Source organism: Ascaphus truei, chromosome 20 (genome assembly GCF_040206685.1).
Source record: "Ascaphus truei isolate aAscTru1 chromosome 20, aAscTru1.hap1, whole genome shotgun sequence".
NCBI classification, from domain to species: domain Eukaryota; kingdom Metazoa; phylum Chordata; class Amphibia; order Anura; family Ascaphidae; genus Ascaphus; species Ascaphus truei.
The window spans coordinates 7,251,671-7,323,759 of record NC_134502.1 but is presented as its reverse complement, the minus strand read 5'-3'; the positions used below and the strand labels follow the sequence as shown (position 1 = coordinate 7,323,759).

The following is a 72,089-nucleotide window of genomic DNA, read 5'->3' as shown; positions in this document are numbered from 1 at the left end:
TAGCAGGTGTCTCCAGAGCAGAACCGCGTTCATTTCAGGCTTGGGTACCCCCTGCTTCCCGAGATACAGGCCCCGTTATGGGATGCCGGTATCTCCTATGCATGTACTGTAAATGTCCTGCATCACGTGACCAGGACATTTCAATGCATAGGAGATACCGGCACCCCTTAACGGGGCCTGAATCGTAGGAAGCAGAGGGACCTGAAATCAACGTGGTTCTGCTCCAGAGACCCCCTGCTCATCTACACTAGTAATAACATCACAATATATATATTTTTTTTTCGGCCAAGATTTGCACAGAGAGAGACGGCTCTCTCTCTTTGCAGCAGGATCAACTCACCGGGTGAGCCCTTTTCAGAGAGCAGATCATCTCGTCGCCGGCTACTTGCCAGTTGTTCAAATGTTGCAATCACTGGTATTCGGGCCTTTCTGCATACCATGATAGCAACGCCATCAAAAATAGTGATTTAAATTTGATGGCTTTTTTTTATGACTGCTTACAGCATAGGCCCCTATATCTCTATAGTCTCTCTATAATCTTTCTATTTCTATAATCTTTCTATCTCTGTCCCCTTTCTATCTTTCTATAATGTCTCTATCTCTCTATAATCTTTTTGTCTCTATAATCTTTCTATCTCTCTATAATCTTTTTGTCTCTCTATAATCTTTCTATCTCTATATAATCTCTCTATCATCCCTCCATCTCTCTCTAATCTTTCTATCTTTCTAACTCTCTATAATCTTTCTTTCTCTCTATACTGTAATATTTCTATCTCTCTATAATCTTTCTATCTCTCTATAATCTTTATATAGCTTTATATAGCTCTGTAATTTTTGTACAGTACATCTCTGTAATCTTTTTATCTCTCTGTAATCTCTCTATAATCTTTCTATCTCTCTATTATCTTTCTATATATATATATATATATATCTTTCTATCTATCGCTATCATCTCTATCTCCTTGATTGAATGACACAGGGTTAAGGAAGGATATTATATCTTTGTGGTTGAACATACACAGATTACTTCTGGAACAAGCGGGACACAAGATTACACACCTTTTATTTGGAGCGGGGGAATAACAGAGTTTTAGGATTACTAACACAACACAGAGTGGGAGCAACCACAAGAGAAAATAACAACACATAATGTCCCATTATGTGAGGTTACCATTAAAAATCCAACCACTGGTGGATAGAAGTCTCTCAATATCCATCTTCTTGGCAGGGTCAAAAGATTGAATTCTGTTTAGATCACATTGTCAGTCCATAGAGGGCAAATAAATGAGGGATGATCCTTTTCCCCCCCTGCAGCTGTTACACTACATCCAGAACGTACGTGTGAGGCTGAGCAATGGAAGAGAGGTCTTCTTCGATACGAATGGGGACCCACCTGCAGTGTACGATATTGTGAACTGGCAGCTGGGTGCAGATGGCATGATGAGGCATGTAACGGTGGGAAGCTATGATACCACGGCCTCAGACGGAAACACCTTTAATATCAATGAAAGTGCTCTGATGTGGGCATCAGGGAGAAGACAGGTATGCATTGTCTAGGTCATTAGTATGAGTTCTGCTTGTACAGAACATGGCAGTGCCAGTTTATGCCATATAATAGAGATGGCCATGTTATACATATCCAAAATCACAAGCAATTGAGTTTGCAAATCTTGTTTGAATCCCAGTGTTAGTTTTACTAGTGACCTTGGGTAAGTTACCTTATCTAACCATACACATATACAGTATTTGATTACATGTGACAACAACTCTTTATGCCTGTAGAATTGTGTGAATAACAGAATAGAGAATGATTTTCTAGATTTGTACCTGTCCTCTGGAGTGCCACTTTTTCCTCTTATGGGAGGACATCTGTTATTCACTGTCTACGCCCTCACAGGCAGTGGATACCCAAGGCGATCCTGTGGAGTTAGGGAGTGTAGAATTCTGTGCACAGTGCTCCATACATTGGCAGTATTATAGAAGAAAAATAACATTATTGGGAAGTATTAAAAGTTTAAATTTACATACAGTATATACTTTTTCTGTTGGACTTATTGGTCCATGGAGTCTCTCTGGGGATTTTAGTGAACAGAGTGCAGTTACTTATGCAACATTGAGTCTTTCTTTCTAATCATATGGGATTCCAGTAGAACACAGAGAAGGAACTATGCATATGTCCATCTCCATGCAGGGTGAAACAGTGACACAGAGATGTATAAATCTGTCTCTCCAATTGTATACCATGTCGTAACATGTTTAACATTCATTGTCCACTAGATTCCTCGGTCAATTTGCAGTCAGAGCTGCGTCTCTGGTTTCAGAAGGGTTTTGAGAAGAGGGGAGCCTGTCTGCTGCTTCCAATGTGTCCCCTGTCCTCTCGGAGAGATATCCAATCAGACAGGTGAGCAGATCACAGAAACACCATCGACAAACCAAAAGACGTTGGGTGGTGGTACAGGAGTTTTCTCCTTTATCTTTCAGACTCAGTTGACTGCTCGAAGTGTCCTTGGGATAAGTGGCCCAGTCTCCAGAAAAACAGATGCCTCCCAAAGACCCTTGAGTTCCTCTCATATGAAGAGCCCTTGGGTGCCACTTTAGCTGCTACCAGTATTTTTTCCTCCATGATCCCAGTTTTCATATTCAGACTTTTCATCCGTTATAAGAACACTCCCATTGTCAGAGCAAACAACTACACCCTCAGTTGTCTTCTCCTGTGGTCCCTGTCACTCTGCTTCCTCTGCACTTTGGCTTTCATTGGTTTCCCCCATCCTGAGAAGTGTCTTCTGCGCCAGGCTGCTTTTGGCATGGTCTTTGCCCTTTGTGTCTCATGTATCTTGGCCAAAACAATTATGGTGGTATTTGCCTTCATGGCAACCAAACCGGGGAGCAGGCTGAGGAAATGGTCCAGTCCTCAGGTGTCCTACATTATAATCATCTTCTGCTCCCTTATTCAACTCCTCTTATGTATCTCTTGGCTTAGACTCTCCCCTCCCTTTCCAGAAAACAACATCCAAACAAAACCTGGAATCATCATTATAGAGTGTAACGAGGGCACCCCAACTGCCTTCTGGGGCATGCTGGGATATCTCGGTCTCCTGGCCACTATCAGCTTCATTGTTGCCTTCCTGGCCAGACAGCTCCCTGGCAGTTTCAACGAGGCCAAGTTCATCACCTTCAGCATGCTGGCCTTCCTCAATGTCTGGGTGTCCTATATCCCGGCCTCCCTTAGTGCACACGGCAAGTACACCGTGGCCATGGAGGTCTTCGCCATCCTGTCTTCCAGCTGGGCCCTGATGGTTTGCATGTTTGTGCCAAAATGTTTCATCATATTGTTCCGACCTGACATGAATTCGAAAGGACATCTCATGGGGAAAGCTAAAAGTTAAAATTAAGAGAAAATAAATATCTAAGTTGTTTAATGCTCAGAAGTTGAAAAATATTATACTTTAAGTATAATTGTTTGTCAGTTCTCATATTATATTTGGAATGTGGCAGAATGTGAATGAGAAGAGGGTGGTCCACAGTACCAAATGCTGCAGAGAGGTCTAGTAATATGAGCAGAGTATAATGACCTCTGTCTTTGGCAGCATAGAGGTCATTAGTTATTTTAGTGAGGGCTGTTTCATTGGAGTGAGCAGTGCGGAAACCAGATTGTAGAGGGTCTGGGAAAGATTAGGTGTTGAGAAATTGGAGAAAGTGAGAGAATACAAGTCGCTCAAGGAGTTTAGAGGCAAAAGGCAGGAGGGAGACAGGCTGATAGTTAGAAAGACAGATAGGGTCAAGATAGCTGTTTTGAGTTATGGTTTGACTGTTGCATGTTTGAAGGAGGAGGGAAAGGTACCAGAGTAGAGGGATGAGGTAAAAATCTGTGTGAGTGTAGTAGAAGAAAGAGGTTTTAGGAGATGGGAGGGAATGGAGTTAAGAGGACAAGTGGTAGAGGGAGAAGAGGAGATCAGCAATGGCATATCCTCCTTTGTGACAGCGAAAAAAGAGTCAAGGAAGGTAGGAGGAGAGTTAGGAAGAGTTGTAGGATGGGAGGAGGAAACAGAGGGGATGTCATGACATATAACCTCTCTCTAAAACTCCTACTACTTTATCAGTTCATTTAAACAATCCCTATAACTCTTTGTTCTGACAAGAACATTACTTATTCAAGAGACTGATTTATTTATTTATTTATAAAATGTTTTACCAGGAAATAATACATTGAGAGTTGCCTCTCGTTTTCAAGTATGATTCAGGTTGCAAATTTTCAGCCATGAGTGCACACATGTATAATACCAACACCAGTTGTTATTACTAAATACAATTTATTGGTTACTTACTGTAGCTTCGAGTATAAATCAGCATTCTATGACAATCAGTCAGGATATCGCTCAATGTACCAGGGTACCCCGTACATCTCTTGATGGTGCCTGGTCAAGAGTTGTTATTCTGTGACCACGCTTGTAGTGACCACTCTTGTACTGCTGAAGAGCTGAGTACAACTCCAGCCTTAACCACAAATTAAGGTCTGGTACATTTTTGTGCTGGACAAACCCATCAGAGAACACATTCAGATCAGCAGCTCAAACTAGGGAATCAGTGGGGGGGGGGGGGGCATATAACCCTTCATTATTACTCCTCTTACTCCTATTACTAAAAATAAACTCTCCCTATAACTCCTCCTATTACCCCATACAACTGCTCCCTATAACTCCTCCTTTATTCAATATAACCATTCCCTATAACTTCTTCTATTGTCCGTACACAAACGCTCCCTTTAACTCCTCTTATTGCCCCATATAACCACTCCCTATATCTCCTCCTTTACCCATCGAACCCCTCCCTATAATGCCTCCTATTGCCCCATATAACCGCTCCCTATATCTCCTCCTATTACCCTCGGTATAACTCCTCCCATTGTTCTATTGATATTACCATCCTCTGTGCAACAGACAAACAAGTAAATGTTTGCAATGCCCGGGACATTGTCTCCTACGATATGCAGGAGTGTCCATGCTTTTTAGTGGGACCCGATCGCCCCCCCCCCCCCCCGCGCAATAATCCTCTGATTCCACGTAGACAGTTAGGCTTACTACATCTCTACTTTATGTGCCAATATATCTGTGCTATCAAATACAGAAATAGGGTACACAAGTGTTCCAATAGAAAATTCCCTCAACGTGTCTGAAGAATCAGATGATGCACCGGTAGAAAAATATTTCAGGGAAGCAAGGCTATAAAGTCTCCAGGTCATTGATGGGTTGACTGTCCCAAAGAGGCATCAGTGAAATGTCTTCTGCCCAAAGAGTGCCAGTGGGTGGATTAATTTCCTTGATACCTTTTCACCAAGAGTTATGAATATAATGAATGGCATTGCATTCTGCATTTGGTTGTCTGTATGACTGTGACGGTAGGGGGGTAACCAGGCTCTCAAATAAAGGCTAAGCCCATTTTGGTTACCAGTGATCCATGTATAAGGGTCCAAGAGAATTAGCTCTTTGGGCAAGAAAGAATGTACTGTTTCCATATACTGTCTGTAATAAAAGTATTGTTGGTGTTTTTCCCTCTCCGGGCATGCCAGCGTGCAGTTATTGCTCGGTGGGAATTTCAAGGGGGGGGGGGTTTGCGGAGGATATGTTAACAGAATGTGCCTAGGAGGTTGGGGTCCGGAGTTGTCGGTTCCCCCATAAATGTACCCAGGAATCATGCCTGTTTCTCACATACATATAGGCAAATTGCCCCCGCAATATCTCCCCTTGAAAACGAAAGCGCGACTCACCACTATGGTAACCTGCTTAAGCATAGCCCAGAAAGGATAATGAGGCACAGGACTAATAGTAATAATAATAATAATAATACCTGTAATGTAATGTAATGTTATTTTACATTCGGAACCGATTGTCACGGTAGACCAGATCTCATCAACACATTAATACCGGGATTCTGGATTGAGCAGTACAAGGAGGGTAAAATAAATTGTAATTTATTTCCTTTTAAGACAAACACACAAATCTTCACAATAACACTTAATAAACACTTACTGGGATGGGGAAACAAAATAAAATGTCCATGGAACGAATGACTTGCAAAATAAGTCTCTGGACACCCCTACACACATGCAAGTGGGTGCACGATTTGAGCCGTGCGACAATCCTTAGCTAGGGGAGCAACTTGCAACCCCTATATCTCCACCGAAAGGAATCCTTTTGTAAAATCTTTACAGGATTTGTTTGGGAATCCTTAGCTCAAACGAATTCTGGAAGAGGGGCACGATCCTTGATTACGATGTTGTTAACCCCGGAACCGCTGACACTGTAGCTTGGACGTTTCTTGGTGAATCTCAGATTAATCTCTCTGGGACTTGGCTGCAGGCATCTTTATAGGGTTATGGGTCCTATCTCTAACATACCTAGCCAATCTTCCCATGGGAACAACTTTTCCCACCTATCCCACACTTGCCAGGAGTTCATAGAACGGGCAGAAGTTGCTTCCCGGTCTGCTAAGAGCATGCGCTAACCTCACACCTGAGCTGCTTAGCATACTGGGCTGAACCTCTTACCTGGCGACAGCTCCGGACTTCTCTAGACACTGGGGCACCAATTTAGCAGGGTGCCCTTTGAACCACGGAGATGAAAAATCCCTCAGCTCATTCATCCATAACATATGGGCATGTTAATGGATTCATTGCCGGGCTGTTAGGAAAGGGTTCCTGCCTGTACATTTAAAACACCAGTGAAATACAGTTTATTTTTATATGTATGTTCTGTATATGCAACAATTATAAAAAATGTATGTATGTTCATGGTACTTTAATAACTAGCTGCACTCCAAAAATTAGAGTGCTAGCTCTTTCCTAGCGCGAGTTATCCACTTAATTGAAGAGGCTCTGTGATGTGGATTGCGGTTTGACCTATAATCGGTCTGGGTTACAAGCCGGCATACAATGTATCCGTGCTGGCTTTGATTGGTAACCGCAGATGCGCACCACCAATTCAGCTCAAGTGGATAACGAGATGGCTGGATACATTTGTAGCAAGAAGGTACTTCAGCTAAACCGCAGACCACTTATTCAATTGAGTTTGCGGTTTCAACGTCTGTGGTCTGAAAACTGATACCTATCTTTACTGTAGCTACTTATTCACAGGCACGCTTCTTCAATCAGCGCTTGGCACAGCGCTAGAAGCTCCCCCTTGTGTCGCAAATACAGTTAGCACATTTCTCATTAATTCATTTAACTGCAGCTAGCTTCTGAGCTGCAAAACAGGGACAATCAAGGTAGGGTAGGCGAAAACCTGATATTATGGTGTCAATACATTTTAATCCCTTCTGTCGCAACATGGTTTAGGGTTAATCAGCTGGGCATAATACCTTTATTATTGGCCTGGTTAACCCGTTCACCGCCACAAGTATGTGCCCATTATTAAACAGCTAGCAAAAATAAAATAAATAAAAACCGTTCTACTTACCCCTCCCAAAATGAAGGGCATCCTCCTCAGAATATTGCAGGCCCATGTCATCTGTTGCCAGAAAGCATACAGTACATAAAAAATACAATGTACAGTAATGTGTCCTAACCCCTTAATCAACTTAGTGGTTAATAACCACTATAGTAATTAAGGGGTTAACCCACCCTCCCCCACTACCCACTCATGAGGCCTAACCACCCACCCCGGGCCCAATATACCCACCCTGTGCCAATTGAGTGACATAGTAATACATCATACACATATAATATGGGCATGATAAGCTACTATAGCAGTCAATGGTCACCGAAATACAAAAGCATGAATGCCCAAAATACACAATAATAGAAAAGATAGAACAAACACCTAAACACCCAGAAACAGAAATTAAAAGCACTAGTCCACCAAAAAAAAAAAAATGTGTTTAAAAGCGCTAATGCTATTATATATTAATAAGTGTACCTAACACACTTGTGGTTAATAACCTAGTGACTTCTAAATAAAAGAAATGCTGCCAGGAATGACTGACTAATCAAATCAATAATAGACAAATACAAACAAATAATCCGGCGCCTAAATAAAATGCAGATAATGATCTGATCATACAACAGTCCAATCCTGTTAACCTGTAGTCCTTCAGACGTTTCTCGCAGGTGACATCACCATATATGAAAGAAAAAAAGACAACCAATCATAGCGTATACCAGATAGACTGTTGATGAGGACAAACACACATGAAACACATAAGACACACAATAACAACAGTTATAACAATTACACCTTATGAACTAGACATGACTAATTTAATTAGATAAAATAATAAGCATACACAATAAAATATAGCATATACAGGGAGTGTTGACTTGTAGACTCTGCTTCAGTGGGGGAAAAATTGAAAACTTTCTTACAACGGGCAGGTATACAGTATACCAGGCGTGGTATTAGATGTCTTTGTCTAGGCTGGTAGGCCGTAGGAACGGGCTGTGTACACCTCCTCCCCCGAATGAGACAGCTGTCGCAAGTCTCACTACCCGGGTGCCGCCTCCTTTGTACCGCTCCGATATTGGATACACACTGTCTCTGATACACACAAAGTCCCCAGTGCCGGCTACACGTGTATCGTGAGCTGCGCACGCAAACGCGAAAGTGTCTATTCCCTTAACGCTTGCTACCACAGTCCACAGCAGATTCGCTACACTCGTCACACTCCCAGGACCACCCCAAGGGTTATTTGTTTTTACTAGCCAATCAAGCAAATAACTAAATACAGTAAAACCACTAGACAATCAATTAAATAAATTACACCACTATCCCCAAATTAAATGTAATAGCTAAAAGCACTAACCAACACAACAATTAATTAATACAACCACTTGACAACACCAATTTAAACCATTAGCCAACAAAATACATCATTAAATAAAAACGCAAAACAATCGGAAAATAAAAAAAATTCAAGCCATCACAAATCAAAAGAATTTAATCTAAACAATACAAATAAACAGAAAATATAACAGTCAAAAGAATAAATGCATTTGGCCAAAAAATGCATTGACTATTACTGTATACATCTGTACCCTAAACAGGTACAGATTAATACATTAGCAGTCAGTGGGCAGTGAAATACATAAAAAAAGAAAAATCTAATGTAAAACCTCGTAAAAATAAAAGTACATACATTCAATACAAATACAAATGATACTATAAATAGCGCTAGACCAATAATACAGTGTAGTGCACAAATGTGACTATAAAGGTGACAAGAAATGTCACAAATGGGAAAGCTGCCCGGTTTTCTAATATGGGGACTATCTCAAATAATCACCAAAAACAATATAGAAATACAAAAATATAAATAAAACTTGGCGCATGTGTGAAGTGATTAATACAAAATGAATAAAATAAATTGAAATAAAGTTCACAAAGGATATACAATGGTGGTGGATGAAGTAAAATGTCCTTTCTTCTAAATGATGATAAAGCTGAAATGGACTCAGTCCTCAATGTATGGTGTAAGTTCCTCCTCACAGCAACTGCTATCCTATTCAATGAAACATAAATCAAGGATACAACATTGCGCAGTAACGTTTTAAGCAATGAAGCCCTCTTGTGTAGATGTCCCAAAAAAATGCCTACTTACTAGAAATAGGAAGACAGCGTGCGGTGGAGAGAAACTGTATGGTTTGCCTTCCGAATCCGATCGTTTTCCAGGGTAATATGAACCCCACGTGATGTCCCTGGTTCGATGGATATCAAAGAAAGGACCCTCTTTCACAGAGAAAATGTTTTCCGAATATGCTTCAATACTCCTCTACTTTGATCTCCATAGCATGGGATAAAAAGAGAAAGAGGATTGCGCAATACCGTTTACACTTTAATAACACATCCTCGTTTGAACAGAAACATACTCACAGTGTTTCTGTAAGTTAAAAGCATTTGTTAGAGGTGCCTAAACAGGCTAGAAACCAAAGCACAGTCTCAGACAGTCCCGATAACCCCGCGTGTGTCCCGTGTTGTTCCGGCGCACAGCGATGACGTCACTGACCCTGTGTCAAATGGATCACCAGTCCGGCACCTCCTTTGGCTCCTCCCTATGCGTTTCGTGATGGGGAAACATCACTTCCTCAGGGGATTGTGGAGCCTCAACAATCCCAATGTCTTTAAATAGCTCTGAGTTAACCCTTCAATTGCGGGATAACTTTAGGTGTAACCAAGGTGAATTAACTGATATCGCAATAAAACGATGCCAGTGGGGTTAAACATACACCTTGGATCTTGGAGGTGTGAATACATGGTAAAAATTGGAATCATAAAACACACTAAAATTGTTTAAATAGTAATAATAAATAAAAAATAAAATGGAAAATAAAATGGAAACATCAATTGACTCTGCAACAGAAATGCTGATTAAAGGAATTGCAATAACGTGGCCATGGAACAGGGGGTCTCAAAGAAAAGATGCCAAATCAAAGTCAATGTTCAATCATTTGGGGGAGAGGGTTTTTAAGGTGTAGATCCAGAAGGTCTCTTGTTGAGAGACCATCTGTAATCTATCTCCCTCTCTAACATTGACTTTGGGGCAATCAATACCGATACAAATAAGCCCATCAGGTATCATATTGTGATGTACCTTGAAATGGTTTGATACACTATGTGTTTCTAAGCCCTTTCTTATGTTGTATACATGTTCAGCAAATTTTCTATTTAGAGGCCTCCCTGTTCTACCCGCGTACTGCAATCCACATGGACATTCTAACAGATAGACACAGAAACTTGATTTACAATTGATGAATGTTTTGATGTCAAATGTCTTGCCTGTGACATTTGATTTAAATTCTTTGCATTTTCGCCCAAAATTGCAACCGATGCATTTTCTACAAGTGTAGTATCCCTTGGGCAAAAATGCAAAGAATTAAAATCATATGTCACAGGCAAGACATATGAAATCAAAACATTCATCAATTGTAAATCAAGTTTCTGTGTCTATCTTTTAGAATGTCCATGTGGATTGCAGTACGCGGGTAGAACAAGGAGGCCTCTTAAAAGAAGATTTGCTGAACATGTATACAACATCAGAAAGGGTTTAGAAACACATAGGGGGCTATGCACTAAGCTCAATGGCTTTGCGTTCTGATTTTCCAAAAAAGCAGGTTCGTGACTGGGACATTTAAATTCTACAGGGGATACCGGCACCCCATAAAGGGGCCTGTATCTCCTGAAGTAAGGGGTCCTCGGACCTGAAACCAATGCGGTTCAGCTCAGGAGACCCCTTGCACATCTACACTAATATTAAAACACATAACAATAAATAATAATACATTTCCGTAGCAGCTATTCGCTATGGTAATGAATCTGCATTAATGTAAATTTTAATAATAGTGTGCGGAAGCAGGGGGTCCCCTGAGCTGAACCGCATTGATTTCTGCCTCAGAGACCCCCTGCTTCCCGAGTTACAGGCCCCGGTATGGGGCATCGGGTGCCAGTGTTGCCGCCATCTTTATAACGTCCAAGACGTGACGTGGATTCTATAAAGATGGCGGCGACACTGGCACCGATGCCCCAAACCGGGGCCTATAACTCGGAAAGCAGGGGGTCCCTGAGGCAGAAATCAATGCGATTCAGCTCAGGGGACCCCCTGCTCCCGCACACTATTAATAAAAATAAATTAAAGCAGCTTCATTACCATAGAGGCTATCCGCTAAGGCAATGAAGGGGTTAAGGCACAATAGCATGTTTATTGGGGACAATTGCCCCCAATAAACAACACACATCCCCCCCGCCCCTTAACACATACAGTACAGTAATGTGCAAAATTACTATTATCCAGATATGGATAATAATGCATTTGCCCATTTTAAATACATATAAATTACAATATATACAGTAAAAACATATTACACTTACCTTTTACAGGCACCCACGATGAAGGCCGTCTTCATCCTCATCTTCATACTGCCCATGCCCCCTCCGATGCTGCAAAACATACTGTACACAAGAATAAAAACAGCTAATGTAATGTCCCCTAACCCCTTAATCACCATAGTGGTTATTAACCGCCACAGTCATTAAGGGGTTAACCCACCATCACCCACCACTCGGGAGGCCTACATACCCTCCCCCACTAACCCCCCACCCCATGAGGCCTAACCACCTTCACCCACTACCCAGCCGGGAGGCCTACCCACATACACTATGCAAAATATATGTAACAATAAAATACACTATGAACAATGTCCCCTAACCACCAATGCCATCATGAAAATCAAATAGAAACTAAGCAACATCAATACAATTACCATCAATCAATTAATCCATTTACTAAACCAATTACAATACAATACAAATCAATTATACAATTCCATATTCAATGCCTAAAGCCAAACCATTGCCAAAATAATTCTAATTGAAAGTAACCACAGTCATTCTAATCTAACTACCAGAAATAAGCCATTACAAATCCTGCCCATGCCCCTCCGATGCTGCAAAACATACTGTACACAAGAATAAAAACAGCTAATGTAATGTCCCCTAACCCCTTAATCACCATAGCGGTTATTAACCGCCACAGTCATTAAGGAGTTAACCCACCGTCACCCACCACTCGGGAGGCCTACATACCCTCCCCCACTACCCCCCCACCCCATGAAGCCTAACCACCCTCACCAACTACCCAGCCGGGAGGCCTACCCACATACACTATGCAAAATATATGTAACAATAAAATACACTATGAACAATGTCCCCTAACCACCAATGCCATCATGAAAATCAAATAGAAACTAAGCAACATCAATACAATTACCATCAATCAATTAATACATTTACTAAACCAATTACAATACAATACAAATCAATTATACAATTCCATATTCAATGCCTAAAGCCAAACCATTGCCAAAAGAATTCTAATTGAAAGTAACCACAATCATTCTAATCTAACTACCAGAAATAAGCCATTACAAATAACCTGTAACTAAATACAAATTACATTATTCACACCAATCAGAGCGTGGGAACTCCATCCCAACTCTGATTGGCTCAAGTAGACCATGTGACAGAGGCTTTGCTTCAGTCAATCAGAGTTGGGATGGAGTTCCCACGCTCTGATTGGCTACCGTACCATTTGTCGCCGACCATCTTTGATGTGATGATGTCATCTTAAAGGCAATTCAAACTCAGCCATTCTGATTGGCTGGCGTCATTGCCTTTAAATGACGTCATCATTTTTTTCCCCCCGGCCAAATCACATGTTTTTCATGGCCCAATCAGGACTGTGGGAAACATTTGACCAAAATGTGACGTCATAGGCCTATTAAAGCCTATGTCGCCTCATTTTGAAGCCAGTCGCTGAGGAGGGAACACCTTCCCTCCTAAGAAGAAAAGAAGGGCATGGCGTAAGAAGACGGAAGAAGACGGAGTAGACCCCAAAGAAGAAAAGAAGACCCCAAGACAGAAGGGAAGGATTACAAATAGAAGAAAGAAGACACCGTTATGGATTGTAAGGGTTTATTTTTTTATGGTTACCTGTGGATTGGTTCCTGTGCTTCCGGGCCGCCTGGATTTCGGTGAGTGGGCATCTAATGGTGAGTAAACAAAAGAAAAGTGTATTATTTATACTTTTACAGGTTTTTTTTATTTTTGATGCATGTCTTTTATTTTTTCAATCCCATGTAATGCCCGTGAATGTATCTATGTACCTTTGTATATACATACATTCACGGACACTGAATGGGTGTATTCTATGTGATTTTTGTATGTAAATGCATTGTTTTTTTATGCTCTATTATTTCCCCTGTATGTTCTGTATATCTATCTATATGTCACGCTGCGCTCACCACAAACAGGACTGAAGACCGCGGGGCTGAGGTGGGGATGGAAAGACACCGACCCACAACCACGCAGTCCTGTCCGGAATGCATAGTCCAAGTCGTTCAGCGTCATAGGGTTGGAGAGGTCAGGGTAGTCAGAGTACTTGCCGTAATTCAGGGTTGGAGAGTGGAGGATGGTAGATTTCCGTAGCCAAGGTCCAGGGTAATAGAAGGTAGAATGGTCATGGGACGAAGCCGGGGTCAAAGCGCAGGAGAGTGTAGGAATCCAAAGAACAGCCAGGATCAGGACAGGAGAGAACAGACAGGTAAGGCCAAGCAGGGATCAAGACACAACTAAACAGCAGCGGTGAGCACAATGCATAAACAGGAGTTTATGCTCAGCAAGGAATGACAGACAGGAGCAGGTATATAAGTCGGAAGGATCCAATTACCTTGCAGGGGTGTGATCATGTCCTCCAATGGTGTCAGGAAGGTACTAATCTGAAACAGCCTGCAGGTCAGGCTTCCCAGGTGATTACTTTTGTTGCCAGGCAACCCGTGCGTGCGCAATGCACGTCGCGGAGCGAGGACGTCACGCAGACGTGCGGTTGAGTTTCCTCCCTGTGGGAGGCGCCAACGGCTCCCTTCAGAGCGTGCGCGTGCCGGCTTGGCAGTGGCGGGCACGTGGGTCTGCCGTGTGATGCGTCAGCCGGGCGGTTTCTGGCAGGAGTTGCGGCGGATGTTACAGTATCCCCCCCTTGAGGGGAGACCTCCGGGTGAACAATGGATGGTTTATCAGGGTGCCTATGGTGGAAGGCATGAATGAGACGGTTAGCATGTACCTGACGATGAGGAATCCACTCTCTCTCCTCCGGGCCATAGACCTTCCAGTGTACGAGATATTGTAATCCTCCTCTGGACATTCTGGAGTTGAGGATGGTCTGTACCTCATATTCTTGTTGACCCTCTACCAGTATGGTTTGTGGAGGTTTAGGTTGTGCTTTGGAGGATGAGTCTTGTAGACAGGGTTTTAGAAGGGAGGAGTGAAAGACGGAGGGAATCCTCATATTCTTAGGCAGTTCTAGCCGGTAGGCTACTGGGTTGATCCTTTTAGTGATGCGGAAAGGTCCGATAAAGCGCGGTGCCAGTTTGGGTGAGGTTACCTTTAAATGTATGTTTTTAGTGGATAACCAGACCCTTTGTCCTACAGAGTACCCTGGGACCTCTCTACGGTGACGGTCCGCTTGTCTCTTCTGTAGTTTACCAGCGTGCTGTAGGTTAAGATGGATCTTCTGCCATAAGTCTTGTAAGTGGAGGATCCTGTCCTCTGCGGCCGGGACTCCAGACTTCGAGATAAGAGAAGGGAGTGCAGAAGGGTGGAAGCCATAGTTGACCATGAACGGTGACTGTTGGGACGATTCATTCTGAAGATTGTTATGGGAGAATTCTGCCCACGGGAGAAGTTCCACCCAGTCGTCTTGAGTATCGGCAACAAAACACCTTAAAAATTGTTCAATAGACTGATTGGTGCGTTCCGTTTGGGAGATGAATCGGGATCCTCTGTCAGATACTATGACCTGGGGGGGTCCCATAACCTGAAGATCTCCCTGATGAAAACGTCGGACAACATAGGTACAGTGGGTAGACCCTTCATCGGGATGAAGTGTGCCTGTTTTGAAAACCTGTCCACCACTACAAGTATGGTATCCATGCCTCTAAATTTAGGCAACTCAACGATAAAGTCCATAGATATGTGTGTCCATGGACGTTCTGGGGTGGGTAATGGTTGAAGGAGACCCGCAGGTCTGTTGCGTGGAGTTTTGTTCCGTGCACAAGTAGAGCATGTAGCTAAAAAAGCTTGTATGTCCCTCCGCTTGTTGGGCCACCAGAACGTGCGTTCAATGAACTCGGTAGTTCTCTTGGTGCCAGAATGACCAGCTGTCTTGGACGAATGCCCCCACTCCATGACTCTCCTCTGGTAAAGAAGGGGGTGAACAAACGTTCCTCAGGAACCTTGAGTCCTGCTGGGATGTTGTTCTGAGCCTTGGTAATATCAATGCACTGAAAGTATTTGCTGCCACAATGCAAGTGGATGGGAGAATGGTCTCCTGCTGTTCCACCTTGTTATCCTCTACCAGGAATTATCGAGACAAGGCATCGGCTTTTAGGTTCTTAGATCCTGGGATATAGGAGATAAGGAAGTTGAAGCGTGTAAAGAATAAGGACCATCTTGCCTGGCGAGACCCGAGTCGCCGTGCTCCCTCAATGTATAGTAGGTTTTTATCGTTTGTTAATATCGTGACTGGATTTCCGTGCCCTCCAGTAAGTGTCTCCACTCCTCTAAGGCCAATTTGATCACGAGGAGCTCACGGTTACCCACTTCATAATTCCTTTGGGCAGAGGAATTTTTTTTTTAGAAAAATACGCACAGGGGTGAAGTGGAGCTTGAGGATTCTTTCTCTGGGAGAGTATAGCACCTGCTCCTACATCGGAGGCATCAACCTCTAAAGAAAAAGGTAATGAAGGGTCTGGATGTATCAAGATGGGTGCTGAGGCGAATGCCATCTTTATCCTCTCGAAGGCCTGGGGGGCTTCGTTAGACCAATTCGTAGGGTCAGCTCCCTTCTGGGTGAGCGCCGTGATGGGTGCTACTACCGATGAGAATCCTTGAATGAACCTCCGGTAGTAGTTGGCGAAGCCGAGGAACCTTTGGATAGCCTTGAGGGAGAGAGGACAGGGCCGTTCGAGTACAGCTTTGACCTTGGTAGGGTCCATAGCGAGACCGGTGTCAGATATGATATAGCCGAGAAAGGAGGTGGATTTTTGGTGGAAATGGCATTTCTCGAGCTTAGCAAACAAGTGGTTCTCTATTAAGCGCCGTAAGACTTGCTTGACGTGAACCGTATGTTCAGGCATGGATCTGGAAAAAATGAGTATATCGTCCAGGTATACTATCACATGACGGTCCAGAAGGTCTCTAAAGATGTCATCAACAAAGTCTTGGAAGACAGCAGGGGCGTTACACAACCCAAACGGCATGACCCGGTACTCGTAATGCCCGTCGTGAGTATTGAATGTGGTCTTCCATTCGTCTCCTTGTCTGATTCTAACCAGATTATAGGCGCCTCTGAGATCCAGTTTGGTGAAGATCCTTGCTCATTGGAGTTTGTCAAATAATTCTGCTATCAACAGAAGGGGTAGAGGTTTCTTATGGTGAGTTTGTTGAGACCGCGATAGTCTATGCAGGGTCTGAGGGTTCTGTCCTTCTTTTTGACAAAGAAGAAGCCTGCCCCAGCAGGTGATGAGGATTTTTGAATGAACCCTCTCTGGAGATTAGTAAAAATTCAAAGTTCGTGTGTTGAGGCCTGGACTTTTGCCTGTGACCTTTCTCCCTCGTTAATTCGTGGTCAGGGAGTATTATGCCCTTCAAAACACTAATTTGCAGGCTCTTTGACTTTATTACTGTAGCTGTTTGTGCGAGGGCTGGCACTATTTTGACGTGGGTGATCTGTATCCATGATGATAATTAAGCAAACTTTTACTGTAGTGCTGGTGGTGAATAGTATTTAAATGGCCTTTTCATCTGGGATAAAGAGCATTCTTGCGTAGGAAATGCTTGACCATTAACTCCGTACCTAGAGAAACTCAAAAAATATATTAGTTGCATACAATATTTACTAATTGTTTTATTACCAATAACATGGTCCTTAATTCGTTCCTTTGAACTACTGATAGTCATAAGTCATCCCATAAGTGTCTCATAGGGAGATAATTTATATCTAGAAATATATTATTGTATTCATGTGGTTACTACTGTCTTAGCATCCGCATATAAACAGAGGTATCCCCTATTAACACTCCTCAAATTTAAAACTAAGCAGCCAATGTGGACTAGACTTTGCTATAATCTAAATTCCTACGACTTTATGCCTCAGCCATTGCCAAAACAATTGCTTCCATAATCAACTCTATACTGTATGCAGGCCATATCCCTAAGACTTGGAAAACTGCCAGAGTTGTTCCAATCTTCAAAAATGGGGACAAAAACACTGTCTCAAACTACAGGCCAATCTCTCTTCTCCCGATACACACTTGCTCTCATTCATGCACAACTGCCATCTGCCATCTCCTCTGATGCAAATGGTGTCAACCTTTTAGTAATTTAATATTAACTAACCTTAAAACTCACCCCACAAATCAAGCATCCCAACAGCCTGCACCCATGGCTATTGTCCCACACCCACAGTTACTCCTACCACCCATTGTGGCCAGGCACTGCCATCTACAGCACTCATTCCCTCACCTGCTACAAATATTATCCAAAGTCATAGACAAAAATGTGTTCACTCCCAATTAATGTAATCAATACCAAGACAAATTTCCTAGCCAATTCCAATCTTGCTTTCACCTCAAACACTCCACTGTAACTATTCTGCTAAAAATATGAAATGCCTTGTATATAATGTATACCCTGTTCACTTATGCAACTGCACTTGCAACCATGCATCACCTGTCCTTTAACTCTATGTCCAGGACACACCCAAAAACGAGGCGACTGCCAACTCACTACTTCCTGGCCAAACATTCTAGATTACACAGCGATTTTGACAATAACTACTGCTTATGGACACCTTTGGAAAAAAATAAATGGTTAAAAGTTATAAAGTTGGCAGATATGATATAGCCCTCAACATATGGACGGCTTGCTGCTTGCTTTGCTGTAACATCTGCAAAGGTATTTTCTAATGAGAGTCTGTCAGCCCTGTTAGTTTGAACAGAAACCTTTGTTACTGCAAGAGTCCTTGGAGTTAACATTGCTTCAAATAAATTCTGAACCTGCTGTGCATTGTGTATTATTTACAAACATATCAAGTTCTGGATCCTCTATAGCAGGCCTGCACAACTCCAGTCCTCGAGGGCCGCAAACAGGCCAGGTTTTCAGGATATTCCTACTTTAGCACAGCTGGATTAATTAGTGGCTCAGTATGACTGAGCCATTAATTGACCCAGCTGTGCTGAAGTAGGGATATCCTGAAAATCTGACCTTCTTCATCCTGAGTCATGTCCTCTCTCCTCCTTTGGTTATCCAATTTTTCAATTGCCTATACAATTGTCCTTTTCTTGTTGTCATTACACATTGAAACCGATTATAAATATCTACTTTATTAATAATTGCCATGTTCTTCTGAAGACTCTGTTGTTCTTTATATGTACATACCATATTGTCTTTTGAACACTAATTATATTTATATTCATGGGCACATTATTGATACTTATTCTTTAATCAAGACATGAAGTGTATATGTTTATGTTTTTAATGTGACCCAGTCATTAATACTGTACATTGCTTTATACACTTGGATACAATGTTACTATTTAGATCTTAAGCAATGGAGATTTGGTCACTATGTTCAGTATTGTCATGTATACCATGTTTTATGTGACGTCAATGTTGTTAGGGGCGTGATGATTGACACCTGTTGCATGAACAGGTGTAGCAATTAAAACACCCTATAACCAGATGTTTTTTATGCAAGCGGATCACTCTTTGACAAAGGCCTGACAGGCTGAAACGCGTCAGAGGATCCGCTTGCACTTCGTGTCAATAAAGATTTTTTAAGGTCACTCATCAGCCTTCATCGATTTATTGTGGCTGTGCGGCGCTTTCACCCCCTTCGGGAGGATTTCTCACAGTGCTATCTATCATCGCCTGCACGCCGAGCTGCGATGAGCCCTCCTTCTCTCCCGTGAACAGACCCGGAAGTTCCGCTGTTGCCGCCGGTCAGGTGACCACCCACCGCGATGGAGCGGATACAGGGTTGGCGGCGAAGAGACCTTCGGCCGCTCGTGAAGCTGTGGTGACTCATCTCACCTTACAACTATACAGCTCCAAGGAAAGTTCGATGAGCAGGAGAATTTATATTATCTTGTTGAAGGACGTTACAGGAACGGAACCGATCACCCCAGTTTCAGTCACGTGAGTCTTTTCATCACAACTACAAGGTGCTCTTAGGGAGCCTGTTGCTTGAAAAGCTACTACTCATGCATTATATTCTTCATTTCTGGGGTGTTTCACTGCCTAAGTCCCAACTTATAGCAATAATAGCTACCATACTAATGAGCAGCTTCTCGTTATTTCTGAGCGCCTGGTGGGTCAGTCGTCAGATTTACCCGTATTATACACTTGTATAGCTATACAGGCAGCTTGAAAACTTTGGGGAAAAAACGGAGGACTAATACAATATATATCATCATTTTTTACAATATCTGTATATTTTTTCTTTAAAATTAAATTGGACTTCCTCCTTTTTCCAAATTGAAGGCTGACAGTGACCTATATGATTCAACCTATATATACCCATGGTTTTAAAACTTTAGGAAATTCATTTGTTTATTTGTTTATTTATTTATTTTTGGTTTTGTGCAATCTATGCACTGGTCATTTCTGATTTTTTCATTTGTTGCAAATTGTGCATTATTAAATAAAGTTCATGCCCAATATGGATGATGAACAGGAGACAACAATGGACTCACATACCACTTATGTTCAAAAATGTGGTAACAACACAGAAAGGGCAAAAGAGCAAGTACTATTTTTGATGAGGTTACAGATAATATTGTTTGTGAGAACTCTACAGATCTCATCGATCACTTTGTTAAATTGGAGAGGCTGCTGACACAAGATATTCGTATTTTCTGGGACATTATAACCCTGGAGAACTATTTAAAGGTCCAACGTATTCCCAAGGGTTTGAGAATAAAGAAAATGCCATTGTTTGGTTTCCCCAGCAAGGATTTTCAACTTCAATGGAGGAAAATCCTAGATGACTGTTCAAAACACATAATGGAACTTATTGTTAATGTCAAAATGAATGAGAAAAAAACGTTGTCAGGTGAAATAGATGTATTAAGAAAAGAATTGTTTAGATTTAAGGACATGGAGAAATTTCCCCATAATGATAAAATACTATTACAAAATATAGAAAAAATGGACAAGGGAGTTATAGCCAAAAAACAGGAAAAAATTTCCAGGGATAAGACTGACTATGAAAAAGGTCAGGTGTATTTCTGGGAGAGACCTGTACCTACACGAGATTTCTCTAGGGGTAGTTATCCCACACACTCTACACCGCGTAGGTGGTCTTCAGAAGAGGAAATTAATATCCAAAAGTCCAACACTAGATCCATCTTGAAATCACCTTTTGTAGAACGTAGACAAAGCTTTGAAACTGATTCATCTGATAACACTGACAGACCCTCTGTATACTTCTTTAAACAAGAAAAACATGCTAACAGGGAACAGGAGGGAGGCTATTTTGACAAAACATACATGTCTAACTCTAGAGAGGAACCTTTGACAACCAATTACACAGATATTGAGGGTGCACAATCAAAAAACTCAAAAAACCCAAAAGGTGCAGGAGGGGTAAAAAGAACAGAAAGAACACACGGAGCAGACAGCAAGAGGAAGAAATACTCCTAAATCCTTTATTAAACAATGTAATCAACATCTCAGTTACCATACTCACATCGTCACAAATATTATTGCTAAATAAGGGCCTAAATTTTGCTCCCCACGAGAACTTTGATCTTTTCACAACTATAATAGATCTTCAGAAATATACCAGAAAATGGGCCCTTAAGAAATTGTTTACTAGAAGAACTAGCACTATAACACCTGTGAATACTAGTGGTGATGATGTGAGTGATGTTAATTTGAGGGGGAGTGTTTCTTCCTTTGCAGAAACTGCAGCTGATTTTGATATGCAATCCCTCTATGAAGAGGGATGTACTGAGACAGCTGTGGACCCCCCCTTTTTCGGCCATACTAACTCCAATCTTAGAAAACGTTCATCCTTTATTCCAAACAACACTAAAGGCCCCTGACTGGTAGCCTTTGAACGGTTAGTAGATAGAGATCTGAAAACATTAGCCAAGGGTTATTTGTTTTCGAATGCAGTTCATATCCCTGATAATCTTACTCCACAGGAGAGATTGGATTTAGAAGAAATAAAGAAAAATAAGGATATCATCATAAAAAATGCCGACAAGGGTGGCGCCATAGTTGTACAATCATCCAACAAATATAGAGTGGAAGCTCTGAGATTACTAAACAATCTGGATTTCTATGCCAAATTAAATACAGATCCCACAAAAATGTTTATAAGTGAGCTCAATGAACTTCTTGTATTGGGGGATACATTATATGTCCTAAGTAATAAAGAGAGACAATTCCTGGCGTGTGAATTTCCCATTGTCCCTGTGTTTCACCATCTCCCAAAGATTCACAAATCATTGGAGAACCCCCCGGGGTGACCTATTGTATCCAGTATTGGATCTTTGGGAGATGGTGTCTCACAATATGTGGATAAATTTCTTCAACCGATTGTAAAAACATTACCATCATTTATACAAGATACCACAGCACTATTGATATCTCTTAGGGAGATAGTTTGGAAGGAAGGATACCGATGGGTCACCATGGACGTCACATCATTGTACACTATCATTGAACATCAACACGGCCTTTGGGCCATTTATCACTATCTTCAACTTTCATCACTTTCCACTGCACAGATCACTTTTATTAATGATGCTATTCTCTTTCTATTAACCCACAATTATTTTCTTTTTGATTCACAGTTTTTCTTACAGAAACAGGGCACAGCAATGGGGACTTCTTTTGCACCCTCATATGCAAATCTTTTCATGGGCTTATGGGAATCGGTACACATATATGGTAGCACAAATAAATTTCGTTCAAATATCATTTATTATAGACGTTTTATAGATGATTTAATTTTCATATGGGATGGTGATCTTGATAGTGTTCACTCTTTTATTCACAACATTAATTCTAACAATTTAAATCTTCGGTTCACATTTGAAACAGATACTAAGAAAATTAATTACCTTGATGTGATTATCCATGGTGATCCGGTTACAGGTATACAAACCGATATATACACTAAACCACACGCCAGGAATTCGTATCTACATGCAGAAAGTAGCCACCCTAGAACACTGATCCATGGGATCCCGAAAGGACAGTTTATGCGATACAAACGCCTTTGTACTAAGCAGGAAACATTCTTGGAGCACTCCAAAACATTGAGTTCCAAATTTTTATCTAGAGGATATACCCAAAAGAATATTGATATGGCTCTCCTGAATGCTGACTCGATAGAGCGAGAAGAACTGTTGACACAAAATAAAGAAAGTGACAAACTTAAAAAAGCCAAAATTATTGATAGTCCACTGTTTATTACAAAATACAGTAAACAGGCGTCACAGATCAGACAAATAGTCTCAAAACACTGGGACATACTTAAACTGGACCCAGATCTGGAATTGTACACCAGATCAGGTCCCAAGTTTGCATTCAGGAAGGCCAACACATTAGCCACGTCCATATCCAGAAGCATGTTCCAATCAAAAACATCAAGGGACTTATGCAGAGAGGATCGAGATTAACAGGGAAAACGGCAATGAAATATCCACAAATTTGGGATATATTATGGCCGTATGCAGAAAGCGCCTTTACCTTCTTTTAGCAGAAGGTAGTAAAATAGCCAAGTTTTCCTGGCTACCTGGAACACGCCATAGTAAAGGGCAGAATGGCGCGTTCCAGCGCTTCGGTCCTTCTGGCATTGCACGCTAAAATAGCATGGCGAGTTCCAGGTTCTCGCCACGAGTTTGCCGAGTTTTACACCTCAGAAAATTTTTCTGGGCACTTTTTTCTTCGGAGTTTAAGGATTTCTGGCAATTTTTTTCGCCAGAAGATGGCGCTATTTCCTTATCTATGCTCTCTGCATAAGCCCCCAAGTTTAAGAAATATACCAAAAGGTTTTTTTCAATGTGGCTTTTGCAAGTGTTGTAAATGTGCATCTCCTACTAAAAGAGTACGTACACAATTACCTAACAGCAGACATAGGATCAACACTTTCATCAATTGCCAAACTACTCATGTTGTTTATGTAATTACATGCGGTTGTAAATACAGATATGTAGATAGAACAATTAGATCTTTAAATGTGAGAATCTCCGAACATATCAGACTGATCAAAAAACATGATCTGGTCTTTTCCACCCAGTAGCTAAACATTTTGTACAATGTCCGCATGGGGGATTACAGAACTTTACATTTTTTGGTATAGAACATGTTTCTATTCATGCAAGAGGAGGGGATAGGCTTAACTGCCTTAACAAAAGAGAAATGTCATGGATTTTCTCATTGAACACTTTGCAACATTTTGGCTTAAATGTTGAGTGGGAACTGAAACATTTTCTTCATGATTGATTTATTTATGCCCTTGTTGTTAGGGGCGTGATGATTGACACCTGTTGCATGAACAGGTGTAGCAATTAAAACACCCTATAACTAGATGTTTTTTATGCAAGCGGATCACTCTTTGACAAAGGCCTGACAGGCTGAAACGCGTCAGAGGATCCGCTTGCACTTCGTGTCAATAAAGATTTTTTAAGGTCACTCATCTGCCTTCATCGATTTATTGTGGCTGTGCGGCGCTTTCACCCCCTTCGGGAGGATTTCTCACAGTGAAAATCTGACCTGTTTGCGGCCCTTGAGGACTGGAGTTGTGCAGGCCTGCTATATAGGAATCTCAAATAGTCCTTCAATAATCTATGTATCTCCCCTCTTTTGTTCATATATTATCTATATACTATGGGAACAAAGATATACTGTAAACATAGTTATGAAAACAGGTTACTTGATTTATAGCAAAATTAAACTGGTAAATAGATTTGTATGTGTAGCGATTAAAAAAATATATACTGCTTGTGGTAAAAGGAAATGCCTGTAGTAGGTCTTTTAACATCTGTGGGATTAGCAATAGGAAACCTGTAAATATAAGAAAAACCCTGACATCTTGAGCAGGAGATTTCCTTTTAAAATAGACAAAAACATTTTTTTTTGCATAGGACTCCACAATAATTTCTTGTAATATAATTTCTTTGCGAAGTGCCGAGCACATGGCCAGCTTTACATTTTTAAAGACACTCAGCATTAATTCATTTAACTAAAAAGTAATTCTCAAAGCTATGTTATTTATTTATTTTATTTCGGGCAGAAAGCCAACGAGCTCCTGGGCGTTTCACCAAAAACCTTGAGCGGTACAGATAACAGATAACGGGTTTCGCCTGACGGCCGGGTCACGCTGACGTCATCATGGGGAGTGTTCAGTCTGGGGTGTGGCTGTGGCTGCAGTCCTCCAAGACAGCTCTATGCTGTATTGCCAGGGATTTAGACCTTGATGTCTGACGTCATCAAGTGGGCGTCAACGTCCTGGTTATATGGCAGAAAGGGGAGGGGTTAGTATCAGGGGGATGGTATATATTTTGACTGTTTTCTTGTGTTTGGTAGCCTTCACCTTGAGAAAGGCAGTATTAGACTGCCGAAACGTTGGACTTTATGTAAGACCGTGTGCCTGCTTCTTCTTCTTTGTACACACAATATAGGACACACAACACAAAAACGTCTCTCATACACAGCCAACCAACTTCACAGAAATAACAAATAAATGAGAACACATTTCAAAATTACCTTGTTCTCGTAAATAAACTGCTTAAGCAGAGAGCTGGTTAATTTTCATTTCTGGAATATGAATTCTGCGCATTCTTTAAACTGGAGGAGAGAGACAGTGCCTTGAGATAGGAATAGAGCAAACGGAAAAGAATGTCTCCGGTTTAAAGACTCACTCGCCTGGCCAGGACGAATAAACCTTTCAAACGATCACCAGGGACAGAGCTGAATATATACTCATTCTTTCCCGTTGTGATCCATTTCTATAATTGGTTTACACCTTTTAAAAATTTAAATTTCATCATGACCTATACTCATATGATAATCAGCATGACCCACAGTATCTTTCACACAAGAAATCATTCATCAGGGTTTCACCAAACTTTTTACATGAGGTAGCGTGTTTTTTTCACAGACTTACACTCTGAGCGCCCCACGGGTGAAGCAGTAATTCCTTGTCCCTGATTCTAACTCTGATAGAGGCACCAGATTTATGCATGCAAAAGACAACTTGTTTAGTCTTATAATTAATAACCTTTGGCTTACCTCCAAAGTCCATGACAAATAATAGCAAACAATGATAAATAAAATTCTTATGCTTTATACAATATACAATGGTCGTTCACCCAGATCAGAGATAACAGTCCAGTCATGCACAAAATTATCTGGACTCAAACCAGCACAATTTTGTCACAAATGATCTGGACTCAAACCAGCATAATTTTGACACAAAATTAACTGCACTCAAACCAGCACAATTTTGTCAAGGGACTTAAACCCAATCCACAGTCACAATTTAGGTAACGAATTCCCAGAGGATTTGAGATAATATATAAAATCACATATACTCACCACCTGTGTGAATTCCGCCAATTTAGGTACTAAATTCCCAGAGGGGAGTGAGATAGAAAAAATCTCATATGTACTCACCGCCTGTTGGAATCGCACTTCTAGACACCATGAAAGAACCTGCCCTGCCAATTGCAAAAAGGGCTGGAGGCCTGTGTGACTGAACATGAACACACAGCACTGTACACTGCAGACATCCCAGGAAGCTTTACCACGCCCTGGCACTGCTATCTCCGATCTGATAAAACGTACAAGCCCGGGAAACAAAAGAAATGAAACGAAACGAACGCAAAGTTTCAAATCCTTTGCCTCATTTATTAAGCATAGGGTAAAGATTTTTAAACAGAAAAAGAAAGTATTGGTTAGAGGCGTAACGTAGGCGTAACCTGGGTGTGATTTAGGAGTGATTTAGATTAGAGGTGTGATTTAGGGGCAGGACATATTAGTGGAATGATCTTGGGGCGTAATTCTCCCAAGACAGGCACTGTCTGAAATACATAGCCTTTTCTTTGTCAACGTTATCAACAACCTTGATTTCTCTAGCAACTATGTGAGGTGATTTTGCCTTTCTCAGAGAACTAGTCTATTGCTACTGATTAAAACAGCAGAAAGGTTACAGCATAAAAAAATGTATCTCAGCAAAAAGCTGAATACATGATTTTAATAAGCCATTTCAGACTAAATGGATGGTTTAACACAAAATCAGCTTCTGGACTATTCTATTATCCCTAACACATAGACATACACACAATGTAACACAATTTGCACTGAAAACAAACTTACTGGGAACGGGGCTAACAAAATAAATCTTCCTTGGAACGAAATGTTAACAACTGACGTTTGTAGGAGCCCTTTCCAATGACCGGGAGGTACTACGAAAGTCCTGGAATGCAATTCGGCATGCAATACCAGCTGCGACTGCTACTGTACATCCCTGAAAAGAAGGACTTAGAACATTTCTTGAGTAAAAATCTCTGAAGTCGGCTCATGTCGATTTCTCACAGAGCATCTTTTCGTAACTTGAATTTGCCGCTGATGGTTTGGCGCTTGGAAACTGAGGTCCTGATTAGCTGCAAGGTTTCTTATAGGTTTTAGAGTCCCATTCAGAAACTGAATCAATCAGCACGTGGGAATTCTCCGGCTTGCCTATCACCGATTTGCTGGTATGCTGAAGCCGGGTAGGTAACGATTTGGATTCTGCTAAGGAGCAAGCACAAACCTGGCACCTCTGCCTGTTAGCATATCGAGCCCACCTGCTGTCCAGGCTCCGCAGAGTCTTGGGCAGGGCAAATGTTGCCAGATAGCCCTTTGTTAGACCAGGACAGGTGTATTCAGGTATAACTACAGTACTCCTCCTGTTCCAACACCTTTGCATCCCTGAGGCTTTCAACTCCTGTTCTTGAGCAGACTCAGTGGCACCAAGCTTGGTAGCCATCTGGTGTCTCTGAACCACGCACTTGGAAATCCAACAGTCAGTTATACATTGGTACAAGCATATACATTTATTAAATAAAACCTTTAATAAAATATACTTTGCTTCTGTGTCTTGTGTTTAGACATATCTAAGTCCCCTGGTGTGGTGTCAGGGATGGAATAAGAATATATGTTCCCTACTCTCACTACCCTCATGCCTGCCACACGGTAAAAACCCAACTTTATCTTTACACACAATAAAAACCTTGCAGATTTATTACCTAGCTGGAGCACCCCCTTAACCTCTATACCAGGTTCAGGGTGACTTGGGCATGAACTGGGTATCCCACCTTATGCTTGGGACCCCGGGACTGTTCTGGGGATACCTTGATCCCGATGCCTTTTTTACCTTTCCTGGTTGTGCTGAAGCAGCGAACCCTAGCGGTGAGTCGCAAGAACAGTTCCAGGGTAGAATTTTGCCGGAGCACTGTGCTTCAATGTGCCCGAAAATCTTCCCTGGTTCCCGCGGGTATGTCTTTGGAGTATTGTCACGGGAGACCAGAACTTTTAACACCAAAATTACCCGGATCCTTTTACTGAACAAAGCAAGAGATAAAATAAATTGTCATTTATTTACACAATGAACATACACAGCTTGATTTACAAAATATTACAAAAATACACTTACTGGGACAGGGTAAAACGAAATATTCTACTTCCAGAACAAAATCTTTGACAAAGGGATATTATCCCGAAACGCGTCAGAGTGCTTTTTTGTACCCCTCACTCACCATGGAATAAAAGTTCTTTAATGGATTATATTGGTGTCCAGCCCCCGTCTCTTCTATACAGCTGTGCTCAAGTAATGAAGCTGCTTACATTTTATTTGTATTCATAGTGTGCGTGATCAGGGGGTTTCCTGAGATGAACCACATTGATTTCAGCCTTGGGGTCCCACTGCTTCCTGAGATACAGGCCCCGGTAAGCACTGCAAGTATCCCTGCAATGTTAAAATCCTCTGCATCACGTGACCGGTCCCCAAGGCTGAAATCAACTTTGTTCAGCTCAGGAGACCCCATGCTCATGCGCACTATGAATAAAAATAAAATGTATGCATCTTAATTACCTGTCACGGGAAACCAATGCTTTTAACACCTTAATTACCCGGATCCTTTGATTGAGCAAAGCAAGAGATAAAATAAATTGTAATTTATTTACACAATGAACATACACAGCTTGATTTACAATTACAGCAACAAAAATGCACTTACCAGTTACGATGTTACGTCTTATTACAGGATGGAACTTAGATGGAACTAACTTTGATGGAATTTAGCTGGAACTCTTACCTGGTGGACTGCATGGATTATTATAGGGTTAAAACTATCTATACTTAACCTGGCCAGCCAATCTCTGCGTGGGAATAAATTATCCCACCTATCCTGGAGTTTTGCCAGACCTGTGTAGCCTGGCAGAGGGAGCCTCAGCATAGAAACTGGGCATGTGTGACAAACATCATCTTCCCCCACTTGTCACTAAGCATATGGGACCCTGACCCTCTTACCTGACACCGTTCAGTCTGGGCAGAGGGACAATTTGCCAGATGGCTTATTGAAGTTCCCTTCCTTCACCCTTATTTGCTAACAAAAGGTTCAACACCTCCACGTCTCGGATCACCTTTGAAGCTTAGGGGCAGAGTAGACACTCTGGCTACCATGCAAAGGGATTTTAATTTACACTGAATGACTTCCTCTGACATTACTTTAAACATATAACTCTTAGGAAACTTTAATTCATCAATTTTTATAACGCTTTAATAAAATTGTGTGAACCTTTTTTTAATGGTTTTACCTGACCAGCACTCTCAGCGAAATTCCACTTGCTAGGACATTCCTAGCAGAAGTTAGCTAAAAGCTATTCACTGGGCTGCGGGCCGCTGGTTTTTAAAACTCTTTTTCCTTTGCGTGGTTTACAGGGAAACACTGTCACAATAACTCATACATTTGAAACATGACATTATTTTCACCACCTTATCCCTGGTGGGAGACACACAGACAGGTTTCATACAATTACAGTATTATTGCCTTTACTGCGTCGCAGAACTGACACTCCACACTTTAACTTAAAACACCTATAAATCTCTTCGCCTTGTACTTGGTGAGAGATGTACTGTACTGAACCCCACACTGAGTTCTGGGGTTTGGGCATACACCGGGACCTGTAATGTAATTCAGTTCCCTGCCAGTTCTTACTGGCCTGGTCTGTGCTGAAGCAGGGAGATTTGGTGGTGAGCTGCAAACTGCTTTCTAGGGAGGATTTTATCTGTGTTCCTCATGTCCTCAGGAATCTGGGGGGATTCCTGAGTACGTGTTTTGGGGTAACCCGCAACACTGGCCCCCTTCTACCTAAACACACCCTGAAAACATGTTACCGTAACATCACCCCTGAAACTCACGCCCTGCACATCCCCGCTGGCTGGCACTCCTGGAACAGTAAAAATACACATACATCTTTGTTACAAATGCAGTTACATGCCATGATTGGATTGGATAGCTGACACTCCCAATTCCCGAATATGGCTCAGGGGCACCCAGCCGGGCCAAATACCTTTATTTATGGCATGGGCATCCCTTCACCGTCACATTACCTTAGCAGCTAACCGCTAAGGTAATGATTTTTTCTATGGGGGAGGGTAGGGGTTCGATACTAGTGTGCGGGAGCAGGGTGTCTTCTGAGCTGAAGAAAATTGATTTCAGTCTTGAGGACCACCTACTTCCTGAAATACAGGCTCCATTATGGGGTGCCGGTATCTCCTACAATGTTAAAATCCCATGGTCATGTGACCCACAGGATTTTAACATGGCGGGGATACAGGCACTCCGTAACGAGGCCTGTAACTAGGGGGTCCCTGGACCTGAAATTATTCGGTTAAGCTCCAGAGACCACCTGCTACAATACTGTAATATTAAAATTAAATAAAACCCCTGCAATTGCCTGTTAGAGGGGTGCAGGTAGAGTCACTGATTCAGTCTATCTTTAATTGGGCGTCTCTTACAGACAGGTGCAGCCCGGTAGGATTAACACAGCAGGGACCCCTGCAGTGTTAATCTGATTGCTCATTAGTCTGTTCCAGTAAATCTAGCAAGGATCTCGGGGAGATCCCGAAAACAAATTTGAGAAATGGTGGAATCCTGGCCGCTGCATCTGTATAACAAAAATGTCATTGGTTAAAAGCCCTACCCCCTCCAGCCCCTGGATGACTCAGAATTTTGGGGATTGACAATATTAAAAATATCAATATTTATTGTGCCAAATTCCAGATACAGAATAATAATATAAAGTAACAATTTGAATTGAAGTAAAACATTTTTTTTTGTAGATTTAACATTTTAGATATTTTGTGGAATCTCTTAACTTGAATTTTTGTCTTTCCCCATAAGACGTTCTCTCGAGTTCATGTTGGGTCGGAATAATATGACGAAACATTTTGGCACAAACATGCAGACCACCAGAGCCCAGCTGGAAGACAGGATGGCGAAGACCTCCATGGCCACGGTGTACTTGCCACGTGCACTGAGGGAGGCTGGGATAAAGGACACCCAGACACTGAGGAAGGCCAGCATGCTGAAGGTGATGAACTTGGCCTCATTGAAGCTGTCAGGGAGCCGCCTTGCTTGGAAGGCAACAGTGAAGCTGATGGTGGCCAGGAGGCTGAGATATCCCAGCATGCACCAGAAGGCAGTGGGGGAGCCCTCGTTACACTCAGCGATGATGAACCCAGGTTGGCTTTGGATGTTGTTTTCTTGGAAGGGTGGAGAGAACACCAGCCAAGAGAGGCACACAAGGAATTGTAAGAAGCAGCAGAGCACTATTATCATGTAGGACACCCAAGGGCTGGTCAATTTTCTCAGCCTGCTTCCTGGTTTGGTAGCCATGAAGGCAAAGACCACCATAAAGGTTTTTGCCAAGATACAGGATACACAGAGGGCAAAGACCATGCCAAAAGCAGCCTGACGCAGAAGACACTTCCCAGGTTGGGGATAACCAATGAAAGCCAAAGAGCAGAGGAAGCAGAAGGACAGGGACCCCAGGAGAAGACAACTGATGGTGTAGTTGTTGGCTCTGACAATTGGAGTGTTCTTATAATGGATGAAAATCCCAAAGATGGAAACTGGAATAATGGAGGAAAAGACACTGGTTGCAGCTAATGTGGCACCCATGGGCTCTTCATATGATAGGAACTCAATGGTCTTTGGGAGGCATCTGTCTTTCTGGAGACTGGGCCACATATCCCATGGACACTTGGAGCAATCAACCGAGTCTGAACAATAAAGGTGTGAAAAAGACACTTAAACACTTAACATATTTTGTTTGGTCCATGGAAATTATAAGATCTGCTCACCTGTCTGGTTGGATATCTCTCCTTGGGGACAGGGGACACATTGGAAGCAGCAGGCAGGCTCCCCTCTTCTCAACATCCTCCTGAACCCTGGTGGGCAGCTCTCACTGCAGACAGACTGGGGAACCTTGGAGACAATGTATAGTATGTTGAACAAGTCCCAATATGCAATGCAGTGAGAGAGATAGACTCATAGCTCCCTTCTGTCTCTGTCACCCCGTGGGGTAAGGGACAGACCCAAATCTCCCTTCTATTTGATGGACTTTGTCATCCTGTGATGGTTAGGACAGACTCAATGTTCCATAAGTCCCTTATATTGGTTTTCAGCATTCCCTGCGGTGGGACAGAAACATTCCATGGGCCATAGGTCTAATTGACAAAGAAGGGATATATTCATAGTTTACAATTGTAAACTTTCAAGACCTCCCAATAATTATACCATTTGTTATCTAAAACATTGCCAACATATGCAGCAATGTAAAGACACAATGACTAGCCTGTCAACTTCCCCAGACGACTGGATTCGCACAAGATTCACCAATTCAATTTCTTGCGATATTGCATTTGTAAAATATGATAAATTCAATCATTCTGAGTACACTGGCACTGACATGTTCTCATTGCTGACTGGGATCTTTGCGAGGCGCGGTGCAGGGACATGTGCGGGGCCTCGGTTCTTACCATCTCTGGGTAATTATATGGAGTCATCACCCCCTGCATGGTCTCATTATTCTGGTTCCGCATCGTCAAATGGCGTCAGATTGCCATGAAAACGGGACGTTAGGCGCCACGAGGCATCATGTTGTCAGAGAAACACAATGCTTTGGACATCACGGAACCATAATGACGGGACCATGCAGGGGGAGATGACTGGAGGTAAGGAGATGCTGCTGGAGAAGGTAAGTGAGTTACAGATGTCCCGCTCTCTTCCACCACAATCAGTTTAATTGTCGTGGAGGGTATTATGGGGCTTCTGAAACAGTGGGCTTCGTTTTCACAGGCACTGATGGCACCGCCATGAAGACAGCCCAGCAATATTTTTACAAGCAAAGTTTTGAAACTGCATACCTGTCTTCTCCCTGAAGCCCACATCAAAGCACTTGCATTGATATTAAAGGTGTTCCCATCTGAGGCCGCGGTATCGTAGCTTCCCACCTTGACTTGCTTCATCATGCCATCTGCACCCATCTGCCAGTTCACAATATCGTACACTGCAGGAAGGTCCCCATTCCTATCAAAGAAGACCTCTCTCCCATTGCTTAACCTTACATGTACATTCTGGATGTAGAGTAACAGCTGCAGGGAGGAAAAATGTTAATCCCTAAATGATTTGCCCTCTATTGTCTGACATTGTCTACTAAACATATTGTTCAATCTTTCAACCCTTTTAAGAAGATGGATTTTGAGAGACCCCTTTCCACCAGTTGTGGGATTCTTAATGGCAACATCCCATGAATGGGAATCGTGTGTTGCTATTTTCACTAGAACTTGCACCTACTTGGGTTGTATTTTATTTATTTATAAAATGTTTTACCAGGAAGTAATACATTGAGAGTTGCCTCTTGTTTTCAAGTATGTCCTGGACATAGAGTTATGATGACAAATAATATATGGTTACAAATACAGTTACATAAATGAACAGGGTATACATTATATATACAGCAGGGCCCCGGGTATACGGCGAGTTCCGATCCAGGGGCCCGCCGTATAGTAAAAATCGCCGGAAAGCGGATCCGGCGATTTTCAGTTCTGTGCATGCACAGAACGGCGTTTTCGCCGTTCTGCGCATGCGCGGCCTATGGTCTGCACGCGCAAACTACGATATGTGCGTGCAGACAACGGTCTGCGCATGCACGCCGGGCGCAACCGCCCGTTCTGCGCATGCGCGACTGAGGATCAAAGATGGCGGCCCCCTTCTCGGTGCCGCCGTATCGGCGGATCGCCGAAAAGTGAAGTGCCGAGAAGCGGGGCCCTGTTGTACAGTAATACATTGCATGCAAGTTAGAGAAGATGTATATTATTGGCTTATGTAACAGTTACAGACCAGATTAAAATGTGAGACAGCCTTAGTTTTGAAAGAACTTAAACTGGTGGTGGATGTGTTATTTGTAATCATGAATCTCTTTTATTCCACTTCTCCAAACAAGGTCTGCCATCCCTTTTTCCACGAGAAAGCTCTGTATAAGCTACCACATATATACAGTATACAGTACCAGTCCTGTTCTGTCTTTAGTATTTATGGAAACTGTGTTACTCAGTGGAGTGGAGAAAGTAAGAATAAAGAGCTGGAGTTTCCATGTGAACACTTTACTGCGGTCTTTGGGTATTTTCAATAAAATTACAATAAATATTATTACAGCTAGGAAAATAATAAAACTAAGTTTGGATAATCTGCTTTAAAGGGCATCACATGGATCTCACTTTCAAAATAGGTCATAATAGGTGGAACGGAGACTGGGGGAAGATTAGGGACTTTCACTTACTTCATTACTGCACCGCAGAGTAACAAAGACACACTGATACATGACCCCCAAATTGTATTGACTACAAGGTTAATTGTACCTTCACATAAAACAAATGATTAATAGAGATGGGCAAATTTGTTTGGTGGATTTGGATCAGACCGGCCGGATTCTTTTGTTGACAAATTTCAGCGGATCAGTTTAAAAAATGGCCGTTCTCCTATTTTTCCAAGGAGAAGGCTCTGTATTCTTGACCACTGAGATATAACAGTAATTTCCTGCCTTAAGTATCTAGGGAAAACTGTGCTACTCAGTGAAGTGGAGAAAGTAAGAATAAATAGCAGGAGTTACCATGTGCACGCTATACTACAGGCTTTGGGTATTTTCAATAGAATTACTATACATTTTATTACAGATAGAAAATGAATAAAACTAAGGTTGGTTAATCTGCTTTTATAACTGATAGAGAGAATACTGGGGGAAGATTAGGGGCATTCTCCTACTTCATTCATGACCCCTCAATAGTCTTGATTACCAAGGTCAATTGTACCTTCACATAAAACAAATGACTAACAGCAATTCTTACCTGCCATGGTTTGAAATTATGAATATCTGCACAGCTTCCATTATAAAATGGTCCTCTTCCCTCCTGGCATGTTTTCAGATCATGCAGAGATTTGGCTATAATATAAATAGCTGTATAGATGTTGTAGGAACCTCTTACGTTGGACACATCATTGTAACTGTTCTGGATACTCTCTAAAGTCTCATTTCCCATGCACAACTTTGCAATATTCTTCAATGAGCCAGAGATATAACTCTGCTCCAAAAATTTGCATCCAAATGCTTCTTCCCAGAACTTTTTGGCCCAAATTTCACCTGTGGTATTGAAGATACGGATGCTGTTGAGATATTCTCTAAATCCTTCAATCTTTGAGCTGTAGAAAGCAAAACCAATGCAACCAGAGAGTATTGCAGAGTATTTCTCCACTGCTAATATGTTTGAGATGGACCAAGCTTCACTGGCAACAAAGATCTTTCCAGTCACGTTCTGCCTCAGCATCTCATCAAGAAGTGGAATCATGTCAAAATCTGTGGAGAAGACCACCACAGCCTTGGCCGTTGAGTCTCTGATGACCCTGATAAGGTGGGGAGTATTCTTATCCAGACGGCTGAGCAGGATGAATTCTGTGAAGGCCACACAAGCTCCAGCATTGAGGATCTCCTGCTTAATGACCTGTATGCCCTGTTGCCCATAGTCATTTCCTAAGGCTACCAACCCAACCCAAGTCCAGCCAAAATGCAACACCAGCTGGGCTAGTCCCTGGGACTGGAAGGCATCGCTGGGGACAGTCCTGAAGAAGGAAGGGAACTGTGTCCGGTCACTCAGCAGGAAACTGGTCGCGTAGATACTGATCTAAAGTGACAAATGTGAGTTTGATAAGGTACAACTAACCTGTTTCCCTGAAAACATCCATATTAGGAGAGTTAATACTTAATATTATGACAATGTTTTTTTCTGAAACATCACATACAAAAAAATATATATAAAGATAATGAGATAAAGTGAGCAGTATAATAACTCAATTCAAAGCCATAAGTATCTGTCTTAATATGCATTGTTGGTAGTTAAGTGTTTAGTTGCTATTGGAAAGAGAACAATGAGATAATACGTTCAGCACTGTGGACAGCTGTCACTGATTTTTACCTGTGGGGTTCTGTACAGACCCAGGATATGCGCCATGAGAATGGAATAGGTGGAGGTTGAGTGTCCAATGATGGCAGTAAGAGGTGGCTTTTCCCGGCATGAGTAATTGGGGATACCCTGGCTCTGACCTGTTAAAATCTTCAGGGTCCCATCCAGCTCCCTCTGCAGTACACGACAAGAGTCGTAGATTTGAAAGCCCAGGGTGAGGTTTGGGAGGAGGTCATGTCTTCTGTTGATCTCCTCTATGGTGAACCTCATGGCCTGGAACTGTGGGAAGACTTCAGAATAGAAGCTGAGGGTGAGATGGAAGAAAGTAAGGATGTGACCCTTTACTATAGAGAAATTGAGTAGGGTAGATGGAGGACAGGAAAGACGATGGGACAAACATCATAATTACATTTCATCTACCCAAGGAAGAGATGGAGCTGGAGGAGAGAAAGATAGAAGGAGAAAAAGAGGGTAGAAGAGCGAAACAGAGAGGAGGAATGGAGAGTGAGAAAAATGGAAGGATTAAGAGTAAAGACATATAGAGAGAGATGAAAGCGAGAGTGGGACATAAGAGAAAGAGGAAGATAAGGAGAGAGAAATTTAGAAGCAAAGGGATCGGTAATACAAAAAATAATAAAATAGGAGAGAGAGAAAGAGAACATTGAAAATGTGAGATACAAAGGACATTTTAAAGCTTACAATTTACAGGCTCCCTGTCGGGGGGTCTCCATGAAAATGTTTTCCAGGTGCTCTATGTCAACATGGAAGGCAACCACTATGCCTATTAAGACATCTCCATGCTCGTAGAGCCCAGAGAGTTCTGAGCCCCGCAGTTTGCACCCCAGGCTGTCAGAACGAGAGGCAGGAGTGAGGTAGGAGAGAACGAGATGCCATATAGACCAGTATAGAAGGGACATCATTCTGCAATCAGACAGAAGAAAGAGATTCAATCCTAATCCTTCATTTATAGGAGGGGAAATTAGAACCCTGCAATGTAGTAGTTACCCACACATTATGTACTAGGCTTTAATACTATGTGCCGTAGGATAATAACATTATCTGAGCAGAAGATGGAACAAAATAGAGATACCCTGCATAATTATACAGTGCAGCATGCTTACTACCAGTGTATAGATACTCTGCATAATTATACAGAGCTTCATATTCCTTATCTATATATAGAGATACTCAACATCATTATACATCGCAGCATGTTCATTGTCAGTATATAGATCCTCATTATCAGTGCAGGGTGTTTTATATATATATATATATATATATATATATATATATATATATATATATCTCAAACTTGCTTACCTCATTATTTCTCTCTCTCTAGCTTTCTGCCGTGTGGATATTTGTATTAAATGCCCCTTTTTATACATAAATGAATTCCCTCGTTAAAATAATTAGCATTGACCTCTTCAGTTTTGCAGAGCAATGTGTGTGTGCAATGTGTCTCTGGCAGCCTGGCACGGGGGGAACATGAGGGATATTTCTAACAGGATAATTTTTTAACCAGTGGGACAGAATTATCCCAGGAGAGGATCAGAGAATTCCCTTTAATGGGACACAGGAAATAATGCAAAAGTCTATTTGTATTTTATTTTAAGGGATATAGGCTAGGACAGTGTGTGTGTGTGTGTGTGTGTGTGTGTGTGTGTGTGTGTGTGTGTGTGTGTGTGTGTGTGTGTGTGTGTGTGTGTGTGTGTGTGTGTGTGTGTGTGTGTGTGTGTGTGTGTGTGTGTGTGTGTGTGTGTGTGTGTGTGTGTGTGTGTGTCTGGAACTGCCACTACCCACACAGTACTTGTGCTTTATATACATGTCATGGTGTAGAAGTGTGACTGAGGGGGTGGCTGGCACCGTCGCTGCCTGCACTGTACAGTACCATTGCTGTGTATACATGTCATTATTTTATTTTATTTTTTATTTTTATATTTTATATATTTTTATATTTTTATATTATTATTTGAATTATTATATTTTATTTGAAGAGATATAGTTTAGGACAGCATGTGTATGAGGGGGAGGCTGGCACTGCCGCACTGTACATGTGCTGTGTATACATGTCATGGTGTAGTAGTGTGTGAGAGAGGGAGGCTGGCACTGCCACTGCCACACTGCTCCCTTTAACTCCTTCTTTTGCCCCGTATAACCCCTCCCTTTAATTCCTCCTATTTCCCCATATAACAGCTCCCTATAACCCGTATTGCTCCATATAACCGCTCCCTATAACTCCTATTGTTCCATATCACTGCTTTGTATTACTCCTCCTATTGCCCTATATAATTGCTCCCTATAACTCTTCTTATTCCCCCATTTAACCTCTCCCTATAAACTTGTCCTATTGTCTCATGTAACCGCTCCCTATAACTCCTCCTGTTGCCCCATATAATCCCTCCCTATAACTCCTCTTATATTCCATATAACCTCTCCTTATAACTCCTCTCTTTACCCCATATAACCCCTCCCTAAAACTCTTCCTATTACCTCATAATGTCGCTCCCTATAACTCCTCCTATTGCCCCATATAACCTGTCCCAATAACTCCACCTATTGTTATAGGGAGCGGTTATTGTCACGGGAGGCCAGGTTATTTACACCTTTTTACCAGGATCATTCATTGGGTAAAAAGATATAATGAAATAAATTGTAATTTATTTGTGTCACAGGAGACCAGGTATTTACACCTTTTTACCGGGATCATTCACTGAGCAAAACAAGATACTAAAAAAAATTGTCATGGAGGCGCATGCGCGACGGCCACGGGTATGGAAGTCAAGGCAATTAGCTCCGTACCGCGCTTATCCTAAAGACAGTGTAAAACACCCCAAAACCATCTGAAATGAAATAAAAAAGCTGACCAGCACTGACCAATCGTGCAGGGATGGCCCCGAAAAAACCTGCAAGTCAAAAGAAGCAAAAACTCGCCGATGTCAGAGACTACTTCAGCAGAGCAGGATCGGGCAGCGTGGCAGGAGAAATGGCGCCGGCTTTAAACCCCGACACCGACACGGAGGAGGAGGGAGAGGAGGAAGGGGCCTGTAACCAAGCTCTTCTGCCGGTCAGAAGTTGCGATTTTGAGAGACTATATAACAACTTGAAGTCTCTCCTACAAGCCGAGATCAAAGAGGTGAAGAAGGAAGTCAGCAAACTGGGGACACGCACAGATGCATTGGAGACCAAGGTGGGTCAAACCATCAAGGTCGTGAAGAAAACCGACAAGAAGTCAGGAGAGCTCCAGCGGCAGAACGATGAACTAAAGGATCGCCAGGAAGACGCAGAAAACCGGGAGCGGCGGAACAATATCCATATAAGGGGGGTCTCTGAGGAGGTAGGAGACTGAGAGGAATTTGTCACTCGCTGGTTGGAGTCCCTGCTCCCGGAGTGCCCAACGGAGGCACGAGTCATGGACCGTTGCCACAGAGCCCTCTGCTCCCGGCCGATAAAAACAGAGCAGCCCTGGGACATTATGGTATGGTTGTATTACTAAACCACCAGGGAGGCAGTATTGTGCCAAACCAGGGCCTTAACAACCGTGGAGTTCGAAGGAAATAAACTAATAATCTTTCAAGATCTGTCCCCGGTTACCCTACAAAGATGCCGTAACCTACTGCCCATCACAAAGGTCTTACGAGACCAGAATATCAGATACAAATGGACCTTCCCGTTCGGACTGATGGTGGCGAGGAACGGGAGGCCCATTACAATGAAAGATCCGGCGGAGGGCCTGGCATTTCTGGCCAAGCTGGGCCTGAAGGGAGCCCCCGCAGAGGAAGCTAAGAGGGAAGAGACGCTAGAGCCAGAATGGAGTAGGGGAGCAGGCTCATCTAAAGCCAGGGGAGGCAGGAAATGAAAGCTCAAAACAGCGACTTCGGCAGTGCTTAAAGTTAATAAAAAGTTACTCTGTTAATAGTTGCCTCGCCTGAATTGTCTGAGAAATAGCTGAAACCAAAGGATCCATAGACTATAAAGCCCTGGTACAGGGAGACAAGGGAAGAATAGCCCCCTGAGGTGCCGCAGAGAACTCCAACAAATCTACGAAGCTAGATGCGGTCCCGGTGGAAAAAAGAAGTAAAACTTACCTTCGATCTACTTCTGAGTTGCTGGGGGAAGATGGCGGGCATGATGGCGCTTCGCTACATCCAGCATGAGACGCAGGACCCGGAAGAGTGGAAAAGGCGGGAGGAGAGCGCGCGCTACAACCTCCACGCAGCAGGAACAGCTCCAAAATGGCGGCCGCCGGAAACTGGAAGCCGTCATCTTCGGGGGCCAGATGGGAGGACGCCATCTTGGAGGAGGCAGACCCAGGCAACAACATACAGTGACGCGGCAGAGAGCGACGGAACAGCACAGAAGTCCCCCTGCGGGCGACTCTAACTATGCCGGAAGCAAGGACAGCGGCGGAGAACGGAACAGGAGGGGTTAAAAGAGGGGAACGGAGGGACAGGGGGCGGACGCAGGCAGTATGGCAGAAAGGAAAAGGTACACGGTGGGGGCGGAGAAGGAGAAAGAGGAGAAAGATTATAGCGGGGAAAGCAGAAAGTGGGGGCGGACAGGAGACATGAGAGAGGGAGGGGGCCGCACACAACAGGGGAGAGAAGTAAGGGGAAAGATGGGGGAGGAGATTAGTTAGATGAGGGGCCCTAGTAGGGATCAGTAGGTAATAAGAATAGGTGGTAGGAAAGACGAGGGAAAATCAAGACACCTACGCTGGATCTATGGCAAGACGGGGATCCCTGATACAAGAGAGGGTCCTCAGTAGAGGAAGGAGACGCGTCTTTCAATTGGCGGAGATAGGGTTGGCACGAGAAAGAGGGAAGGCTCAGAATCACACCAGGTACAGAGAAAGGAGAATAAAAAGGATAGGGAAGAAATCTGGGGTTAGGCTGTCAGTTAAGTCTTCAGCACAGGACAGTTAGAGGCAGCCAGTCACCCGAGGGCTAGCACAGACAAGTTGAGGCAACTAAAAGTTAAACATCCATAGTTATAGGGGTGAAGAAAGTGCGTGGACATGGGGTAAGGGAGGAGACACATACCCCGGAGTTGGCATGGGTCTCGATCGGGCCCAGGGGTGGAGGGACCCCCTGGACTCCGATAAAGTCCTTTGGGGGGCAAAGGAAAGTGGTAGACTGGAGACCACGAGGGTTGCCATTCCAAAGGCGCTGGTCTTGGCTGTGGGACAAGGAGGCCCTGCAGCCAACGACAAATTGTTACTGTTTTATATGTCATTGAATGCATGTTATGTTTTTCCCAGTGTTTTCCCTCTTGGATTTTCCTTGTGTGTCATGCCCAGCCTTACCCCAGCCCAACCCCCCCCCCCCACCCAGGGAGAGCGAGAAAGGCGACAGAGAAGATGGATAGGACAGAGACAGGCACAAGAAACTGTCGGAAACGAGCGGAACAGCCAGAGAACAAAGCACTCGAGTCAGGGAACGCATAAATTATGATGAGTAAAGAAATAAGGTGTATCTCACACAATGTCAAAGGCTTCAACAGCCCAGCTAAACGTAAGTTGGCCTTTAGAGATTACAAACGTCTCAAGACAGATATTATCTTTCTTCAGGAGACCCACTTCTCTAAGGGCAGTTTCCCTAAATTTCTGGATAAAGACTTTAGAACGGTACATATAGCCTCAGCGAGAGAAAAAAAGAGAGGGGTAGCTATAGCAATACATAACAGAATAACATATCAGGTAGAAAAAAAGCTGGCAGATAAAGAAGGACGATTCCTCATCCTCGTAGGGTCCATACAAGGTCAGCCCCTAACGTTGGCATCTATCTACGCCCCATGCGAGCCGGCGCCGGCATTTTCTTCCCTTTTTTTCCAGAAACTACACAGAGAAGCAAAGGGAAACATAATTGTAGCTGGGGACCTCAATAGGACATTAAACCCCAACCTAGATAGGTGTACAGCTACTAACCTCCCCCTCAGACAGGACGTACTAAACATTACCCAAGTACTGCGAGACTGTCAACTAGTAGATATTTGGAGAGAGCAACATCAACAGGTTAAAGACTTTACGTTTTACTATCAACCGCCATAACCGATATAGCCGGATAGATTATTTCCTTGTATCCAATAGACTGGTCCCGGTGGTCTCCCATACAGGGATACACGATATTTCGTGGTCAGACCACGCACCAATAGAGCTGCGGTGCATGTTAAATTTACTAGACAGACCAGGAGCAAACTGGAGACTTACTGAGCTGTTACTCAAAATTCCAGCCATTATGAAGGAGGTAGGAGACAAAATCACAGAGTATTTTGTAGAGAACGAGGGTAGCGTGACATCACACTCCACGTTGTGGGAGGCACATAAGGCTACCCTCAGGGGATCTCTGATGTCTCTGGCGGCTAGGTGCCGGAGGGAGCAGGATCGCCAGATTCAGGAGTTGCAGGAGAAATTGGCATCCCTTACTGCAATACATAAAACCCTAAAGCAAGACGCTACCCTGAAAGAGATTTCAGGTATCAAACACCAGTTAAACATACGTTTAGCCTCCCAGGTGGAAAAGGAGATGAGCTGGACTAAACGTAGCTTCTTTGAGAAGGCGAACAAGCCGGACACCCTTTTAGCTAATAAGCTTAGGATAGGAATGGAGGGAGGAAAACGAAGCACTGAATCCAGCTGTGAAACAGCAATAAAACCAGCAGAAGTACGTACCCAAATAGAGCTATATAATGAATGGAATAGAGTTACAACACACACCAACGCATTTCGGACCTCTACAGTCCTTGAAGGACTGTAGAGGTCCGAAACGCGTTGGTGTGTGTTGTAACTCTTTTCCATCCATTAAATAGCTCTATTTGGGTACGTACTTCTGCTGGTTTTATTGCTGTTTCACAGCTGGATTCAGTGCTTCGTTTCCCTCCCTCCATTCCTATCTGAAGATCTCTCTACAACGGATGCACATTCAACCCAAGGACTTTGGATACATTTGAACTTGCTGCTTATGGTGGATGAGGATTCCCAAGTGAGTTCATTCCTTATTGTCCATGTTTATTATGTCTGCTTAATAGGATGTTTCATCTACCGGTCACCTGCAGGTGTTATTGAAATAATCCTTACTGCTCACCTGTGGGATTTATTTCAACCGGGCTGCATCCTCTAAAGACATTTCATTTCATGAACTGAGGGTTGTCTTCCATTTATTACTACATTTTCTCTACAACAGATACTCTCTTGAGAGCACCACACACTATTTTTTCTCTCTAGCTAATAAGCTTAGTAATAAAGCTCCAAATTACCATATTCAATCTATTCGTAATCAGGGAGGGGAGCTTACCTCGAACCCTAGGCGAATTGTAGAGGAATTCAAATCCTACTATGAGGCGCTCTATGATGGAGGTAAGGTCACACACAATCAAAAAACGAGGGACAAGCTACAGGAATTTCTAACAGGGGCGAAGTTGCCAAAGTTGAGCAGGGCGGAAAGAGAGGCTCTGCAGACAGACTTCTCTTTAGAAGAGTTAACGGCAGTTGTAAAGTCCCTCAAGCCAGCCAAGGCACCAGAACCAGATGGCTTTTCAAACCTCTACTACAAAAAATATCTGAAATTACTATCACCACATATGTTAAAACTCTTTAATTCAGTCTTACAAGGGGCCTCATTCCCAGCGCAGATGCTCCAGGCGTCCATCTCCTTGATCTATAAACCAGGAAAGGACCCGGCAGATTGTATAGATACCGGCCCATCTCTTTAATTAATACGGACATAAAAATATTCTCAAAACTTATAGCCAACAGAGTGGGTAACGTCCTTCCTAGGTTGATTCATCCAGATCAGGTAGGGTTCATTGGAGGAATGCAAGCGGCAGCCAATACGAGACGTTTAATTGATCTGATTGATTTGGCCCAAAAACATAACATCCCGTCAATAGTACTCAGTCTGGACGCAGAAAAAGCCTTCGATAGGATTGATTGGCCCTACTTGAGGGGGACACTGGAGGCATTTGGCTTCGAGGGACGCCTTCTGGGAGCCATTATGGCATTATTTGAAGGGCCAGCGGCGAGGGTATATTCGACTAAATGATCTGGAAGGTAGACAACATATCAAAACTTTTGACCATATCAAAGAAGAGAAAAACATGCCTAATACAGAATTCTTTAGATACCTCCAGATCAGGGCATTTTATAACAAAGCCCCAATTCGGCCCAGGAGAATAAATTTCGAGCAGCTGTGTTCCAGAGGTACGGATACACTGGCGACACACTTTATTCGAGCTCGGCTAGTCCCACGAATTCGGGTATACCCGGGTGTATTGAGGTTTGTGACTGTTTTCTGCCCGAGTGCATTGAGGTATTTTCCAGGCAGGGATTGAAGCATTTTATTCCCGCTGGCTGCAATACTGCACAGTATATATATATATATACTGCATTACAATTCATGAATTTATGCCATCTGGTAGACACGCGAAGCATTGCAGCCTATTAAATCCTAATCATTATCATTTAACAGATCAGCCGCCCGTCAGCCAGGCATGAACCCAGGCTGGGAAGGCAAACGCAACGGGGCTTGTCAGAGGTGAGGAGCGGCACATTCCAGGTATCTGCCAGGTACATACTGGGTATTTGCTCGAATAAAGTGTGTCGGTGCAGTATAAGGGGACTAACCTCTAGGATGTTCAGGGAAGTGATCTGTCCAGAGACGAAGGACGAACCCCCACTTAGTTATATGAGACAATGGGAGGCAGACTTAGGGGAGACATTAGAGGATGAGGACTGGGACAGTATCCTGCAGGCAGCAGCCAAAAGCTCTATCTGTACCACGTTAAAGGAGAATGCATACAAAGTCCTAATGCGTTGGTACTACACCCCAACAAAATTGGCTAAATTTGTCAGAGGTTACTCTCCGCTTTGCCCTAAGCAATGCAGAGAACGAGCTGACTTACGCCACATGCTGTGGTCTTGCACGAGAGTGGCTCCGATTTGGGCGGAAATTAGAAATTGGCTGCAAAGATTGATTGGAGTGGAGATCCCCCTGGACCCATGGCTGTTCCTTGTGGGCAGGCGGATCCGGGGTCTGTCGAATGCCACTCATAAATTGATATCACATTTAGCAACCGCCACCAGATGTGAGATCGCAGCATTGTGGAAGCAACCGGATGTCCCAATTCTACCCAAAATCAGGAACAGAATTTGGTTTGTGTGCCAGTTGGACCAGTTGACGAGTCTGGTTAACGACTCCGGCTCAAATTTTCTAAAAGTCTGGTCGCCTTGGATGGCCCAGACAGACATCCCGGGGGTAGATGTTACCACAATTTTGCAAAGATAATTATAAATGCGCTCTCCATTGACCAAATGGATCCTTGACCACATAGCGACCAGGAGACCTTGTAGTTCAAGGGAGCTCAACGAGGAAGGGCCACTCCTAGCGGCAGAAACGTACACCCGTCAATCTATTATAAGCAATATACCGGTAGAGAGGTGGGAGAAGAGAGCCGCATCCGTTCCTCAGTTAAAAAGGTTGCTTCCTTGACCCCCCCCTCCCCTCCCCCCACCCGACACCCTGAAGTCACGTCTGTTTGTTATATATGCACCGGAACACCTAATAAAATTACAGTTATAAAAAATAAAAAAAATTGTCATTTATTCCATAGAAACTGACGTACACACAGTGGATTAAAAAAAACACAGAAGAAAACACACTTACTGGGGTTATGGGCTACAAAACTGGACATTCCTAGGTAAAATAGAACAGAAAACAAAGTCTTTAGGTTGACCGAGACTTGGCTCGAAATGTCCCGGTGCTCAAATAGGCATGAAGTTCCAGACGCCACCGCTCTCTTTCATCGGGGGATGCCGAAAAGTACCAAACATCCTGGAACTGTTTTCGATTTTCAATCCCAGTCGCGACCGCTGCGTTCTATTCTCAGAACTTGGCACCGAAATGTGGGACTTAGAAAATATTTTGCCTTGAAATTTCTGAAGCCGGCTCGCTGCTATTTCTCCGAGGGCATCTATTGGTCGTTTCAAATTTACCGCTGCTGTTCTTGCGCTTAGAATCTCTCATCCGGATTGGATGAGGCATCCTTATAGAATTTCAGAGTTCAATCATGAAATACCGCAGCCAATCCGAGTGTGGGAAGAATCCTACCAGCTTATCAGAGCGCTACCAGTCTATCTAAAACGCTCAAGTGTGGATTCAGATTTCTTAAAAGGGCATGCATCAACCTGACCCCTCTGCCACTTGTCAGGCAGATACCACCCACTTACTTAGGCTCCTCAAAGTCTGAGATGGGGCAAATGGTTGTCCGATGACTTCCATTCATCCCAGGATGTGAGTACTTAAGCCCAACTCTGGTACCCAAATGGCTTTCACACCTTGACAACCTCTGACGCTTTCATGTCCGGGACCAGAGCAGACTATATGGCACCAAGTTTGGTAGCCAAATGGTCTCTCGGAACCGTGGACCTGGAAGTCCCCTGCTCATATACTGTGCACACGCGTTATACACTTTAAAAATACCTGTTTAATCAAATATGCTTTACACTTTTATACTGTCTAAGTCTTTTGGTTATGAGGGATTGAATAAGAATCTGTACTTTTATTCCCACTAGCCATATTCCTCACACACTGCAAACCTGACTTAGACTTTTAAAATCCTCACAGCCTTATTTATAGCTGGATCACCCCCAGAACCCTTATACCAAGTTCTGGGTGATCATGGCAATAACTGGGCATCCTCCCTTATACTAGTGACCCCTTTATTGTTTCAGGGATACCTTGCACCCCTAAGCCCCATTTACCTTTCTGGTGTGTGCAGAAGCAGGGACTCCTAGCGGTTAGTTACGCAAGCATTTTCAGGGCAGGATTTTGATGGAGCATTGTGCCTATATTTATCTGGAATACTGTCTGATTCCTGGGTCCATTTTTGGGGTATCCAGCAACTCTGGACCCCTACTACAGTGGCGGCCACCTTTACCCTAGTGCGGCCGTAGCGGCGCAACTCTGATAACTGCGGGCAGATGCAGTATGTTTTTTTTTTCCGGAGTGTATTGCGGTATTTTAGCATTCGTAATATTAGCATTTTATTAGCTCTGTCTGCAATACTGCAATACCGTCTAAAAACTCAGGTGCAGTTCGTGAGCTGTTGTCTTCGAAGTCTAATACTTTAGCAGTTCAACCTAAGTCAGTATACAGTCTGTGTGTGCACGCGCAGTAATTGTAAATTTGCATATATATACATGCATGTGCAGTGCTGTATGTCTCATTTGAAAATTGTTGAAACGCATAGGCGTGTGCTGTAGCAGTATCCCATTTTGGCATATACAGCGCTATCCCCTCGCTCGCCCCCGCACACACACAGGATAATTTACTGCACTGCAGTATTTCAACTTCTTATCTACAGTACACCTCTCCCACGCCATTCCTTTGAACGGATGGCTTTCTGGTTTCAATCACATTCCTGCTTGATAGCTGATGATTACTGCGCATACATCTGTAACTTCACCACTGCTTGCTTGCAAACTTCAAAAGTGTGTCCAAAAAAAAAAAAATCTTCTCATTTTTTACTTTTCAAAATATGCCATTTCTTTGAACTGCAGTACAGCTAATCCTTCATGCAGCTGTACCCTGTACCCCCCTCCCCAATGCACACACACAAGGCTCGCTCAAGGATTTGAACCTCTTTTCGACAGACACCTCTCCAGAACCATTCCGTTTCTAAAGCTTGCCATTGTGTTTTTAATCGTCCGTTCCTAGCCGAGCATCACCTCTCTGCGTCTGCGTGTAATCCTCTTTGGGATGGGAGCTACAGTACATAGCTGATGATTACTGCGCATGCGTCTGTAAGGTCACCAATGCTTGCTTGCGAAGTTCAAGTGAGTGACCAAAAAAAAAATATTTTTTTTTCTCCTCATTTTTTATTTTTATTTTCTCCACAAGCCTGCCTAAACCATCTTGATATTACGATTTTCAATCTGTGCTGTAGCTTTTGACTGCAACACTGCGTTTGACTGCACATGGTTGATTTATGTGCTTTTTATGTATTTGGGGGTGTAGGGATCAAGTTATTATGATGACCTACCTTTTGAAAATATGCCATTTCTTTGAACTGCAGTAAAGCTAATCCTTCATGCAGCTGTACCCTGTACCCCCCTCCCCCACGCACACACACAAGGCTCGCTCAAGGATTTGAACCTCTTATCGACAGACACCTCTCCAGAACCATTCCGTTTCTAAAGCTTGTCATTGTGTTTTTAATCGCCCGTCCCTAGCCGAGCATCACCTCTCTGTGCCTGCGTGTAACCCTCTTTGGGATGGGAGCTACAGTACATAGCTGATGATTACTGCGCATGCGTCTGTAACTTCACCACTGCTTGCTTGCGAAGTTCAAGAGTGAGTGACCAAAAAAAAATATATTATTTTTTTCTCCTCATTTTTTATTTTTATTTTCTCCACAAGCCTGCCTAAACCATCTTGATATTATGATTTTCAAACTGTGCTGTAGCTGTGCGTTTGACCGCACATGGTTGATTTGTGTGCTTTTTATGTATTTGGGGGTGTAGGGATCAAATTATTATGATGACCTGCCTTTTGAAAATATGCCATTTCTTTGAACTGCAGTACAGCTAATCCTTCATGCAGCTGTACCCTGTACCCCCCTCCCCCACGCACACACACAAGGCTCGCTCAAGGATTTGAACCTCTTATCGACAGACACCTCTCCAGAACCATTCCGTTTCTAAAGCTTGCCATTGTGTTTTTAATCATCAGTCCCTAGCCGAGCATCACCTCTCTGCGCCTGTGTGCCTAATTTTCCTATTGTTGTCTTTGAGTCACCTCTCTATAATCCTCTTTGGGAAGGTAGCTAGCTGATGATTACTGCGCATAACTCACCCATCCACCCCCCCAACCCTTTGAGGCTTTGTTTACGGTAACGTTTTGATAATCCCTTCTCGAATTTCATATGTAAATCTGATTTGCACAGCACTGTGAAATTGAGAGTTAAAAAAAACATTATCTGATTCATGTTGTTGATGCAGTAAATTACCACTTTTTGGTCATTCTTTCTTTTTCTTTGGTGTAGGTGTGGGAGGGGGTGTGGTCATTGATTATGATTATCATGAATGTAAAGAAATATTTATTTTATTTTATCAGGAACAAAAAATACAAATATACAAATAATTATGAATAATACAAAATGCAGTCTTTATTCAGTTCTTCTGTCAGATGAAAATTGAGGGCCGGTGGATAATCATGAATAATGCACATTGTAATAATATTAATTAATAATATATAATATATAATAATATAAATATAATATAATTTTTCCATCTTTAACTTCTTCCTCATTCTGTGTACAGTACAGTAGTTCATTGAGAGAGGAGAGGTTTTGTGTACATCATGACTGCAGTTTAGATTCACTTAACTGTACAAACAGTTCACAAACTTTACACGATACCCCCCTCTCCCCCAGTCCATCCTTTTTTTTCTGAAAAGACAAGAAAACAAAAAATTAGTGCAGTTATGTGCATACTGTATTATGGCATTGTGTGCTGTATAGTACTGTCAAACTAGTCTATACTGGAACTACTGTATACTGTGACTACTGTTAAATACGTTGTAACCAGATGGCTGGTGCTGCTCTCTCAGGGAAAAAAAACATCTGTGCCATACTTACCTGTATCTTACTGTACTTACAATGCTACAGTACAGTACTATACCATACTACCTTCCTGATGCTTGCCCATTACGCGCGATCACAATGGGCAACACAGTCGCAATATGGTCAATATATTTATTGCATCATTCCACGGTGATTACATTGTTCCAAAAACTCATTATGCCTTGCGCCAACTCATAATTTTTGGAGGGTTTCACGACTTTTCAGATATGGTCCTTCAGCTGATGCCAGACCATTTCGATAGGATTGAATTCTGGCGATCTGTCATTGGAGGGGAAAAAAAGGACAATTAGTTAAAGGGATACAGTACACAGTAAAAACAGTGGGAAAAAATGAGACACGGTTACCGCACTTACTCCGCTGGCATCTTCACCCAGTTGATTCCGCACTCAAGGATATGCGCTGTTGACGCGGTGTGCTTCGGATCGTTGTCCTGATAGAAACGGTGACCATCCGGGAACTCACGAGTGATGTATTCCACAATCTCAGGCACAATTTTCTCTTGGAAGAAAGCTTTATTCATGATTCCTATAACAAGAAAAGAAAGTGCTCAAAAAACTGCACACTAGTACAGTACAGTGCGTAAGGCAAAAGCGTGTGACATACATTTTACTGTACCTTCAAAGATGACGATGCATCCTGGTCCACGCCTAGAGATGGCACCCCACACATGCATCTTCACTGGGTGTTTTGGACGCAGCTTTATAGATATGCAACCTTTTTTGTGGAATGCAAAGGTGGCAAATCTCTCCAGCAAAACAGTAGACTCGTCAGTGAAGATGCAATCCTGGAAAGTTTCTCCACTGTCGATCCATGCCTGGGCCTGGACCACTCACTTGATCTTGTTAATGTCCCTTATCATAGGGTATGCTCTGTAATGACAAGGAATAGTTTTATAGGTACAGTACAATTTCTTAAACAACACTTTAACCTCCTGTACTGTCCAATACTAACCTCACACGTCCATATTTCCATCCAATTCTGCGTCTCATCTTCTTTATGCTGGTCTCAGATACAGTGAGATTGTGATTTTGCTGCAGAGTGAATTTGACCCTTAAGGCACTCTTCTCTTCACTTATTTTGTCGACCAGAAGAGTTGTCTCCCTACAATGTACAGAAAAACAACAATCCGGTAATTTACAGTGCAGTAGGCCACAAGTACAGCACATCATTTACAGTAAAAATAGTATAAAATGAGAGATCTACACAATATATAGTTCTATTAATATGCAGCAATATAAACAATAGATATACTGTATTATATACTGTAGTTATATAAATATACCGAAATAACTATACAATGAGATAGATCTACACAATATATAGTTCAATTAATATGCAGCAATATAAACAATAGATATACTGTATTATATACTGTAGTTATATAAATATACTGAAATAACTATAAAATGAGATAGATCTACACAATATATAGTTCAATTAAAATATGCAGCAATATAAACAATAGATATACTGTATTATATACTGTAGTTATATAAATAACCGGAATAACTATAAAATGAGATAGATCTACACAATATATTGTACTATTATTATGCAGCAATATAAACAATGATAGATATACTGTATTATATAGTTATATAAATATAGTTACGCGTTAGTTACCGTTGGTGTCCTCGTGCGTTGTTTGGTTTTTCCGTGTGCATGATAGCACACGGTGGTTGATGGCACAACGAGGCCAGAAGTAGCTAACCAGCGTTGGATATCTGCAATTCGGTGTCCGCTCGTGTACATCTCCTTAATTCTCATGCTGAGATCCTTTGAAATCTTTTTAACAGGCATTGCTGTGAGTAGAAAGAAATACAAACACAAGAATGTATATTCGATGTTTAGTCGATGTGTATTCAATGTGCAGTGAATCCACAAAATGGATGGTGTATTTATACGTTAATGACTCACATTAGAGTGCGCCCACTTTTAACACCTGTACCTCGTCGCCATGCATTAAAGGTTACACACTTTGCATAGCCTCCCACTCGATGTTCTGTATCTGAACTTGTCCTTGTCCAGATACTGCATTGTGCCATCTGCTTCCATGGATCAACCCCGATTCTACGGACGCAAGAAGCCACTCGCCTCTGCCGTGCCTATCACACAGAAAAAGCGAAAGGCGGTAGCCATTTCCAAGCCAAGGTCAAAGCGACAGACTAAGGCTAATAAAGAAAACCTTCTGCTGACCCCAAAGGCTAAGGGTTTTAATACACGTAAGCCTTATTATGTCAAGATGAAATTCGGTGATGTACACTCAACGCAAAACAAATGGCAGCCAACCCATTGATCCCGCAGGCCACTTCCTCGTTTATGCTTCGACGACACTGCCGCCGCTCTCCCGGAAATATACAGCCCATCTTCTCCACTACTCGTCCATGACGCTGCCACCGCTCTCCCGGAAACCCACAGCCCATCCTCGCTACTGCTCTTCGACGACGCTGCCGCTGGTGCCCCTGAAATTCACGGGTCACTTTCTCTATTACACTTAGACGACACTGCCGCTACTCGCCTGGAAATCCACAGGTCGCTTTCTCCATCCCTCTTCGACGATGCTGCCACTTCTCTCCCGGAAATCCACGGGTCACCTCCTCCATCCTTCTTTGACGACGCTGCCGCTTCTCTCCATGGAACCCCCATCCACCCAGATGTCCACAGCATGCCATGCACAAGAACCAGCTCGTTAGACCGCATGCTGAATGGGTTAAGTGTGGATATCCCCGAGAACTCTACTGTGCTGGTAAAGATAGATCTGCTTTTAGAGACCATTCTAAATATGGATCAATGGATGCAGAAGATGGATCAACGGATGGAGAAGATAGATCGACGGATGGAGAAGATAGAGACTGACATAGCGGGGATACATAATTTGCTCGGTGTTCATGCCCCTGTATCCCCGACGCCGGAGCAGGAGGGTGGAATGGATGTGATGAATGGGACCTTCGACTGCCTTCCAACACCAAGCGCACCCCCTCCACCAGAAGAATTTGTGTACATGTATGCCGTTGAGGAGGAGGATAACATGACAACCCTGTCAAGACCACGCCAGGAGACAACACAGTGACCAAGACAGGAGGAAAGCTTCCTCCCAGACAACCTACCCTTGCCCACCGCCACAAGCACACCCACTCCCAGAAGTACACCCGCTTCCAGAACCCAACCTACATACGCTTGCATCGATACGGTGCCCGACATCATCCTGCACGAGCTGCCACCGGCACTCAGGGAGAAGTATAGGGTGATGAGTTCTGGTTTACCCCAGAAGTATGGCATGTTAATTTTTAAGAACCACGTGTCCTTCTTGGTGTACTGCGGGTGGGTCTACAATGTGAACTACGAAGGAAATCGCAAAAAAAGGGTGCTTCCTGAAAATTTAAGGACTATTTTGGAGGAATTGCAGTGCTATTTTTCAATTACAGATCCTTTAATGAAAATCGTTTGAGACTTCATTAATGGCATTTTGCGCCATACAAGGCATCGGCCCTGGAAGGACAATCTGGTGCGGATCGCATTTGCGTGACTGTTCAACTGTTGTTTATTTTTTGTAAATGTTTTTGTAAGTGTTTTGACTTTCTGTACTTTAGTAAAGGAGATGTTGCGTTTTTAACATTTTATGAATAAAGAATTTTTTTTAATAACACCATACTGTTGTGCTGTACATGTTTTGACTTTCTGTACTTTAATAAAGGAGATGTTGCGTGTTTTAACTTGTATTAATAAAGAAATGTTTTTCCTTACTGTACACAGGACCTGCACAATTCCAGTCCCCGAGGGCCGCAAACAGGCCCGGTTTTCAAGGTTATCCTTAAAACGGGGGCTGTTTGCGGCCCTCGAGGACTGGAGATGTGCAGGCCTGACTGACTGTTCTGTACACCATCCTTAGAAAATATTTTGCCTTGAAATTTCTGAATCCAGCTCGCTGCTATTTCTCTGAGAGCATCTTTTGGTCCTTTCAAATTTACCGCTGCTGTTCTCGTGCTTAGAATCTCTCGTCCGGATTGGATGAGGCATCCTTATAGAATTTCAGAGTTCAATCATGAAATACTGCAGCCAATCCGTGTGTGGGAAGAATCCTACCAGCCTATCAGAGCGCTACCAGTCTATCTAAACCGCGCAAGCATGGATTCAGATTCTGACAAGGGCATGTGCCAACCTGGCCCCTCTGCCACTTGTCAGAGAGATACCACCAACTTACTTAGGCTCCTCAAAGTCTGAGATGGGGCAAATGGTGGTCCGATGACTTCCATTCATCCCAGGATGTGAGTACTTAAGCCCAACTCCGGTACCCAAATGGCTTTCACACCTTGGAAACCTCTGAGGCTTTCATGTCCGGGACCAGAGCAAAATTTTTGGCACCAAGCTTGGTAGCCAAATGGTCTCTCGGAACCGTGGACCTGGAAGTCCCCTGATCATATACTGTGCACACGAGTTATACACTTTAAACATACATGTTTAATCAAATATGCTTTACAGTTTTATACTGTCTAAGTCTTTTGGTTATGAGGGATTGAATAAGAATCTGTACTTTTATTCCCAGTAGCCATATCCCCCACACACTGCAAACCTGACTTAGACTTTTAAAATCCTCAGAGCCTTATTTATAGCTGGATCACCCCCAGAACCCTTATACCAAGTTCTGGGTGATCATGGCAATAACTAGGCATCCTCCCTTATACTAGTGACCCCTTTACTGTTTCAGGGATACCTTGCACCCCTAAGCCCCATTTACCTTTCTGGTGTGTGCAGAAGCAGGGACTCCTAGCGGTTAGTCGCGCAAGCATTTTCAGGGCAGGATTTTGATGGAGCATTGTGCCTATATTTATCTGGGATACTGTCTGATTCCGGGGTCCATTTTTGGGGTATCCAGCAACTCTGGACCCCTACTACCTAGGGACAATCTGATAAGACCTACTCCGCAAAAAGCACCCTGAAACCCATAGCCAAGCAATCTATGCTTGCTGGCACACCTGGAAAGGTAAAACACAGAAAATTCTTTATTGTCGCATAATTTTGCACAATGCATTTACAAACACTGGGCTGAAGAGCTGACACTCCCGAACCCCAATACATGGATCAGGGGTAACCAAGTGGGCTTGACCTTTATTGTGAGCCAGGTTTCCCTCTCACCATCACAATTCAGCATAAATTCGCTTACACACAATGGAACACAAAATACAAACAAAAAGACAAACTTACTTTGGGACTGGGGTCTAAAACTACGTGCAGGGAACTCTACGGGAGAGTTTTACCCTGACCAGGACTTAGCCCAGAAACTCCTGGAACTCAAATAGGCATTAAATCCTGACCGCTACGATCATTTCTGATAACTTGGTTCCAAAAAGCTGGACTTAGACTCTGGCGGGCAGACTTTTCAGGCTCGAAATCAAAGCTGGTCGCTCTGCTTTTTACACAGAAGCAACTAACGCTCTTACTACCGGGGACTCCAAATCTGATTGACTCACAGGTTCTTATAGTATTTTCAGTTTCATTCACAAAACTGAGCAGCCAATCAATGCGTGGGCACTTTCCCAAGCAGCCAATCAGAACCAAGCTGGTTAGAAAAGCCGGGTAAGGGGGAAATCTGAAATAGCCAAGAGACATGCGCAAGCCTGCCACCTCTCTCCCTGGCTACATCAATGCCACCCACTGGGCAGGCTCCACCAGGTCTGGCAGAGCAAGTGTCATCCCAGAGGACGGCCATTGATCTCCAAACCTGGTACTCCACCTTTCCCCGCTGACCAAATGCTATTTACACTTCTGGGCATCACCTGGCTGCTTTGAACTCCGATGTCCAACAGACATACTGGCGCCTATGGGTTTGCACGGGCTGCCTGTGTGGACATCGGTTCCGAATGTGTAAACAAATTACACTGCCTTAAAGTACATTTTAATACACTCTGAGTCTTGGGGGGCAGGGAACCGAAAAGGGGAAAATGTTGTCATTTTATTTCTATCTGCCTTATTCCCCACACACTTTCCATTGGACTCGGTTTGGACTCTCAGATTCCCCCCCAACCTTATTTACTGGTTGTGGGTCAACTTGGCACTAGCTGGGGTACCCCCCTTAACCTAGGGATTCCCTCAGGTACAGGAATACGTTTTATCCCTGTGCTTCATTCTCCTTTCTGGGCTGTGCTGAAGCAGGGTACCCTAGGGGTGAGTCGCACTTGCATTTTCAATGGGATGTATTGCCAGGACAATGTGCCTACATGTATCCAAGAATCAGGCATGATTCCCGGGTACATGTTTGATGGAACCAACAACTCCAGACCCCAACCTCCTAGGCACATTCTGTCAACGGTTCCTCCGCAACCCCCCCATTGAAACCCATACCCTTGCAATCCCTGCTTGATTGCATGCCCACAAAGGGAAAAACACAAAAAATGCTTTTATTACAGACAAAACATTGGAATAGTACAATGTTACAATGTTACTGGGCCCAAGAGCTAACTGTCTTGGACCCTTAAACACGGAGCAGTGGTAACCAAAACTAGCTTGACCTTTATTGTTTAGCCTGGTTACCCCCCCCCCCCCGCCCTCCCCCTGTCACAGTTATATGGGGCAATAGTGGGAGTTATAGGGAGCAGTTAAATGGGGTAATAGGAGTAATAGGGAGAGGTTATATGGGGTAATACGAAGAAATATAGGGAGCGGTTATATGGAGTAATAGGAAGAGTTATAGAAAGTCGTTATATGGGGTAATAGGGTGAGTTACAGTATAGGGAGCGATTTTATGGAGAAATAAGAGGTATAATAAGGAGAGGATTTATGGAGCAATGCGAGGAATTATAGAGAAGGGTTATATGGGGCAATACGAAGAGTTATATGGAGTAATTGATGGAGTTAAATGGAGAAAAAGGAGGAGTAGTAGGGAATGGTTATATGTGGGAAAATAAGGAATTACAGGATGCTGTTATATGAAACAATTGGAGGAGTTATAGGGCAACAGGATATAATGCATGAATTATTTATTATGTTGTTATGTGTGTCTTATTTAAGCAGTAATTCACCATGGCATTACCAGGCCATCAATGCCTATGATGGAAGGGGTCCATAAATGCTCATGATGGAAGAGTTGACTTACTGTACTTGGTGTCATGGGAGACCAAGACTTATGCACACATTTATACCAGGATTCTGGACTGAGCACACAAGATGAGTAAAATAAATTGTAATTTATTTCTTTTCAGACAAACACACAAATCTTCACAAAACACTGGATAAAACACTTTCTGGGATGGGGAAACGAACTCAAATGTCCTTGGAATGAAACAAAGTCTCTGTACACCCCTGCACGCATGCAAGTGGGTGCGCAAATTGATCCGTGTAACAGTTCCTGGCTAGGTGGCACAAGTTGCCCGCCCTATATCTCTGCCAACAGGAAAAAGTTTGTTCAGTCCTTACAGGGTTCGTGTACATGTTAAAGGAGTTATTACCGGGCTGACATTAAAAGTTTCCTGTCTTTACATTTAAAACCAGCACTGAAACACATTTTATTCTTTATATGTGGTTTCTACTTTTATAAACAATATAAAACAAATATGTATGTGTGTTGTATTTCTTCAGCTAGCCAGGATCCAAAAATTAGATTGCTAGCTCACTCTTAGCGCAAGTTAGCCACTTAAGTGGACAGGGCTGTGATGTGGTGAGTGGTTTAACCTAGTTCCCACGCCAATATGTTCAGTTTAAGTGGCTAACGAGATCGGTGGATACATTTGACAGGAAAGCACTTCAGCTAGACCGCAAACCACTTATCCAATTAACTTTGCGTTTTAGAGGTCTACGGCTTAGGAAGTAATCTCTATACTTCAAAGTGCACCCCACCCCCTCATAGGCACGCTTCTTCACTTAGTGCTTGGTTCAGCGCTAGCGGCTCCCCCTTGTGTCACAAATACAATTCGCACATAGTTCATTCATTCAACAGCAGCTAGCTTCTTTAGCTGCAAAATAAAGACAATAAAGATGGTATAGGGGCAAATATGATATGATGGGCACAATACAGTTTAACCCCTTCAGTCCCAACAGGGATTAGGGTTAACCAGCTGGGCATAATACCTTTATTATTTGCTTGGTTAACCCCCTCCCGGTACACTTGGGCATTCATGTTCAGGAAAAAACTTGTCCTGAGGGGTTATTACTATTATAGACTACATTTTAAAATATAAAAGAAAAATGTGTAATTGAAAGCTCCCTTACGTGTCTTCCCTCCCACTTGCCCTCCCGATCCTCCATGATGGCTTGAAATAAGGATGATGAGAATTTTGGAAATTGACAATATTAAAAATAGAAATACAGCTTTATTTATTGGTTCCTCATTCCAGATAAAGTATAAAAAGGAACAATTTTAATTGAAGTAAAATATTTTGAAGTTCTGGAGATTTAAAATGTGAATTTTTTTGAATCTCTTAACTTGAACCTTTAGCTTTCCCCATGAGATGTTCTCTCAAGTTCATGTTGGGTCGGAACATTATGATGAAACATTTGGGCACAAACATGCAGACCACGAGGGCCCAGCTTGAGGACAGGATGGCGAAGATCTCCATGGCCACGGTGTACTTGCCACGTGCACTGAGGGAGGCCGGGATAAAGGACACCCAGACACTGAGGAAGGCCAGCATGCTGAAGGTGATGAATTTGGCTTCGTTGAAGTTTCCAGGAAGCCTCCTGGCGAGGAAGGCAACAATGAAGCTGATGGTGGCTAAGAGACCTAGATATCCCAGCATGCACCAGAAGGCAATGGGGGAGCCCTCATTACATTCAGCGATGATGACCCCAGGTTGACTTTGGATGTTGTTTTCTTGAAATGGAGGAGAGAGCAAAAGCCAAGAGATGCACACGAGAAATTGTAAGAAGGAGCAGAACACTATGATCATGTAGGACACCCGAGGACTAGTCCATTTCCTCAGGTTGCTTCCTGGTTTTGTGGCCATGAAGGCAAAGACCACCATGAAGGTTTTTGCCAAGATGCAGGAGACACAGAGGGCAAAGACCATGCCAAAAGCAGCCTGGCGTAGAAGACATTTCTCAGGTTTCGGGTAACCAATGAAAGCTAAAGAGCAGAGGAAGCAGAAGGACAGGGACCCCAGGAGAAGACAACTGAGTGTGTAGTTATTTGCTCTGACAATTGGAGTGTTCTTATAATGGATGAAAAGCCCAATGATGAAAACTGGGATCATGGAGGAACAGAGACTGGTAGCAGCCAAAGTGGCACCCAAGGCCTCTTCATATGAAAGGAACTCAATTGTCTTTGGAAGGCATCTGTCTTTTGCGAGACTGGGCCACATATCCCATGGACACTTGAAGCAATCAATTGAGTCTGAAAGATAAAGGTGTGAAAAAGACACTTGAACACTTAACATCTTTTGGTTTGTCCATGGTGTTTATAGAATCTAGTTACCTGTCAAGTTAGATATTTCTCCTTGGGAACAGGAGACACATTGAAAACAACAGACAGGCTCCCCTCTTCTCATCACCCTCCTGAACCCTTTGTGGCAACTCTGGCTGCAGACAGACTCGGGAGCCTTGGGGACAATGAATATTGAACAAGTCACAATTTGAGAGGGGTTGAAAGGATCACAGCTCCCTTTTATCTGTGTCACTGCTTAACACTGAGGGAAGGACAGACTCATAGCTCCCTTCTGTCTTGGTCATTGTTTCAACTTGCAGGGGGGGGACAGACTCATAGCTCCATCCTATCTGTGTCACTATGTCACCCTACTTGGGGTGACGGACAGACTCATAGCTTCCTTGAATTGGATTATAAACTTTTAAGACCTCTCAATAATAATAATGGCATTTGTCTTCAAAAACACTGCCACTATACGTTGTGCTGCACAGACACAATGAGTGACTACCCTGTTGACTTCTCCTGACTTGCCCAAGTTGAACTGACACTGGGATTTTAACAAGATTCACAAACTCAATAACTTGTGAGAGGGCATTATAGACTAATCAGGGGAAGGGATGCCCTTTCCAAATGTCTTACTTTGTAGCACTTATTGTATTATAATTTCCTGTACTTTTTTGTCCCTGTGTAAAGTGCGGAGTACACTGTGATTGCAATTTAAATAAAGATATACATACAGCTGTAATATTCTGTCATGTTCTGACATGTTCTGTACAATCAAATCTCACACTCAAAGCCTTCACACTGCATACCGTACCTGTCTTCTCCCTAAGGCCCACACAACGGCACTTTCATTGATATTAAAGATTTTTCCATCTGAGGCCGCGGTATCGAAGCTTCCCACCTTGACCTGCCTCATCATGCCATCTGCACCCAGCTGCCAGTTCACAATATCGTACACTGCAGGGAGGTCCCCATTCTTATCGAAGAAGACCTCTCTTCCATTGCTCAGCCTCACACGTACGTTCTGAATATAGTGTAACAGCTGCAAGGGGAAAAGGATCATCCCTCATTTATTTGCCCTCTATGGACTGACAAATTCTACTAAACCAATTGTTCAGTCTCTTGAGTTTCCCAAGGAGTTTAATTTTGTGAGACCTCTGTGTCATGGTGGAGACTCCAGGAGCTGGAAGGACCTCGGTGGCCGGAACAGCAGGGAGCGTGGATTGTTTGGGTCATGGGCTGAGGTCAGTGGCAGATGGCAAGCAGGATCATCTGGGTCACAGGCAGGGTTCTGTGGCAGGCAGCAAGCAGGATCGTCTGGGTTACAGGCAGGGTTCGGTGGCATGCAGCAAGCAAGGATCGTCGGGGTCCAGGCAGGGGTTGGCAACAGAAAGGCAGGAGCAGGGCAGGGGAGCAGGAACTGAGACTTGGACTTGCTAGCAGGAAACAGACTGGGGCAATCTAGTTCAATTCCAAGGGCCTTTAATATGTAATTAGGACTACAGGGAACAGGTCAGGTCAGATCAGGCAGAAACAGAAGGAGTCAGGATCACAAAACAAAGGCCAGGAAGTACAGGAAACAGGAAACTATGACAGAGGACAGGAGCAACAATGAGAGACAGACAGACAGAGGAACTCAGAGCACACCCGGTGGACAGAGAAGGAACAGAAGGGGAGAGGGAGAACCAGGAAAATATGTCAGGACTATTCATGACACTCTGTGTTGGGTTTTCTTAATGGCAACATCACATGAACTGACATTGTGTGTAGCTATTATCACTTGTACTTGTACCTACTTGGGTTGTATTTGTAACCATGAGTCTCTTTTATTCTACTTCTCCAACCAAGGGCTGCTTACACCTTTTTCCAGGAGTAGCTCTACCAGAGATAATACTGTAACAGTCCTTTCCTGCCTTAAGTATCTAGGGAAAACTGTGCTAATCAGTGGAGTGGAGAAAGTAAAAATAAATACCAGGAGTTACAATGTGAACACTATACTATAGACTTTGTGTCTTCTCAATAAAATTAAAATAAATATTATTACAGCTTGGAATGAATAAAACTAAGGTTGTGAATCTGCTTTAAAGGGCATCACATGGAGCTTACTTTCAAAATAGGTAATAATAGGTTGAACTGATAGAGAGGAGACTGGGGGAAGATTAGGGACTTTCACATACTTCATTTCTGCACCCCAGAGTAACAAAGACACACTGATACATGACCCCATAATAGTATTGACAACGAGGGCCATTTGTACATTCACATAAAACAAATAATTAATTGAGATGGGCAATTTTTTGCGGTAGGTTTTTATCTGTCATGATGTCAGGACTTCATATGCAGGTTGGAGCTCATTTGCCAGAACAGCAAGGAGCAGGGAAGGCTTAGTCAGGGTCACAGGCAGAGGTCCAGGACAGGCAGCAGTGTATAATAGTCAGGTCACAGGCACAGAGGTATGCAGCAGGGAATACACAGGTAGAGGGACAGAGGCTATGGTAGGGAAAAGGAAAGGAACACACTGGCACAGGCCTAATTAAAGGCAAGAACCTTTATTAGCAAGGACTGGACAAGTGCAAGATCAGAAACAGGCTGTGGCAGAGAAGTCCATGGAACACAAAACAAAGGCAAAGAGGAACAGAAGACAGGAAACTATAAAGGCAGGCAAGGACAGAAGACAGGGAAACACAGGAGGACCAAGAGAATTCGAACCGAGGAAAACCTAGAGCAGATAGAAGCAGCAGCACACCCGGTGGACACACAAAGGAACTGTGAAAGAGAGAAATTTAAGTAACTACTGTATATATTCCTGACATGCGGATCAGCCGGAACCTTTTGTCCACGGATTTCAGCAGATCAGTCTCAAAATGGCTATTCGCATTTTGCTGAATTGTTTTATTTTTTTTACACCGACAATCAATCTGCAGATTCCGCAATCTGTTGACGGACTTTAAGAATCCAATCCGTGGATTCAGCAACCAGCATGCAGATTGCGGAATCCGTTGATTGGATTCTTAAAATCCATCAGCGGATTTCGGAATCCACAAATGGATTCTCATAATCCTCCTGTGGATTGTAGCCAATGGCGGTTTTGGATTTATTTGCACGGATTTAAACTATAACAATCCATTAGCGGATTTTACACAGCGGAACAGATTTTTAATGGCAAATTCAGAAAAATTCAGGAAACAGATTTGGACTGGTTTGCCTATCTCTAATGGTTAACAGCAAATCTTACTTGCCATGGTTTGAAATTATGAATATCTGGACAACTTCCGTTATAAAATCGTCCTCTCCCCTCCTGGCATGTTTTCAGATCATGCAGAGCTTTGGCTACAAGATAAATAGCTGTATAAACGTTGTAGGAACCTCTTACGTTGGATACATCATTGTAACTGTTCTCGATACTCTCTAAATCCTCATTTCCCGTACATAATTTAGCAAGATTACTCAATGACCCAGTGAGCTTTCTCTGGTCCAAGAATTTGCATCCAAATATTTCTTCCCAGAACTTCTTGGCCCAAATTTCACCTGTCGAATTGAATAGACGAACGCTGTTAAGATACTCTCTAAATCCTGCAATCTTTGAGCTGTAGAAGGCAAAACCAATGCAGCCAGAGAGTATAGTAGAGTATTTCTCCACTGATAATATGTTTGAGATGGACCAAGCTTCACTGGCCACAAAGATCTTTCCAGTCACGTTCTGCCTCAGCATTTCATCAAGAAGTGGGATCATGTCAAAATCTGTGGAGAAGACCACCACAGCTGTGGCTGTTGATTCTCTGATGACCCTGATGAGCTGGGGAGTGTTCATATCCAGATGGCTTAGCAGGATAAATTCTGTGAAGGCCACACAAGCTCCTGCTTTGAGGATCTCCTGCTTAATGACTTGGATGCCCTGTTGTCCATAGTCATTTCCCAATGCTACCAAGCCAACCCATGTCCAGCCAAAATGCAAAACCAGCTGGGCCAGTCCTTGCGACTGGAAGGCATCACTTGGTACAGTCCTGAAGAATGAAGGGAACTGTATTCTGTCACTCAGGAGGGAGCTGGTCGAGTAGATACTGATCTAAAGTGACACATTTGAGTTTTATAAGGTACAGGTAACAATTTTCACTGAAAATATCAATAAAAGTAGAGCGATAACTTAATATTATGGCAATGCTTTTTTCTGAAATATCACAATAAAAAAGAAAAAATATAAATGAGATGAATTGTGCTTTGTAATAACCCCATTCAAATATAAATGTATCTATCCTAATATGCATTGCTGGCAGTTGTGTTGAGTTGCTGTTTGGAAGAGATCAGTGTGATAAGATGTTCAGCACTGTGGATAGCTCCTATTGTTCCTTACCTGTGGGTATCTGTACAGACCCAGGATATGCGCCATGAGAATGGAGTAGGTGGAGGTTGAGTGTCCAATGATGGCAGCCAGAGGTGGCTTTTCCCGGCAAGAGAAATTGGGGATTCCCTGGCTCTGACCTGTTAAAATCTTCAGGGTCCCATCCAGCTCCCTCTGCAGTACACGACAAGAGTCGTAGATTTGAAAGCCCAGGGTGAGGTTGGGGAGGAGGTCATGTCTTCTGTTGATCTCCTCCATGGTGAACCTCATGGCCTGGAACTGCGGGAAGACATCAGAATAGAAGCTGAGGGGGAGAAGGAAGAAACTAAGGATATGATCTTTTACCTATAGAGAAACTGAGGAAGGTAGAGGGAGAATTATGAAGGCAATGGAACAAAAGTCTGTGGAGAGGTGGTGCTAATTTAATATCTTCTACCCAAGGAGGAAATGGAACTGGAGGATTAAAAGGTAGAGAGAGAAAAGATGATAGAAGAGAGAGAGAGAGAGAGAGAGAGAGAGAGAGAGAGAGAGAGAGAGAGCGAGGAGAGAGAGAGAGAGAGAGAGAAGAGAGAGAGAGAGAGAAGAGAGAGAAGAGAGAGAAGAGAGAGAAGAGAGAGAAGAGAGAGAGGAGAGAAGAGAGAGGAGAGAGAGAGAGAGAGGGAGAGGTGGAAGGGGGATAGTGAGAGAGATAGACGGATAAAGATTAAAAACATAGCTAGGGAGAAGAAATAGAGAGGGGATAGAAGAGAAAGAGGAAGATAACGATAGTTATTTAGAGAGCAAAGGGAGCAGTGATACAAAAAATAATAAAATAGTTTTGAGAGATATCATGCGGAGAGAGAAAAAGAGAAAGGGTGAGAAAGAGGGAGAGACAGATGGGAGGAGAGGGGGATAGGGGCATAGAGAAGAAGATAGAGAGAGAGGGAGAGATGGAGATGAAACTATAGAAGAATATTGTAAACCTTACAATTTACAGGCTCCCTGTCGGGGGGTCTCTATGAAAATGGATTCCAGGTACTGTACATCAACTTGGAAGGGAATCACTATGCCTATTAAGATATCTCCATGCTTGTAGAGCCCAGTTAGGTCCAAGCCACGCAGTTTGCACCCCAGGCTGTCAGAACGAGAGGCAGGAGTGAGGTAGGAGAGAACAAGATGCCATATAGACCAGTATAAAAGGGACATCGCCCTGAAATCAGACAGAAGAAAGAGATTTAATCCTAATCTTTCATTTATAGGATGGGAAATCAGAACCCTGCAATGTAATAGAGTCACCCAGACATTATATACCAGGCATTATTGCTATGTAGGATAATTACATTATCTGAGCAGAAGATGGAAACAAATAGATATATACTCAGCCTCATCATACAGCACCCCATGTTTATTACTATTGTAAAGATACTTAACATCATTATACAGAGCGGCATGTTCGTTATCAGTGAATACATACTCGGCATCATTATACAGTGTGGCATGTTCATTATCAGTGTATAGAGATGCTCAGCATCATTATACAGTGCAGCATGTTCATTGTCAGTGTGTATACTGTAGATATTCAGCATCATTATACAGCATGTCACAATCATTTTCAGTGTATAGATTCTCATTATCATTATACAGTGCAGCATGAGATATATATACTGTATATATCTCATGCTGCACTGCATGCTGTATATATATATATATATATATCATGCTGCACTGTATAATGATAATGAGAATCTATACACTGAAAATGATTGTGACATGCTGTATAATGATGCTGAATATACAAATTTGCTTACCTCATTCTTTCTCTGTCTCTAAATCTCGGCCGTGTGGATATTTTTAATTAATGCCCCTTTTTATACATAAGTGAATTCCCTGGTTAGCAGAAAAGCATTAATTAGCACTGACCTCTTCTGTTCTGCAGAGCAATGTGTGTTTGCAATATGTCTCTGACAACCTGACATGGAGGGGGGAATGTGAGGGATATTTCTAACAGGATAATTATTTAACCGGTGGGACTGATTTTTTTCCAGGAGAGACTCAGAGAATTCCCTTTAATGGGACTCAGGAAATAATGCACAAGTCTATTTGTACTTTATTTTTACGAGATATAGGCTACGACAGTGTGTGTTATGGGGAGGATGGCACTGCTTCTGCTCGTGCTGTACCTGTGCTGCGTGTACATGTCATGGTGTGGTAGTGTGTGTGAGGGGAAGGCTGGCACTGCCACTGCCCACACTGTACCAGAGATGTGTGTTGTGACAGTGAGGGGGTAACCAGGCTCAATAATAAAGGTTAAGCCCACTTGGTTACCCCTGATCTGTGTTTGAAGCTCCTAGAGTGTCAGCTCTTGGACCGGACTTTCATATATGCATCACTTTGACGGTGTGTAAATTATGCGACAATACAGTATTTTTGTGTTTTTACCTAGCCAGGGTTTTGCGGGGAAACTTCTTTCAGATTGTGGCTATGTACTGTAGTTGGGGTTCCCAAGTTATGGGATACCCCAAAGATATACCCGGGAATCAGGTAAGATTCTCAGGCACATTGAAGCACAGTGCTTCAGAAAAATCCTACCCTGGAAACGTTCTTGCGACTCACAGCCAGGTTTCCCTGCTTCAGCACAAACCGGAAAGTTAAAAAGGGCATCAGGGACCAAGGTATCCCCAGAATTGTCCTTGGGTACCCAGCATAAGGGGGGATGCCCAGTTTATGCCCAAGTCACCCTGAACCTGGTACAGGGATTCAGGGGTTGCTCCAGCTATGTAATAAAGCTGCAAAGGTTTTTATTTGAGTATAAAGATAAAGTCAGGGTTTTGCAGTGTGCCAGGGATAAGGCTGGTAAGAGTAGGTAACATATATTCTTATTCTATCCCTGACACCAGACCAAGAGACTTAGACAGGGTTAAACACAAGACGCAGAGTCAAAGTATATTTTATTAAAGGTTTTTATTTGATAAATGTATATGCTTGTAACTATGTGCCTGTGGGATTTCCAAGTCCGTGGTTCTGAGAGACCAGATGGCTACCAAGCTTGGCACCACTGAGTCTGCTCGGGACCCAGAGTTGAAAGCCTCAGGGATGCCAAGGTGTTAGAACAGGAGGAGTACTGCAGTTATCTCTGAGTACCCCTGTCCTGGGCACCACTTGGCACCACTGAGTCTGCTCGGGACCCAGAGTTGAAAGCCTCAGAGAAGCCAAGGTGTTAGAACAGGAGTACTGCCGTTATCTCTGAGTACCCCCGTCCTGGGCTAACAAAGGGCTATCTGGCAACCATTTGCTGAGCCCCAGACTCTGTGGGGCCTGGACAGCGAGTGGGCTCGATATGCTAAGAGGCAGAGGTGCCAGGTTGGCGCATGCCCCATTGCAGTATCAAAATTTGTGCCCGCCCTGATTCAGTATACTGACAAATTGGTGATTGGCTAGCAGGAGAATTCCCATGCGCTGATTGGCTGTAGTGGTTGTTGAATTGGACTTCCAAAACCTATAAGAAACCTTGCATCCAATCAGGACCTCAGATTCCAAGCGCCCAACCATCAGCGGCAAATTCAAGATACGAAAAAGATGCTCTATGAGAAATAGACGCGAGCCGGCTTCAGGGATTTTCAACTCAAGAAATGTTCTAAGTCCCACCTTTCAGGGCAAAGTTCTGAAAATGGGACGTAGCGGTCGTAGCTGGTATTGCATGCCAAATTGTGTTCCAGGACTTTTGTGAGTACGTCCCGGTCATTGGAAAGGGCTCCTACAGACGTCAGTTGTTAACATTTAGTTCCAAGAAAGTATATTTTGTTCCCAGTTTTCAGTGCAAATTGTGTTACATTGTGTTACATTGTGTGTATGTCTTTTCATGGAATAAATTACAACTTATTTTACCTCCTTGTCTTGCTCAATGTCACAGTAGACCAGGTCTTACCAACAAATTAATACCGGGATTCTGGACTGAACAGTACAAGGAGGGTAAAATAAATTGTAATTTATTTCCTTTAAAGACAAATACACAATACTTCACAATTACAGCCAAAATACACGTACTGGGACGGGAAAACGAAATAAAATGTCCACGGAACGCAACAAAGTCTCTGGACACCCCTGCACGCATGCAAGTGGGTGCACAATGTGAGCCGTGCGACAGTCCTTGGCTAGGGGCACAACTTGCCAGCCCTATATCTCCGCCAAAAGGAATTATTTCATAAAGTCCTTACAGGATTAGTTTGGGTATCCTTAGCTAAAACGAATTCTGGAAGAGGGGTACGATCCTTTGTTACGATGTAGTTAACCCCTCACACTCTGGAACCGCTGATGCTGTACTGGGACATTTCTTGGTTGATCTTAGGTGAATCTCAGATGGAACTCACTGGGACTGGGCTGCAGGCATCTTTATAGGGTTAAGGGTCCTATACCTAACATACACACCCAATCCTCTTGTGGGAACAACTTTTCCCACCTATCCCAGACTTGCCAGTAGCTCACAAAAAGGGCAGAAGTTGCTTCCCGGTTTGCAAAGAGCATGTGCTAACTTGATACCTAAGCTGCTTAGCATACCGGGCCCAACCTCTTACCTGGCAACAGTAAGTCTGGGGTTTGGCTACCAAGTGTGAAGCGCCCATACTACACACCGGTATGTGATACTTAGGAATAAACCGGAATCCCTGACACCTAGGGTCTCTGAGGCTTTTCAACTCCAGACTTCTCTGGACACTGGGGAACCATCTCAGCAGGGTGCCTTTTGAAGTACAGAGATGAAAAATCCCTCAGCTCATTCATCCATAACATATGGGCATGTCAATCGATTAATTGCCAGACCGGCAGGAAAGGGGTTCCTGCCTTCACATTTAAAACACCATGGAAATAAAGTATATTTATAAATGTATGTTCTGCATATGTTACAAATATCAAACTCATATGTATGTTCATGGTTCATGTGTGACTAAATGCACTCCAAAAATTAGAGTGCTAGCTCTTTGCTAGTGCAAGTTATCCACTTAATTAAATGGGCTCTATGATGTGGGTTGCGGTTTGACCTATAATTGGTCTGGGTTACAAGCCGGCATCCAATGTATCCATGCTGAATTTTGATCGGTAACCGCAGACACACACCATCAATTCAGCTTAAGTGGTTAACGAGCACGGTGGATACATTTTGACAAGCAGGCACTTCAGCTAGATCGCAAACCACTTATCCAATTGACTTTGCGGTTCAGACATCTGCGGCTTGGAAAATGATACCCATCTTTAAAGCAGCTACTTATCCACGGCACGCTTCTTCAATCAGCGCTTGGCACAGCGCTAGAAGCTCCGCCTTGCGTCTCAAACACAGTTAGCACATTTTCATTCATTCATTGGAACTGTAGCTAGCTTCTGAGCTGCAAAACAGGGACAAAAAAAGCTAGGATTGGGGAAAACATGGTATTATGGGGACAATATCTTTTAACCCCTACAGTCCCAACAAGGGTTAGGGTTAATCAGCCGGGCATAATACCTTTATTATTGGCCTGGTTTACCCTCTCCCGCCAAACTCAATCAAATGATCCTGGTAAAAAAGGTGTTAATAACCCTGTCTCCCATGACATGTGTACGTCATGGTGTAGTAGTGTGTGAGGGGAATCTTTTTTTATTTTAAATACAAAATACAAATATTTACAAATACACACAATACTCACAGAATAGCATCCAGAGAATGACATAAACATTACATTTTATCTTAGAGAGATTCCCTTTTCAAAAATATCCAAACACATCTCTCCAACCTCTCAGATTCCCTCTGTTATATAAACTTTACTGATAGATAAATAACACAAATTAGAAAAGCAAGTTTCCTGCAAAAAGAAAATCTAATTCTTAAAGTCCTTTAGACTAGAAAAGGCTTCAGTCCAGTTCTTTTACCCCTTAATACTATTCACATTAATAGTTGCCACCTTCAGCGTAGAGGGGCACTTTGCATATTTAGTGAATCACCACCACCCTTTTTTTTTCTTTTTAGCCCCATTTTTCTTTTTGACCATTTTCTTTCTCCTGGGGGGACTCTCTGATGGTAGATTTCTCTTATTTGATGGTCCGGCCATCTCAATGTTTTGAATTGATCCAGACTGCTGTGGGGTCTGACTTTCCGACATATCGGGGTCTGCATCACCCATCTTTTCGCCCCAACTCTTTTCCTCCAATACCTCATAGCTTTTGTGCAGTGAGATCTCTTCTTGGACAGTTTCTTTATCTCCAGTTTTTGCAGTTTTCTTTCCAGCTGAGCTGGTTTGGGCAGTCTTCTTCTTATTTCTTATGGTTTCCCATTCATTATCGCCATCTCTGCGAGGTTCGCCGCCATCTTTGTGGGGTTAGCCGCCATCACTGCGATGTTCGCGATCTTTGTGGGGTTTGCCGCCATACTTGCGGGGTACATCACCTTCTTGAGTAGAATTCTCTGTGTTTGGTACAAAACTCAGATCGCTCCTGTGCTCTCCGTCTTACCCCCTTTGGGCTGGAAGCATATATGTCAGACCCCGAGACTTTAAAACCTCTTCTACAGGTGTAAGTTGAAGACTTTCTGATGACTCTGTGTCATTCTGCCCATAATGGTTGTGTTCGGCTTCTGGGCAATCTTTAAAGGAATGACCACATTTATAGCACAGGTTGCAGACAATGTCCTTGTCACACTCAGAGCTGTGATGACACCAATTGAACCACATAAAGTGCACCTGATTTTATCACACGCTGAGCTTACTGTAAGTGCCTAGGGGAATCACATTTAAAACACTTTTTAGGCTGTCCCCAATAAAAACATCGCCCGCGATCCCTTCCAATATATATGGCGTTTGGGAGGTGACATGCCACATTGTGTGTGTACCTGAGCTTAACTTTAAACTTGTAGCCCCCATTCCAGAAACCTTCAGCATCCATATTTTTCACTGGACCAGACTGAACATCACACTGTCTTTGTAGCCAAAAATGTATATCTTCTACCGCTACAGTCTCAATATCAAAAATAATATTCACTTCCACGGTCACTGGGCGAGATACCTGGATAACTTTAAAAAATTCCCATTCTGGATTATCCTTCACTTCTCTGTAACAAGACCAGAATTTTTCTAACCCTTCTGGTGTCTTAAAGCTGACTTCGTAGTTCCTGCTATGAGGAGCATGAAACAAAGCATTAACCTCACTGGGTTGGAAACCAAGAGAAACTTTGATCAAGTCCTGTCCTATGACAAATCTGTCCGGTATTGGAACCATATCCCCACAATAATGAAGTCTGACAACGTTCCTGCACTTGTTGGCATCATCAAATGACAAATAAGACGTACCTGGGCGTCTTGTACTCCATGCTGACTGCTGGGGACGAGCTGGTACAGCCGCTCCTGTTGGTTTTGCTGCCGTTCCTGCTTCATCTAAGGACTTTGCTTTTGCCGCTCTTGTTTCTGCCAAGGGCTTTGATGCTGCTGCAGGCTGTATGGATTTCTCTCCCATTTTAGGAATCTCCATTTCTTGTGCCTGAAAAAACTTTACTGCTTCAGCATTTTCCAGTGCTTCAGCCATTTCTATTTCAGACACTTCTTCCTGTGCTTGGGCTGTTTGCTGCTCTGGCTCAGGTGTATTTCCAGCATCATTCAGGCTCTCAGCCTGTGCTGTTTGCTGTGTGTCTGCCTTGGGTGTGGCTGCTAATTCCTGCACCTGTCTGCTACCCTCAGCAGCTTGTAGTGTCTCTGTGTCAGGTACAGTTGTATGCAGTGTCTCTGTGTATACAGTTGTATCCAGGGTCTCTGTCTCCGGTGCAGCTGTATGCAGTGTCTCTTTGTCAGGTACAGTTGTATACAGGGTCACTGCATCAGGTGCAGTTGTATACAGGGTCACTGCGTCAGGTGAAGTTGCTTGTGGGGTCTCAGGAGTAGCTGCAGTTGCCTGTGCATTAGTGTGTATGTCCTTACAAATTTGTGGGATAACAATTTCTGTGACCCCAAGTCTCCTTTTCTCATGTTCTGCCTGCCTTTTACTCCTGGCTTCATTAGACCTTGGGCTGGTTTTAGCCGCAGTTCTCTTACCCGTCTGGTTCTGAGTACTTTCAGTATTCTCCATCTCAGCTTCTTTCTGCCCAACATTTTCATTAGTCTCCTTTTCCATATTTTCTGACTCTTTCTTTTGCAAAGGTTTTGCACTTTAGCTTCCAGGGGAACTTTCTTATCCGCATTCAGATTAGCTTGAGACCTGGTTCCAACTCCTCTCCCTCCTCCAGGGTCTTCCGCCATCTTGGCTCACAGCTCCTCCCATTCCTGTATGTGAGGGGAGGCTGGCACTGCTGCTGTCCACGCTGTACCTGTGCTGTGTATACATGCCATGGTTGTGATGGTGAAGGGGAAACCAGGCAATCAATAGAGGTATTATGCCGGGCTGGTTTCCTCTGAACCTTGTTTCAGGTTTTAGATTTAAAACTCTGGGTATTGTACCTGCAATGAATGTATTGTATGACATCACCGCTGGGATGCCCTGCTTCGGCACAGAGAAGAAAAGTAAAAGGAGGTATAAGGCGTGTCCCAGGTATAGTCCGGGGCCCCTGGTCTAAGGGGAGTACCCCACAGTATAAGCCCAAACACCCGGACCCCGGTATAGGGTTTCGGAGGTTCTCCAACCATGTTTAAGGTTTCTAGAGTAAAATAATTTTTA

At 43.1% G+C, this 72,089-nt stretch overlaps 3 protein-coding genes across 3 annotated transcripts in view; 1 reads left to right on the top strand and 2 right to left on the bottom strand.

Annotated features, from left to right (window-relative positions):
* Positions 1-3,386, top strand: part of LOC142471466 (extracellular calcium-sensing receptor-like) — a 24,342-nt gene extending 20,956 nt beyond the window's left edge. Inside the window, exons 5-7 of the mRNA XM_075578264.1 lie at positions 1,315-1,542; positions 2,278-2,401; positions 2,482-3,386. Of these exons, the coding sequence (XP_075434379.1) occupies positions 1,315-1,542; positions 2,278-2,401; positions 2,482-3,386 (1,257 nt within the window). The remainder of the gene's footprint in view (positions 1-1,314; positions 1,543-2,277; positions 2,402-2,481) is intronic.
* A 27,584-nt stretch (positions 3,387-30,970) lies between these two features.
* LOC142471465 (extracellular calcium-sensing receptor-like) lies at positions 30,971-38,615 on the bottom strand. The gene is made up of 7 exons (XM_075578263.1): positions 38,611-38,615; positions 36,817-36,963; positions 36,130-36,421; positions 35,146-35,838; positions 33,028-33,255; positions 31,963-32,086; positions 30,971-31,881 (listed from the first exon to the last, which is right to left on the bottom strand). The coding sequence occupies exons 1-7, from the start codon at positions 38,613-38,615 to the stop codon at positions 30,971-30,973; spliced, it is 2,400 nt and encodes a 799-aa protein (XP_075434378.1).
* Positions 38,616-58,166: 19,551 nt separating this feature from the next.
* Positions 58,167-71,549, bottom strand: LOC142471464 (vomeronasal type-2 receptor 1-like). The gene is made up of 8 exons (XM_075578262.1): positions 70,279-71,549; positions 69,903-70,094; positions 64,417-64,563; positions 63,462-63,753; positions 62,346-63,176; positions 59,925-60,152; positions 59,159-59,282; positions 58,167-59,077 (listed from the first exon to the last, which is right to left on the bottom strand). The coding sequence occupies exons 1-8, from the start codon at positions 71,547-71,549 to the stop codon at positions 58,167-58,169; spliced, it is 3,996 nt and encodes a 1,331-aa protein (XP_075434377.1).
* Positions 71,550-72,089: the final 540 nt, after the last annotated feature.

What these genes read in the sequence shown, in the direction of transcription:
- LOC142471465 (XM_075578263.1), bottom strand. An exon ending in CGACAGGGAGCCTGTAAATT is followed by an intron (nt 36,422 to 36,816) that starts GTAAGCTTTAAA and finishes TCTCACCCTCAG; the next exon opens with CTTCTATTCTGAAGTCTTCC. An exon ending in AGAGATATCCAACCAGACAG is followed by an intron (nt 31,882 to 31,962) that starts GTGAGCAGATCT and finishes TTTATTGTTCAG; the next exon opens with ACTCGGTTGATTGCTCCAAG.
- LOC142471464 (XM_075578262.1), bottom strand. Translation starts at nt 71,549, where the DNA reads ATGGAAAAGGAGACTAATGAAAATGTTGGGCAGAAAGAAGCTGAGATG. An exon ending in AAGTTTAAAGTTAAGCTCAG is followed by an intron (nt 70,095 to 70,278) that starts GTACACACACAA and finishes GTGTCATCACAG; the next exon opens with CTCTGAGTGTGACAAGGACA. An exon ending in AGAAATATCTAACTTGACAG is followed by an intron (nt 59,078 to 59,158) that starts GTAACTAGATTC and finishes TTTATCTTTCAG; the next exon opens with ACTCAATTGATTGCTTCAAG.